Source organism: Peromyscus eremicus, chromosome 1 (assembly GCF_949786415.1).
Source record: "Peromyscus eremicus chromosome 1, PerEre_H2_v1, whole genome shotgun sequence".
Classification (NCBI taxonomy): domain Eukaryota; kingdom Metazoa; phylum Chordata; class Mammalia; order Rodentia; family Cricetidae; genus Peromyscus; species Peromyscus eremicus.
This window is the reverse complement of record NC_081416.1, coordinates 104580553-104652641: the sequence shown is the minus strand read 5'-3', so window position 1 is coordinate 104652641 and position 72089 is coordinate 104580553.

Below are 72089 nucleotides of genomic sequence, written 5' to 3'. Positions count from 1 at the left end.
TATATATATATATATATATATATATATATATATTAGTGTAATAAAAGGGAATGGAGACAGCAAAGGAAGTAAAGAGAAAGTGAAGGTGTAGAAAAAGTCTCATGGAGCAGAATTTCAAGAGGCTGCATGTTATGATTAAATGAGACTAGGAGGGAGCAGAATAATTCCCAGAATTGTGTATAAATGGTAAACAAACTTGCTGGAATGATTGACAGCATTCAGTTTATTTTCCAAATATTTCTGAACATGAACTAATTGTCTTACTTGGAATTAGGGTTGAAAAATACGGACAGGATTTTCTTCCCCTAAATATTATAATGGAACCTTTTGAGAGTATAACACAGTTGAAAAAAATGCTACGGTGAATCCCAGTGTATATCTACTTCCTAGACTCGCCATTAATATTGACTTACTCAGCTTATCGCTTATCTATATATCTACTCTCCCATCTATTTTTCAGTACATCTCAAAGTTAATTGCAGACATGAACACATTTTTCCTAAATAATTCAGGATGCATATCACTAACTAGCGTTCAATATTTGTTTATGGTTGTTAATGCACAATTTCCATGCAATGAAATGCATGATTATTAAGTACACATCCACTGAATATTGACAATTGTGTGCACCTGGGCAGCCCAAACATCCATCAAAATGTGAAGTATTGCTATCACTCTCCTTCCAAGAGGTACCATTATTCTGACTTCTTTTGCTATGTATATTTCTCTTATTTATGAATTTCAAATAAATGGAATCATACACTACTTTCTCTGCTACATAAAGCTTCATTTACTCAGCAAAATGGTTTTGAGATTCATCCATGTTGTTGAATGCATTTTATTCATGAATAATCAATTAAATGAATATACTGGAGTTCATTTCAACACTCTTTTACTGAAGGTTAGCAGGGCTGTGGCAGCACTGAGTGAGCATGAATAAAGCCTGTGTAAGTCTTTTGTGAGTGTTTTTCTTTGTCACATGTAAATACTCAAGGAGAAATTTTTCTCCATTTTGGTTGTGATCCTTTGTCAGAGGTATACTTTGTACCTCTTATCGCTTATTGTTCATCTTATTTACAGTATCTTTTGTATGAGCAATGATTTTTCATCTCTATTAATTCTATGTTGTCATTTTATTCCATGATTACCACTTTCAATGAACTCTGTAAAAAGTGTCTGCCTATTCAAAATTATAATATTCTATATCACCCAATCTTCAAACTTTCATTTTAAAATTAGTCATGAAACTTCGTGGATTTTTTTAAGTAGGTTCCAAAATTTCATTTTGTCTCCCTGGATCCATTTGCTAGGATAAAATAGTTCCTTTTCCCATTGGATTGATTTGATACTTTTCCAGAAAACAAATCCTCATGTTAGGACACCTCTAATTCTGAGATCTCTGACAAGTTCTTCTGATATGTCTATTCATTCCTATGCCCAAACCACACTCTCTAGATCATTGTAGCCTTGTAGATAGTTTTCCTTCCAACTTTATCATTTTAAATACTGATTTGGGTACACTATATATTTAAGGCAGTATAAAATTCAAAATTAGAATGCCATTACATAATTCCTTCCTCAGAAAGTATCCTGGATTTCTAGGAGAACCAAGAGTTCAATACAATTGCGCCAAACCATTTCTTCATATCTTATTTAATTTCTGTACATAAATATGTCTTAATTTCAGTAGAGAATCTTTCAAAATCTTTTGTTATATCTCCTTGAGGTACTTTTGCATCACTAAACATGAGTTGTTTTAATTTTCCCACTATTTGATTCCATAATATAAAAAAAATATAATTGATTTTTATGTATTAGTCCTTGGTAGCCTAGCTAATTTCAGTCATCAGCCTCAATAGACCATAAATTTCATTGCATGTTCTGCCTAAGAAACAAGGTCATTTGTAATTATCTTTTCAGTCTTTGACCTTTTGTTTATTCATCTTGCTTTTTTTTTTTGCTTTTTGCTTTTACTTTTTTTTGAGAATTTTATAAATGAACACCGTGTTTACATCATTCCCCTTCCTCCCTTCATCTTCTCCTGTGACTCCCCCAACAATTTCACAAATTCCTAGCCCCTTATTATTTTTCACTGTTTCATATACATTTCTAAATATAGATTGTGAGTCCATTTTAGTGTTGCTCCTATGTATATGATTTTAGAGCTGTCCCTTGGGATTGGACAACCTATCAGGGCCCTCATTCTTGGGGAAGACCAATTTTGCCTCTCCCAGCAGTCATTAACTGCCTGTATCTCTTCATCTAGGGGTGGGGGCTTGTGAGATTCCCCCACTTACGTTGATATGTCGATTTGTGACATGTTGACATGTCATTTTCTAGGTCGTGTTCAGGCAACCGCAGTGCTGAGATTTCATGAATACAGTAGCCCTGTCATATATAGAAGACACTATCTCACAGCAGACATCCTAGTCTTTTAGCTTTTACAGTCTTCCCACTTACCTCTTCCATCATATTCCCAGAGTCTTAGGTGTAGGTATTGTAGGTATCATGTTGTAGATGCATCAGCTGGGGTGGGCGGCGTGCTGGGGTTAGTTGTTTTCTGCGATTTGACCAGTTGTAGCTTTCTGCAATGATCTTGGTCTATTAAAAAGGAAGGGAAAAAGAGCCCCACTTAGCTGTGGGTATAAGAAGAAGTCAGTAGAATACAGCTAGAAGTTATACTGGTTTGGGGAAGTGGGAGTCATGGGTTCTGTAGAGCGGTGTAGGTTTACAGTACCCAACAAATGTGCAGACAGGCCACTAACGTGTTAAGCTTCTTAAGTCTTTTACCAAAATCAGGTCAAACTTTATCTAGAGAACAATGCATTTGAAGAGCAAATTCACATTTAGCCAGAGACAGGCAATGGATTTCACACTCTGTGACACTGAAGGACTCTAAATTTGCTTGGATCCTGGAGTTTTTCAAGGATTTGAAATTCCGATGATTAAGGCTAGAATATGAATGAACTAGTCACATATTCAGAAAAAAAAATACAGTACCACATAATTTCCCAGAAATATACTGACAAGTGAAGGCAATACTTCAAGAATTAGATCCTGAAAGTAAAAGTTTCGGTAACTAAAAGGTGAGAGCAGCTCCTCACAGCTTCCTCAGTGTTGAACAGAGACAAAGAGCATACTCTCACTGTGAAATCAATTCAGCTTAACATGATCTACAAATAAAAACTACTTACACATCTGTGATTATACCCTTGAATTTGTGTTCAACCCACAGCATTTGTTCTAAAGAAATATCAAATTTAAAACAATTAGCAGTGCTTTCCTAAATTTTGTTCAAATTACTTTATAATATGATGAATTGTGCTGTCATGGCTCTGGAATGGGTTATTATAGAAGTAAGTGGAGGCATGAAAACATCTACCTTCAACTCAGAAACAGCGTTGAGCGAGAGGCAAGTGCAGTCAAGTTTTGCAGGGCTTCCATTGTTGCAGCCAGTGTTAATAGATTGAGCTCCAATTCACAAAACATCCATCAGTAAGAGAGTAGAATGAGAGTCTGTCTTAGTCAATGTTCTATTGCTATGAAAAGACGCCATGTCCACAACAACTCTTATAAAGGAAAACATTTCACTGGGGGCTGGCTTACAGTTTCAGAGGTTTAGTCCATTATTGTCATGTCAGGAAACATGGCAGCATGCAGACAGTCATGGTGCTAGAGAGGTAGCTAAGAGTTCTGTACCTGGATCAGCAGGCATCAGTAAGAGAAAGACACTGGGTCTAGCTTGGGCCCATGAAAATCTCAAAGTATACCTCCAGTGATACATTTCTTCCAGCAAGGCAACACCTCCTAATCCTTCAAGCAGCGCCACTCACTGATGACCAACCATTCAAATATATAAACCTATAGGAGCCATTTATAGTCAAACCACTCCAGGATCCCACTTGCCATGTGTGAACATTTACCTGACTTGTCTTCTTTTTTTTATTTTTTATGTTTATGTTTTTCTGTTATTTTTTTTCCTGACTTGTCTTCTATAGTCTTCCTATCAGCTTATGGCATGGATTCTACCTATCCTTATTTCACATAGAGCTTGCATCACTTGCTCACGTGACTTGGAGATGTGATGATGGAGCCAGAACTCAAATCCACCCCTTTGTATCACTCAAAGTTCTTTGTAATCCTGAGTGTTGTAGACAGCTTGAGTTAAAAAGTCTTGAATTAAAGTATATGATTATCAATTAATTTTTTGTAGTATTTAAATATGTAAAATCATGAGAGAAGTAAGGGTTAAAATAATTCATATGCCTATAGAAATACCTGTGCTGAAAACTGAGTGCTTATTTTTGACTCTGGCATATAAACAAATATGAAAACAGTTCATGCATTTGTTCTTTCAACTCAGTCAGGCGACATTATATATGGGCCATGGATGATGTCCATTTAAAATTGAAAGTGAAGCTTTTTTCTTTTTAAATAATTGAATACTTTTGCATGAAAATGTATTACATGTAGGGTTCATAAAACAATAATACAAAATATATGCTCAACAATCTTAGATAATACTGTGGGAAGTGGGGTTTATTGAAAAGAGATTTGAAAGGAAGAGCAGACATGCCAAAAAAAATGGACAAGGGCCTCCATGGCAGTTGTAGGTCACATTGCTTTGTAGTTCTCTATTATTTTTACTGATTTCCAACAACTGCGGAACAACGACATCTGTATCTTCAGAGCCACTGCTATTCCCTTTGGCTTTTGAGCCCTATCTACCTTAGTTCTGAAGCCAAGTCATGGGCATCATCAGACCTAGCTTGGCTCAGCCAGGCACCCTCTCAACATAGCAGCCTGTGGGCATCGTGGCACTGACCCTGTTTGCTTTATGCCTCACAGGCTGGGTCCCTGTCCTTTGTTCCCTGATGTCCACTGATTTCTAGACTCTGCCCTTTATTTACTTCAGTGTGGTGAGTAAGTTTAGTCATTTTTATTCCGTGTTGGATGGTAGCAAATGTCCAAATGTTTAAAAAATTAATTGCCATTTAAAAATAACAATCGGAGATGAGTATCAAATGTTTCATTTAGAATTCTGGCTATTATGTTTTCTTCTGCAGACTCCCACTTTTATATCACCCATACTTTTCTATTACTCACTGAATAGAGCCATTTGTCACAAGACAAATTTTGTATTTGTGAAGATGCAACTGGAAAGTTGCTAGCATTTTTGTGTTAGTATAACCAGGAAGCTTATATATTTTATCTAATTTATATTTGGAGGGACAAGTTAGGAATGCATATATCAAAGAACCATATAAAACCAAATTCGGTTAGGAACCATCAGAATTGTGGGTTAAAGCTAGATCTGCCTGAATCTAGAGCCTCAATGTTTCTCCTACACTCAGAGAGTGGACATAGCTTTAGCTTTAAAGTATTAATGTACCTACGGGCTTGGTAGAAATGGAGAAAAACGGCCATGCCCAAGTCTTGCCTGCCCCAAACTGAGCTGCAACTTCATCTGCTATGGAGTCCTCACAAAAATGTCACTGTCACAGCTCAATAGATAATAAAGAATGTATGGCCATTCACATAACAAAAGTGATAGATTTAAAATCAAGTGTCAACAAGTGTACCATGATATTTTCATATGTTAAGAACTGTGTTAGAAGTATATATTGTTACTAAAACCTATGTTAATTCTGTTTTGGTGTGTTGTTTCTTCTTTTCTAAAGTTTAATATCAGTTCATCAAAAGCTAGTGGGATAAAGGTTAAAAGATGTATTCGTTTAAAATTTGTGTTTCTCCCACATCCACTTTTATGCATTTCATGAGCATTTGAATTATGTAAGACTTCAAGTTTCATTGTGACTAAATATCAGGTGGATGTTCATGGTCCCACAAGGAATAATGATGAGTATTTCCCTGAGTTACCCAACTGTTGATGTTTCAATTTCTTGAAGTCAATAATGATCAACTTAAAGTTTTAAAACCTAGTCATTATTGTTTCTGCATAAAAGGTATAGCTTTCATATCCTACTCAATATAGTAGTATTTTTTCTCAAAACTATCTATTATCTTGTCATACTTCTCCACCTGATCCTATACCCCTCAGGAATTAATATAAATATAATTTCAGGCTTGGATTAAGAATACTGACTTTGTAGAGCTTAGATGGTAGTATAGTTGGTAGATTGTTTGCTTAGCACATACATGGTCTTGGGTTTGATTCCCAGGATGGCATAAAACCAAACACTGTGGCAAATACATGAAATCCTAGAATTTGGGATGCAGAGCAGGAGATACAGAAGTTCAAGGTTATCTTCAGCTACATAGGGATTTTGAGGCCATCCTGGGCTAACTGAAAACCTGTCCCCAACAAACAAACAAACAAAAATCATTTTTAATTGAAATGAACTAAATTGCTTTCTCAAAATTTCTCATAAAATGATCCTAATACCTTTATAAAATGAGTTATTGAATTCAATAAATAAGTATGGCTTTGTCAACAGATCAGATCAGTAGTACAATACAAGTGTACATGGATTATCTAACAATTTAGTAAGTAGTTTATAAGACTTCCTACCCTTGAAGGTCATATTAATTACTGCTAATAAACATGGATAAAATATATAACTCATCCATATTTTCCCATGTGTTATGTTATACCATTTGCTAGAAGTATGCTATGTGTTGCCATAGACCAACAAGCAAGATTAACCTTTTCTGCTTACCTACCCAGTGATTGCTTCAGGGAACCAAACAAGGTATCCTGGAGAAGATGTATGATTGTAGAGGAATATCATATGAATATAATATGTGTACAAATGAGGGAAGTGCCAGATCTTGAGTCATAGAGCTTAAAGACCTAGACATGATGACTTCCTGGAGAAAGACAAGGTCAAGACATAAGAAACACAACTGGAGTTACAGATGAAGCTATGAGGGTAAGGGAGGGCACAAGGGCAGAGAGGAGGAAAGATTCCAAAGGTCTCACATGAGGAACTCTTCCTTTTTCCACCTCGATAACCACACTGGCTACATCTCTAGCAAGAAGTTTAGCCTTCCTCAGTAACATATCACAGCAGAGAATTCATTGTACGATACACATTAAAACCATCTTTATTTACATTAGTGAACCCACTTCATACTTTGACAAAGAGGAACAACACATAACAAGTCATTTTATTTTTACTTCATCCTAATGAGGCTACTGTGACACAAAAAAGGTACACAATTTGATCAAGACCACATAGATAGTAAGTGGCAGTGTCTCAAACAGCCTCTCATGCCCAGAAATATTAACCACAGCGAGCCTCTTTGCTTGAAGACAAAAGATGTGCCTGTCTCATCAGGTGGCTCACTTGGGCTTTGAGTTCTAAGTGAGATTTGCCTAGAGTTTGCATGAAGAAGATCTTAGCAATCAGTTACCAAGATAGTTGGAGTCCTAGCTGTTTCAACATCTGCTCCCTTGTATGGCAGGTTTTAATCAGTGAACAGAGGACTTCTCTAAAATACAAGGAAGAGAGTTTTCCTTCCAGTCATAATAAAGAAGTTCTTGAGATGTTGCCCAAAATAACCTTTAATGTCAGGGAAAGATTCCTATCATACACATGATCAAATGGTACTTTACAGGGTTAAGTGCTTTCCTTGAGTTCATAGATAAATAGTTAAGCAATACTCTTCTCTAAACTATCCCAAAGTCCTAAAAATTGATTCATATAAAAAAATTCATGGACCATAATTTGGTGAAATAATGTAAAGATATTTAATATCCCTCACCTTGCAAAATCATCAGCACTAGATTAAATTCCTGAGAATTGCAGAGAGTGAGAAACTTTAAAATATTCAGTCTTAAATAGGATGTCTTCATCAAATCCCTTCCCTCAGGGTTGAAGGAACTGTGCAGAAGAGGAAGCAGAAAGACTGTAAGAGCCAGGGGACATGGAAGACCATAAAAACAGTATCTTCCAGGTGCAACAGGACTGAACACACGTGAACTTACAGGGACTGAAAGCATGCCCAGGGCCTGCGCAGGTCCCAGTGCTGAGAAGGGCAAGTGGACACAAGCCCCCAGTCCTAACTAGGAAACTATCACCAATTGGCAAACACTTACAAAGGAAAACTTTTCATTTTCCCCAATGGAATCTCACTGGGTATACAAACCACTCTTAAGGACAGGCATCATGACCAACATGGACAACACTCAAGGGTATTTTTGGAGATTTTTCTCTCATATTGCTTTGTTTGGGCATTTCTTTTTAACCTTACTGGTCTTTTACTTGTACATTATGGTTTCCAATTTTGTGATTTTATGTGTGTGTGTATGTGTGTGTGTGTGTATGTGTGTGTGTGTGTGTGTGTGTGTGTGTGTGTATTTCTTCTGTTTTTTCTTTCTTTCTTTTAAATTCTGATTGGTTTGTTTGACTTTATTTGCCTGTTGGTTTTCTAAAGAGAGTGAGAAAGAAGACATGGGGTTGGATGGGTGAGGTGGTTGAGAGGATCTGGGAGATGGGGGGGACCATGATCAGAATATATAGTATGAAAAAATATTTTCAATAAAAAAGAAAAATTATTTGTAAGAAGTAACAAAAAATAAAATTCATGAGAATTATGATAAAGAAGCCAGTCCAAGTTTATATTTCATACAATTTATTTGACAAGATTTTCTCTTCTCTTTTCCAGAGTAAAGTTAAAATTTGGGATTGTAGCTTGGTAGAAGAGACTACAATGCCATATGCAAGGCCCTGAGTTCAACCCCCACAAGTAAATAAATAAATAACAAATAAATAAATAAAGCAGGATTTGGCTTCTCTTAGGAAAATGCAGTACCTCTGTAGCCACACTCTGATCCTCATTAGCAAAATGATTTTGTTTCATCATGGCTCTGTCTCTAGGCTTTCAAAACTGACTAGTATTATCTATAGGCCAAATTATCTTGAGGTTTTCAGATTGCCAGAATACCAATTTCTGGAACATTGAAATTGCTGATACTCGCCTTCTCTTGTGCTCCTCAAGTCCACCTTGTCTGGTCTTCCTATATTCTCCTTCTTTCATTGTTCTCTTCTGCAGCCGATGTTCTTCCATTATGTGTCTTATATCCTTTTGCACCCCAGTATGCCTGTCCCCACACCTGTCAGTTAGATGACATGTGATTAGAGAGGGTGGAAGCTGAAAGTTTAATTCTTGCAAAATACTGTCCATACTTCCTGAAATACCTTGAAAAACTGACACAAAGGAAGGGGGACAAAGATGTACCTGTTTACCAGTGGGATTTTAGTGTCCCATTGATTTGGGAAAGTGGTAATATAGCACCTCCCTTGTTGTCAGCATGCTCCACAGTGGAGCACAGCAGTTCTGGTATCTTTCTATGATAGGTTACAAAGCATCCCTGGATAAACTCTCTAAACCGCTGTTTACTTGTCAATAAAAGGCCTTGTATCCTTAAAACAAGATAAGCTGCTATACTCTGGTGCTGTGGGATGTCTTTCTGTATGCTGTGAATATGTGTTGCTCTGACTGGTTGATAAATAAATGTGTTTGGCCAATGGTGAGGCAGAATAAAGTTAGGCGGTACATTTGGTACATACTGGGGAAAGAAGAGAAGAAAGGCGAGTGGGGCTGATGCTGGGAGGCTCTGCCAGGAGAAGCAAGATGTAAAAGTACCAGTAAGCCATGAAGCATGTGGCAATGCATAGATTAATAGAAATGGGCTGAGTTAAGTTATAAAAGCTAGCTAGCAAGAAGCCTGAGCCTTTATGCCACACAGTTCATAAATAATATAAGTCTCTGTGTGTTTACTTGGGTCTGAGCAGCTGCAGGACTGGGCAGGACATGGAAAAACTTCTGACTACACTCTAGTATTATATGGCCAGCTAACTGGGACATAAAGGAGACTGGGCAAGGACAGCCAATTAATAGCTAAAATTGAAAAGGAATGTCTTCAGGACTCATATAACTTTCCCACCCCATGTTCATCCTTTTAAGATACTTCTCTGAGATGTGAACTATGTGTACATAAGATGTGGAAAGATAAAATCATTCTATATGGGAGAAGAGAGAAGTGGTTGCAAGAATGCTAACCTATGGTTTTACCTACAGTGGCCATCTGGGAGTCAAGAAAGAGACATACTTCTGTGTCTCAACTCAACCTAACCCCAAGTTCCTGGTAGTTGCTGGAGAAGGTCTGGACAGCCGTAGTAACAGAGTCAGGCCTCTTTATCAAGAGGAAGAATGGAGTGCAGACAGACAAGAAGCAAAGACTTTGAGTGACCAACCTTGATGACTTTAGACATATTTCCCCTTAAATCTGGATCCTGTACCTTGGGCAGTTAACATCTTGAGCATCAGTTTGCTGATCTTTGATAGTGATCATCTTGCCGACCTCATAGAAAAGTGGTCAGTAGAATTCTGGCACAGTATACCTTCTTAAGAAAAAAAGCAAAACAAAACAAAAACATAAAATGGTTTCAAAGAAAAAAAAGAAGCATTCCAGCATACAAATTCTCATCTCACATATTCCTACCTGATGTGTTGCTTTATGGTCTCCTGAAAAGGAGCCCAGTGCTTCATGCTGTGACCTACAGCATTGTTACCTGGATGTATTTCTAAAGAAAACAGAGCTAGAATCTCACAGCATCATGCAGACAGGTTTAAAAAAGATCTTTTAACTTTATCCTTAATTGTCATTTATTTCCCACTGCCTACACTTGTTTAGTTTTAGAAAAAAAAATCCTAAGCAGAAGCTTCATAAACAGCAAAATTGATGTTCAGATAAGTCAGCTCTTAGACTGGGAAGGTAACTTAAATGGCACCAATGTTGTTATTAATAACAGCACTCACATTGTGCTGGGAAATGAACTAGGTACAAAAATGAAATATTGATTTCAACTTAGTCCAAACAACAGTCTCATGGAGTAAATACTAGCATGCCTCCTCTCCAGATAAAAAAATGAAAACTCAAAATATGTTAGTAATGAGGTGTTTGTTTGTTTTTATCAAACATCTAGGAAGGACAAAGTGGGCTTATAAACACAGATGTATCTCTGGTGTTTTCCTTTCTCCGGTCTTCTCCTTTGAGGCTTCTTCTGTCTGCTGTTTCACTCTATCACAGGCCTCTCTTCTTCTTCCTGGAAGCTTTTGCCTCCAGGGGAGCACATGCCATGATAGACTCTTCAGAAAGCCACATAAACCCAGCAGAAACATTTAGAAAGGGGCATCCAGCGTCTGCGAGCATATGGTTCACGGCAGCTGCTTATTATTGACTCTGTTTGGCTTTTCTTCCTAGACAAAAGGGACAAAGTCAACAATTTCAAAGAAATTAGAACCATTTATCCTGGTGATAAACTCAGGACAAAGTAAATTCAGTGACCCAAGGAAGACCACATGGAACAATTCTAATTTTGCAAAAGATAGCTACTGTGTGAAAAGGGACATCTAACTTATTTGTTCCTTCAAATGGCATTTTCTTACAAGATTTGCAGGAAAAGAAAGAACATTTATTTGTTCATTGCTGTCACAAATATTTATTGATCATTTACTCATGTCAGGCAGGCCCTCATCCCTAGAACAAAGTAATTAACAAAATATACAAGTTCCCTTCTCTCACAGGGGCTATTTTAGTGAGGGAAGGACAAGTAGACAATATTGGGTAGTGCCAACAGCTTTTTTAAAAAGGAGATTTAAAATACAGTAGTATAGAGGGAAATACAGAGACTGCCTTGGTTAAGGATGGAAGGCTGGAATGGCTAGGTCATGTGACTATTGCAAAAAGATTCTCCCAAACAGAGAAAACAACTTAAAGTCCCCATAGCAGAAGGAACTTATATGATCAAGGAATTTAAAAAACAAAGCCTAAAAAAAAAAAAAAAAAGTCAGTATGACCCTTATGGACCGAGCACTGGAGAAAGTATTACGTAATAAGACAGGAATAGAGGGAAAGCTATGGAGTAGAAAAATTCCATTCTTGTAAGCCATGTTAGGGAGAATTTAGTCTTAGTCTATGTGTGCGCTCTGGAGAAAGACAGAGGCTGATGGCATGGATATGCTGGTCTATGGTATAGACAGTCATGGGATTGAAAGAGAAAAACAGATAAAGAACGAAGGCCAAGGTCCAAGGCTGGGTAGTTCAACTTTCAAAGAAAGCAAAGGAGACTGAGCAGGAATGGAAGCATGGTAGGAGGATGGGCAGCAGGCTGTGATGTGGGTGTCACCAAGAAAGGTACACAGTTCACTTTAGAGAGGGGGTGAGCTAGATATGCCAGTGACCCCCTAAGAGAGAAAGACATAGAGCAACAGAGAATGACCATCAGGGATACTGCAAACCTTGACAAGAAGCCCTGATGACAGAGATGACAGAGATGACAGAAAACGGATTGGAAGGAATCCCTGGAGTAAAATAGGACAGGCAGAAGCTGCAAACATCTATTTAGAGAAATTTTCTTACAAAAAATAAACAGACCAATGTTGAACAGGAATGTAGTGAAAGAAGAAATATTTTTCTAAGCCAAAGAAACTGTACAGTGGTTTATTTAATTTTTTGATGTTGGTGGGTTGATAGAAACTATCTAGAAAGAGAAACATTAAATCTCAGGAAAAGGGAGGCTGCTAACAGAAAATCACAAAGTAAAGAGAAGGGGTGACATAGAGAAAGAACGCTGCAGAGAAACAATACCTACTCCACGTCCAACAATGACAAAAGACTAAAACTTTAAGCCAGCCTATACAGGAACTAGTGTTATTACTCTCCTAGGAGTAAGTAAAGGAAAAAATACAAAAACAAGATCCTATAATTATTAATGAAACTCCCATTCATGGGACTAAGATACCCACATGAGGGAATACTGCGAGTTACTCAGTGGGAATGTTTACCTCATCTTCTAGACCTGATCCTGCTGAACTCTTCAATGACATACTTGTTTTTCTCCTAGACCAAACACTTTGCTACCAGCACAACATTGCTATTCACAGATTGTATTCTATTTTTAAATTTGGAAAAAAGTCAATGTGACCCATGTGCACTGAGCAATAGAGAAAGTGTTATGTGGTAAGGTTGGAATATAGAGAGAGCTATGAACTAGAAAATTTTCATTTCCATAAGCTATGTTAGGAAGTTAGTTTTATTCTACATGTGAATTCTATAGTCCCTTGAAACCATTTCCCTTTGCAGCAAGACCATTTTTTCAACTCTCCAACATCTGGTTAGGTCCTGCATGTCCCTCAGGACAAGTCATGTTTCCCTGTCTCTGCCTGAGCACTGGCCGCTGTTATCATTGCCCATTTAAATTTTGTTATCTGCATGCTATACCAAAACTTATCTCACTCTACTGAGACTAGAGGTTGTATATGCTGTTTTTTCAACTAAGAAGGGAAAGTCATGTAAGAGAACATGGTCCCTTCTCAGGACATGACAAAAATGGGACTCTTGATAAACTCTTGTAAGAGAAGAAAAGGTAAGACCAGTTCTTAGCATCCCAAGGGACACATTTGCTTCTTAAGGGATGTTAGCATTTGGAAAACCAACTGGCAGATGTTTTCATCACATTATTGGCTTGAGGAAGTAGAGTCTCCCACTTTTAAATCTGCTACATCTGGAGATTGGGGATTCACCTCCATCCAGTACAAGAAATTGAAAAGAAAGGGAGCAATTTCACTTGGAAAAGCAATGCATCCAGACATATCATCTCCATATAAATTGCATCAAGCTGGGCGGTGGTGGCGCACGCCTTTAATCCCAGCACTCGGGAGGCAGAGGCAGGCGGATCTTTGTGAGTTCGAGGCCAGCCTGGTCTACAGAGCGAGATCCAGGAAAGGCGCAAAGCTACACAGAGAAACCCTGTCTCGAAAAACAAAAACAAAAAACCAAAAAAACAAAAAACAAAAAACAAAATTGCATCAATACCTACATCCTTGGAAGAATGTGGTTTACCCTATCCTGCCCTAGGGTCTAGGAAAATGTAAATACATTATTTAGCTATTGCTAAGTCACAGCTATAAGATGACCACCAATATGTTTTAATTGCAAGAAATAGATTACCTCCATTTTTGCTTAAGTTTTAATTATTATATAATAAAAAGGAATATAGGTAAATTACCTCATGAATTATAGTGAACAGCAATTTATTTAGTGTGTATACATTTTTTATCTTTACAATATGTTCATATATATTTTAAGTAATTTCAATTAAATATCATGGGAATTACAGTACAGGAATCTTGGTTTTAATCTGCATGTTGCTACCAACAATGTATAAGTCATATGACAAGAGCTAATGTTGTCATTTTCCAGATTAGAGGGCACTGAGGTTGTCATACCCAAGAGAGACAAAAACTCTGGAGATACAGTTCTTTAAAAAATGAATGGACTTTTGACACAAAAGCTACAGAAAACAATTAACAAAACTTTCACAAATGAAAGTTAGCAATGCAAAAACCATTCAGCTTGTTTACCATTATGTGACAAAACATTTTGGGTCCCTTGTATGTCGACATATGATGCACTTACAAAAAAAAAAAAAAAGATATCTAGAACTTAAACTGTGGGTATTGTTTGTGACAGCAGAAGAATGGTCTACTGGAATTAACATGATTGTGTGATCTCCAACAAAAATTTGGGTTGTCTTATGCCACATCTATACCCATAAATCTATGTTGCTCCTGTTAACACAGTCCAACTTCAGAAGGAAAAACAGAAAGCCAGGATTGTATTAGCTTCCTTATATCAGAATCAATGAGGTATGTGCTGCACATTTGAAAGGAACCGCTTCATATTAAGGCGCTTAAGAGCTGAATAACAAGCTCATAAAATGTTAATAACTATGATAACTGTAGCTTGGGTAATACCTTTAACTGTGTGGAACTGTCACATGACCAATGACAATAAAATGCCCTTGGGAGGGTAATGGGCATTGGGAAGGCTTGAGTGGACTGAAGAGGAATGTGTTAACTGCCACACTCCACTTTTATTACCTTGAACTTGATGACATCTGGACTCTGGCCCAATGCTTTGGAATCAGCCTCATGTGCCCTGTAATTCCTGAAGAAACAGCTGGAGTTGATCCATTCATGAGTAGTGAGCAATTGTGAAAGGATCTGAGGCACAGTCCTACCCTGGCTGTGTGGCATCCAGAAGTTGGCCTCTCTGAGGTTCAGTACCCATGTCCTAAACCTTCAAAGCACTCCCCTTTCACTTCCTTTTAATTAAGCACCACATTATCACTATTTAGTAAACACCATTGTAACCAAAATCCCACAGCAGCACTTCCCAGGCCATCCTTCTGCAAACCAGCTAAATAGAGGGCCATCTTCATGTGGAAAGTCTTGGAAGATAGCTTTTATCTCAACACCTTCTACACTAACTTAAACAAAAAATCTGTTGCTGTACAGGAGGCTTGTTTTCCCCTTCGCTGGAGGCTCAACCTCAGTACCAACTCTCAAAATTCAAATTATGATTCCAAAGCAATCTATCTGACTGGCTCCATGCTACTTTAAGTGGCACTGTATAAAAAAGCTTCATAAGATGGTAAAATGAAAACCAGATTTTTTTCGTTGTTTGTTTTAAAAGCATGAAAAAGAAATTGCTTTTTAAGGATGTTTTCTGGCTTGGAATACAAGAAGCATAATGTAAAGCTGAGCAGATTGATAGCTGTAGGGGAAGTAAACACCTTTGCCCAGCAAATCCCATCTTTCTCCAGCTCAGCAAGCCATGATGCTATCATTGGGTTTTCTTGTTTGAGGGAAGCCTCTGAGATTTCTAGTCTGAGGAGATGTGCCCAACTCTAGGATAGCTGATGTCTCCTCTTATCATCTTCTCTTTCTGAGCACAAGCCACTTAGTGATCCTGGTCAGCTTTCCCATGGTGTGCAAAAGCAGTTTACAGTTAAGTTGGGCTCTGGGATTTGACAGTCTGCTGGAAACCTAACTGAATGCCAGCCTAGGAACCATGGCATGTGATGTGGACACCTTATGCCTCACTTCCCTTTATTGTCCTTGATGCATGGAAGAGTAATTATACCTACTTTTAGAGATCTTAGAATAAAGTAAGTGATTTCACATACCAAGCAGAGTGTTTTATGCGGAGCAAGCACCTAGTGAGTTATTATTGCAGAAAAAGCAGGTGCACTGGAGTCCAACAGATCTGAGTTGCAGAGATAAATCCTCTTCCATCTCAGAGTGGCTATTACTTGTCTGGTGAGGGAGGGGGAGTCACAGAAGATTTATGTATAGCACAGATGAACCACCACACAGTGGAAGCTGGTTAGCAATAATAGCTATGATGTGGTGTGATGTGACTCATTGGAGTGCTGGGGACAGTCATGTCCCTAGAAAAGGTGACAGCAATGGCAGTGAATCCAGTGGTGGTGGAAGTCCTTACTAGCACTGAGAATCATAATTGTGTTGGTGGGAGTGGGTGAGGTAGAGACATTACTGGTGATGGCCATGGTGGTGTGGATGATACAATTATACATCTGTGCACTATCATAGAATAAAAAGCAATTTCTTCTCATCTTGCTGTCCTCTATGTCAGCTACACAACAACCCAGAAAGAAGTCATGTCAACAAATAGTAGATCAGATGTCGGAGGAGGAAAAGATCCGAGCTGGGGTAGCGGGGGAGAGGTTCATCAGCAAATCAGGCTTTGGTTATGGAGAACCAGATGAGGAGGCTGGGTTTCTTTAGTGTTCTATATGGAGTCTGAAGCTGTATAAGATTCTAGGACTCACTACAGGCCGTAGGTGTTTGGCTGATTGATGCTGTCAACATGCATGAGAAAGAAGAAGGGCACCTATGGGAACCCTCCAAAGCAAGTTTCATATAAGTGATGTGAACTGCAGGGGATACTTACTGAAGACATGAATAAAATAGAACCATGTTGAAGGCTGCCTCAAGTATCTTCTCTCCAAGGGCTATTCAGCCCAAGAAATCCATGTGAAATGCTTTGATCAGTTTCACAGAAAGTCATATAAAGCAGCACACATCCATGGTCCCAATACTATAGGAACTGAGGCAGGAGGATTGTAAGCTTGAGGCTGTCCTGAGGCTACATAATGAAACCCTTTCTCAGAAGAAAAATAATACAAAAAAACTCTCAAATGAACTATTATTAATAAATATTAATAATTATTATCATCTCAACCCTTATACTTAGGCTGAGTTTGGAAACAAACACAAATCCTAATTTCATAAAAGACATTAACTATGACGTAATCTTGAGGAGTTAAGAGACAACCAGAGTAGCATGAAAGGGGATATGGAGGCAGAAACTCCACAATACAGTCTAAACCCATGGCTTTTCATACAGAGATGTCCAGCTCTTCCTCCATGCCTGCATCCCTTGGAACACAGCCTAACACTGGTGCTTCTGGCTCTAGCCAGGCCTAGTTGATACTTGGATTTGAGAATCAAACTTACCAGGGGAGTCTGAAAGATGCACAGTATTGCCATTGTTAATAGGAAGACACTGGCTCATCTCTGGCAGGCACCAAATCATGTCAACAGCTCAGTCAAATAGAAAAAGTCAAATTGTACTTTGAAATGCAAAGCACTTTCCTTTCCAATGAGGAACACAAAACCCCTGACTGCATTACTTTTTGTCAGATTATGACCATGCACGCCCCAGTATTTACTCCAAATACGTGAGCAAAAATGGGATGTGGACCATGAATCTTTTGTATAAAATCCTCTCAAGATACTAGCTATAAAAGTGGGTGGGTGTTTACATAGCTGTACAGAAAGGATTTGAATAGATAGCAACACTGGTGTTTAAAAATCTGAATATTAATACAGGGGATTTTAAGAAATACATTAATTCCCAATGGGAAAAATTAAACTTGCATTATGTTTGTTTCTAGAAATTCATTTTAGGAGGATTGAGTTTTAATTGTTATCAACCATCTCAATACTCCTTATACACACAATACACACAATAGCATTACTTTTCCATAAGTATACCCTTTCCAGCTGATGACTTTAATGTCAAGAAGACAGAACAGCAAACCATAGTTCTCTAGGGCTCATATATGGCCCTCCACCTGTTTTTCATAACACAGGGTGTACTTTGTTTATGTGTTATCTGTGGCTATTCTGTTCTACAGTAACAAAATTGAATTATTAAGATAGACTAAGGTGTCTGGCAAAACCCAATCGCTTTAATTTCTATCCCTTTACAGGATGCTGCTTAACCCCTTATCTAGACCAAGGATTCTCAACATTGATACATATTAGAATCTACTGAAGAGTTTTGTGTGAGGGAGGTGGTGCATGTATATGGCTGTGAAAACTTATGATGTGGATATGTATACACATACATATAAAGCCAGAGTTCAACCTCTGATGGGAGACGATCTTTTTCTTTGTTAAGACGCATCTCTCACTTGCCAAGTTCATCAGGCTGGCAGACTAGCCAGCTGCAAGGATCCCATAGTCTGAACCTCCCAGCACTGGGATTCCAAGCACATGTCTCCACTTCCAGCTTTTCTTTTTCTTTTTCTTTTCCTCTTCCCTTGTTTTAAAATGTGAGTTTTGTGAATCAAATTCAGTTGCCCACATATTTACACCTAGCACTTTACCAACTGAACTCCCATCCTAGACCAGAGTTTTTAAAACTCTGAGCACAGCCCTTACTCCTAATCAATTGCATCCATCTCTATGGGGCCCAGAACTCCATCTCTTTCAAATCCCTTGAATCACTCCACTGTGCAAACCTGGGTGAACACTTATATTTTAGGGAGCCCTGTTCATCCCCAGACCCTCTTTTTTTATATTCCAGTAGAAAGGCTCAAAATGAGATCTATCTGCCTCATTGAATTCAGAATCCATACTAATAAGCATTGACCTGTATCATCTCCCATACCATAAGAAAGAAAACCAAATGGAATGCTGCTTCTCCCTCTCCAATGTCTTTGCTCACCATTTTTAATATTTTCCCAGCAGTCTGTGTCGATAGGCTGCAGCGCTGTTCTTTGACACTTGATGTAGAATCTTCCTCTGAAATGAAGGCTTTCCCAAGACTTTGCTCAGAGTTCTCTACATTCAGTCTCTACAAGAATACTGCCTGTGTTGAAGGAAGGGACACAGATGGGGACTGCAAAAGTGCTTTCAGGTGGCAGAAGGCAATGAATATTCAATAAGACTGTTTCGTATGTAAATCAGAAGACATATAATAATGAAAGTGATTCTACCTTACAAAGACTTTCTTACAAGCTCCCTTTCTATCTTTAGATTATAGACAACATGGTGAGCAAAGTCAGAAAGATTTAGGTGAATATCATTCCTAATCACAAGTAAAATGGCCATGTCACACACACACACACACACACACACACACACACACACACACACAAGCATGCATGCACGTGGATGTGCATGGGAAACAGAGGAACTGAGTTCTAGTCCCCATTCTGTTTTCCATCTGTATGGCCCCAATATAAACACTTCACATCTCTGTACTTCAGGTTCTCACACTTTGAAAGTGTAATTTTGTAGGCTTTGATCACAGTTTCTGACAGTCCAATTTGATGGGTCTGTGACCTTAATTCATTTTTAGTAGTCCATCTTGTCACTATTCACTTGAGAAATGCCTTCTGAACACCCATTTTCCTGCCCACGCTTTCTCACAGAGAGACAGAGACAGAGATGGGCACGTTAAACACTTTGCTTTGTACAGAGTTGAATAAGCCATCCATTCAATTCTTCCTTTGACCCAGTCACTTCTAAGAAGGTAGAGCCTGCTCCTTGAGTTTAGTGTTGCTATAGGTGCTAAAATGTTCAGAAGAGAAAGGAAGGATACTATTTCTGCCCTTGTACACTTGCATGGTATGATGGTTCTGAGTTTCAAATCACTAGAAGAACTCACACTTTTTTGCATACTTAAAATTTTTTTAGTCATAGAAGTTCATAACTGTGTCCATTTTATAGAAGAGAAGACAAAGTTTTAAAGAGATTCGAGAGTTTCATCAAGATCCCAGGGATTGAACAAAACACTTGGTCCTTTTCTATAGCATCTACATGCCCCACCGGCCTAATGACTCTCCCTTATCAATACTTACCCCTGCCTTTCTACTGACAAATTCTAAGACATCCATGTGTTGTGTTACTTGTACAAGATGATGCATGGAGTGACTTGTCAAAGCACTGATTTTTCCAAGGTGCCAGTGTTACCTTACAGTCTTCCACCAAAGGAGTGAGAACAAGTAAGAATTCACCGACAATGGAGATGGGGCAAAGCACAAGCTACCTAGCTGCTGAAAGCTTATTTCTGTGTCCCCAGCTCTGGCCTCTTGTCATGCTCAGATATTCAATGCTCCTACCACACTGCATTGCTTAGAAGACTATTATCTGTGCAAATGCCCTCTCTGTCTGAACCTTGCCAGTGTCCCATGAAGAGGTGGAAGCAATGGCACCCCATCCCTCTGTGCACCCCCTTTGGGTGCATCCGGGTGAGGTAATACTGTATGATTTCTGAGACCTTGTTTCCTTCAGATGCTCACCCTTTATCCACACCCACTGTTTTGTGAGGAAATGCTCTCTCTGCTCTGCCTTCTCTACCCACCTGACCATTAGTTCTTATGTATTGCTTTGTCTGAGAAGCTTTACTAGATATACCAAGCTTAGGTTTAGCCCTTTCCACTTGTGCTCTCTTCACATACTGGCCATAGAATGTTGTGTTGTTTACTGGCTGCCTTTACAAGCCAAAAGCACCTGAAGAGTTGTGGTCAGCTCCTCTTCTGACCAATACCATGCCTGGGGATCACAAATATACACATGTCTGACAGAGTAATGAACCTCTTTCTTTCTTTCTTTCTTTCTTTCTTTCTTTCTTTCTTTCTTTCTTTCTTTCTTTCTTTCTTTCTTTCTCACACACACACACACACACACACTGACACACACACACACACACACACACACACACACACACACACACACACACACTGGATACACATGGCTCAATATATATGCCATGCAAAACTTTGGGCATTTCATTCGCATCGAGTCAAAACTAAAAAGCACTACACGAAGGACTAAATTGATCTAGAGTTGCATTGACACAAGTTTAGAGTTCCTGGTTAGGTTGTGAGGGTCAGCTCTCTGGATTTCTGCTTGGAATATAGCTAGAATACTGTCCATTTGTAGTAAAATCTTAGGATATAGCCTCTGTTCTATCCTACTTACAAGACATGTCTTGAATAATAGGCAGGGAAAGAAAGCATGTTCTACCCAAGGAAGACACAAGTGGAAGAGATTGAATGGCATCCACCAATCACTGGACAACTGTCCTGGGGAGAAGAGGAAAAGCTGATGCTTTGAGTTGGTTATGCAGTGCCCACAACAGATAACATCACAGGAAGACAAGACGTTCCTGGAAACCTTCAGTAAAAACACATTTACCCAAATCAGGAATGGGGAACGTGTGGCTTACAAGATGGCCCATTCCCCATCTCCAATGAAACACAGGAAAACCTTCTGATTTGATAAACACTGGTGTCAGTGTTGAAGATGGTAGGCACATATGGTTTTCATATTCATAGGAGCTTATTTTAAGAATGAATGATGCTGCCAACGGGAGAGTTTCATCCTATGCTGCAAGAAAATGATGCCTTGTGCACTGGAGTGGCAGAAATAAGAGGAATGCCTTTCTGTCCTTGGGAAATCTCACAGACTGAGTCACCAGTTCCTGAATGTCAGCCCTTGGCAGGGTTCTACCTAGTTGCTGAGTCTGAGCATGCCCTGTGTTAGGACATCATCTATAATTCTTTACTACGCTCCAGGGAAAATGGCTGCTTATTCAAAAGTGATTAGGCTCAGTATGTAGATAATCATTAAAGCTGAATTTTCTTCAACATTGGTGTTGCTAGAACTCTTGATTCTAGATATACTTTTAGATATTTCAAGCACACAAAATGAAAGATTAGGAGAACTGATGCCTATCTGGTACCTACTCTGGGCTGGCTACCATAGTTGACCTTTGTGATTCTAACCATCCAAACCCTTATCAGTTTAGGAATTACCATTTCCACCTTCTAGTTGAGGAAATGAAGAGCAGAAGTCATCCCTCCAGGACAGCACAGTGTGGAGGGACAGGAACTGTACAGGGAGTCTAGGTCTCATTGATTGCCTAGTTGGCATCCTGCTACATACTGCTTATAGCCAGCCCTTTCTGAGAACATTCTGTGTGATGCTCTAACACCCACAAACTCCGACAAATGCCCCCAAGCCACCACTCACTATCCCTCTAGTTTCCTTCGCCATCTTTGGCTTCTGAAAGTTTTCTTGTGTGCCTGTGGAGAAAGAGTACTAATATTGGCAAACTTGCCTATGGATTTGAGGCTGTTTACTTTTACATCACTGCCTGGTAGTTTGAGAGATTTCAGACATTCTTGCTTCTCACTTCCCTGGAAGTTGCAGCTCATTAGCTGGGGGATTGATTCACTTTTGATATGACTCAACACTTAAACAAAGGATTTTTTTTTTAATTACAGAAAAATGTATCCAGCGGTTTCTTGATGGCATAAATTCTTTTAGCTAAATAATCCATCTTTTCAATTCCACCTACAAGTTGAAAAGCATAAAGCCCCAAGAGTAGCCATCATTCAAATTTTGTTTTCCTGACCACCACTTTATATAATTCAGTATCCAAACAGACATGTGAATTATGGTCAATCAGCTCCCTATGTTCTTCATATTCTAATATCTGAAAATGAATCATTTACCTATGCAGTATCTATTAGACCATAAGCTACATGAAATGATTATGACTGTTTTATTACCACAGTTTCACTAGTGTTTCAGAAAATGTATGTCACATAACCCAAAGTGAACACACTCATCAACTGAGCAAATGAATGTCTAAAAAGCTCCATTTTCTTCTTCTTATCATTCTACTCAGTTTTCTTTAATCACTCATTTTCTACTTATTTACTGATCAAAGAAATAAATATAGGAGAAAAGAAAGGTGAGGTCAAATGATTACAAAACAACTTCTGCCCTTAATCTTACTTGTTACTCATTTCCAAGTGACACGGCTAACTTAAAGGATGGTGCTCCAAATTCTTTCTTCTGATACAGCTCCCTAGATGTCTCAGACCTTGTGACAAGCGATCACAATGCTAGCTTTCTACTAGAAGCCAATATCTTCCTTTAAATAATTTAATGTAGCAACAAAATTGGAGCCTTCAATATAAAGTGGGATTTTGTTGTTATTGTTGTGAAAGTTATTTACTGAGAAAGTTGCTTCAGAACTCAGCTTTAATATTTCATGTGGTCAGTAGCCAAACTATTAAATGACTAATAATATCAAGCATAATAGCATGTCATTATTTAATTTAATTATACATCGTGTCTTGCAATCATTTTGTTAGTATCTGTACATTTTACAGATAAATCTGAAGCTCTGAGAAATTTAGATGATTGTACAAGATCATAATAAGAAATTGAAGTGAGATTGTACCAAGATCTTTTCCCTTGGCCAGTATCTACCATGTATCTTGAAATTATAAGATCAACCAGGTAGCTTCATGCCTTAAAATTTGATGTATTACACAATATAGAGACTACAAGGGAGGAAGAAGAGGTCAAGTGGTAGACAGGGCTCAAGAACATCTGAGCCCTAAGTGCTCACCACCCACTCCCACAAGCTCAGGGGATGGGAAAGGAAGCTGCAGCTTTGTCTTTCTCTGGCTTCACTACCTTCACTGATGCCTGTCTGTGTATGACTGTAGTTAAACTTAGAAAAAAACAGATGTGCAATGCACTTAGGATTTTGTAGCATACTTCCTGAAATGGCCTGAAAACTAGGGGAAGAAGCCAGAAGGATTAACATACTTCATAGTTATCTGTTCTCTCTGTGGTATATTCAGTGGTTGCACTTAAAGGTACATGTAACAGAACATAAAGTGGATAATATGAGCCACATTCACGGCTGGGAAAATAGAAATCTAGGACTGTAAGCAGCCCTTTGGTCACATATTTTCTAAGTGGTGAACTTGGTGTTCAATGCTAGTGCTTATATTGCCTTATGGCACTTCATGAATTTAGGTATGAGAATCACATAAAATAAGACAATGGAAATGTGATGGTTAGTTAGAATAATAAATTTGACACAACTGAGAATCACTTGGAAAGAGAGTCTCAGTTAATGATTTTCTAGATTGGGTTGGCCTATAGGCATGTCTGTATGGGAATGTCTTGACTGATTTAATTGATGTAGGAACACCCAGGCCAGCAGTGGTCAGCACCATTCCCTTGTTTGGGGCTCTAGACTACTGAAGAGTAGAGAAAACTAGCTGGGCATTTACCATGCATTCTTTCATGTTTCTCACTCTTTACTGTGGATGTACTGTGACTAGATGCCTCGGGTTTCTGCCTTGGCTTCCACACAGCAATGGGCTGTAACCTGAAATTGTGAGCTGAAATAGACCCTTTGTCTCTCAAGCTATTTTGAGGTAGGGTATTTTATCATGACAACAGAAAGGAAAGCTGCCCAGGGAATAGTAACTGAGAAACCTCTTCTCCTTAGACTCCTGGCAGCAGAAGGAAAAGACTTTCCTGGCCAAAGGTGTCTGTCAATGTAAATGTCCTGGTTCTGATCATGCTTCATGTTGCTCACAAGGATGAAGTCATCTGGTCACCCACTGTACCTAAGTGCCTCAGTAGCATAACTGAACTCTGTTGTACAGTGATTTGTGGAGAAACTGTGTGTAGAACTCTACCCTTCACAGTAGACTATCAGGGGTTATGTCATGTGACTTAATTTAGGTCATTGCTTTATCTACAGTGCCTGACAGGAACCTCCTATAGACTATGTCTGATTCAGTGTATGCTCCCTCTACTGACCCCCTTCTGCCCCGAGTCATAACTGAACAAAGGATACTGTACCCATCAGATCCTGGAAGTGTAATGTGGTTGGAATTCTGCAATTTGCTGATGCTGAAGAAACAAGTAAACAGATGTTCATAGTTTTTGTAACTCCCAAGTTCATGATGACTGCCTCACGCCTTTTGGCATCTCAACACACACAGCATCCTACAACTCTTTTCCAACTTCTTTGACATCAGTAATCACTCACATCCCACCCAAGTTAACCCTCCATTTCAGGAAGAAATGATGCATTTGCATCCTATTCAAGTGTCTGTCATAAGTATAGAGAAGGTCCTATTCTTCTTTCCATCGCTTTCCCACAAGCCTGACTCCCTAAGCTCCTCTGAGTCTATGAGAGATGGCCAGGCTCTGCAGGGTTTAACGTGCTCCATGAATAGTCTGTACTGTGGCTCTGGTGGATCTTGCTTCTACTCGTGTAGTGCCCCTGATACTAAGGAGCTTGAGATTTCCTTTTAATAGGTTGTCTGAAATATAAGCATTGAGCTCCAAGATAATAATTGTGTTCTCACAAAAGTTCATGCTTACCCTTTAGCCTTCAGTATCTCAGAATGTTATTGCATTTGTTTATCTGGGTAATTCAATAAAAACGAAGTCTTTAGGGTAAGCTGGTTTGAATATAAAGAGATACAAGGATGGATATGTCCAGCCATGTGAGCACACAGTGGGAAGATGGCCATGAGACAAGCAAGGAGAAAGGTCTCAGAGAAGGCAGAGATGCTGACACCCTGGTCTTGGAATTCCAACCCCCTAAATGAAGAAAATGATTTTCCATGGGGTCTGCCCATGCTGCAAGTAACCTACTGTATTTGTTTGACAAACTAACACAACTAACATTTGGCAGACAAGCTATGATGTAGCTTTCAATAATCTGAGAAAATCTAAATTACCTCTCAAAGGTGTAATTCTTTCCTAGTCCTCCCTAGCCACTACACATAGAGGCAAAGGGATGGACAGCATAAATTGGACAGCATAAAGCATAACACAAGAACTGTGAAAGTGCACTCCCAAAGAGAACACGAAAAAATGCATAGCAGGAAAAAGACACTGAAAGCTGTGGTTAAGCTAGATCTTGATTGATGGGTAAAAATTTGCAGAAAAGGTCAGGTCATACCAAGTAAGAGGAAGCGACATGAATATTTATCTTGCAAACCTTGATGACTGAGAGGCTTTGTGGGTTTCACAGCTGAAATAATGAAGAAGACCCAAGAGACTGAAGAGTCCTTCAAGTACTGATCAAGAACGTACTATGTGGTCAGTATTATGATAGACACTGGATAAGCAAAAGGAAAATAGAAAAAGGCCACTATCCTTGACTAGTGTCCAGGCCAGCAAAGGAGACAGCCAAGTAATTAGTATCTACATAGTATGAGAATTACGTGCTCAACATAGTTTGGAAAACCAAATAGAAGATAATTTGTTCACCTTCAGGTGAAGCATGGAACATAACCCTTAAAAGGTAGCTCTTCACGGGTCCCTGGAGAAAGGCCAACAATCAGTGTGGCTTATTAGCAGGTTTCCTTGTGGAAAGGATGCTACAGGGAAGGAACATGGAGGGATCCAGACTCCTAAACCGGAGTGTGGGTATCTCAGGAAGAAGCTAGGGAATAGATTCTTTGTATCCTGTTTTCTCTCTAGGCTTCTTATTTTTTACTTATTTATTCTTATTTAACTACTATTTCTTTAATTGCCAATATAGTTTCCCAAAGATTATTCAACCATAAAATTTACTAAACTATCCCAATGACAATACTAATTAATATCTCAGTGTTCTCACTGAAACAGTATCGGAAGTTATGCATGTGTGCTCTTTTAAAAACAAACAAGTCGGGCCACCACTTAGAAACACAAATAATGATAAGACTGTGGACTTCTCCTTTAATAAGTCTTAAGGTTTCTATTTCTTAGCTGTGAAGCACTCTTGTCTGCAGTTAATTCCTTCCATTTCTTGGAAAGATGTGTGCTCAGGAGACCCATGATTAATGAGACATACTTTAGGGGCATTTGTCAGGCCTCTTTTATTTTATTTCTTTAATTTTTGGTTAACCATTCTCTTAGTTGATGGAACAAAAACTAAGACATATGTGCCGTTCCCCCGGGAAAGTCTGCCAGGCTTTTAACTCTGCTCAGGAAGCAGTTTTGGAGCCAGGTGTGTTCAATTTGTTGCAGGCTAGCACATTAGCATCTGAGGGAGGCTAGGTGTCCATAGAGAGAATGGGTTGACAGACTGTTTACTGCCAATTGGGCTATGGCTGCAGGCTGTTTGAGAGCAGCTGGTACTGAGGGCTAACTTACTTCCATCATCTTCATCCATGTGGATAATTAGTGAGACCGGCCCGAGATCACGTGGCAAAAGCAGTGAAGTCTGCGTTCCCTACGGTTTCCTGTACCCCTGGTTCATTTCCTTCTGCCCCAGGCTCAAACCATGATGCACGCAGAAATAAAGAGGTGTGTGGACCATCCCCAAAGGTAGCCTTGAGCAGTCAGAATCTGGTGTATTTGATAGTCACTTTGCATTTCAGTCTAACTTTAAGCTATTTTTTTAATTTAATTTTTTTTATTTTTATTTTGCAATACAATTCAGTTCTACATATCAGCCACAGATTCCCTTGTTCTCCCCCCTCCTGCCCCCCTCACCTTCCCCCCAGCCCACCCCCCATTCCCACCTCCTCCAGGGCAAAGCCTTCCCTGCCGACTGAGATCAACCTGGTAGACTCAGTCCAGGTAGGTCCAGTCCCCTCCTCCCAGGCCGAGCCAAGCGTTTCAAACAGCCAACTCATGCAATGAGCACAGGACCCGGTCCCACTGCCTGGATGCCTCCCAAACAGATCAAGCCAATCAACTGTCTCATCCATTCAGAGGGCCTGATCTACTTGGTGACCCCTCAGCCATTGGTTCATAGTTCACGTGTTTCCATTCGTTTGGCTATTTGTCCCTGTGCTTTATCCAACCTTGGTCTCAACAATTCTCACTCATATAAACCCTCCTCATTCTCACTAACTGGACTCCCAGAGCTCCACCCAGGGCCCAGCCATGGATCTCTGCATCCAGATCCCTCAGTAGTTGGATGAGGTTTCTAGCACGACAATTAGGGTGTTTGGCCATCCCATCACCAGAGTAGGTCAGTTCGGGCTATATCTCGACCATTGCCAGCAGTCTGTTGTGGGGGTATCTTTGTGGATTTCTGTGGGCCTCTAGCTATTTTTTTAATGTTGGTAGTGTGCTCTTATTTTGAACAGGTATTAATGACTTTCTTTCATGCTTAATATGCATCTATTATGTTCTAAAAAAAAAATCTAGTTTCAGTGAGCATGGAGGCTCTCATGGAATTATTAGGCTAAAGAGGGAGAAAATGCCCTAATTCCTCTAAAATGATGGGCAACCTCTCCTTTGGGTTTTAGATATTGTCATGTCCTTTGCCATTTTCCTTCATGTTCTCCAAGGATCCGCCTTTAATCCCAGGCCTGGAGTGGTTCTGTAATATTTCCTCACCTGTGTTCACTCTTTGCTTCTTAACTCCATGCACCATGCTCCATCAGAAGCTCACTCCAGCAAAGTTCCCCCATAGTCTCCACAGCAGCTTTGGTGTCCTCTGCTTGGCATCTTCCCCTCTTCTCTTCACTCTGGGAAAACCTTTCACCTGTGTTCTGTGATGTGCTTATCTCAACACGCGGTCATGACATCCACCTTGTGCTATTAACATTGAGCCCAGTGACTGATGTGTCAGGGCTCCATCATTGTTTACTGACTTGGCATGCAGTATTCCCTCAGAATTGGGAAGGGTGTAAAGCAATCCATTAAGAGAACTACCATTGAGCAAATGCTCTGGCTTCCAGCAAAGGTCTTCCAACTGTCCATCCTCTTTCTATTAGAAGGCCCCCTGGAGGAGTTAACTTCTTGGGATCTCTTGAAAGAGGCCAGCCTTCCAGCTATTGCTAGCACACTCCTCATGTACTATGGAAAGACACAGACTTCTCAGTCTTAGGGGTCAATCCTAGGAAAACAAACTCTAGTGGGTTCCATTTTGGAATATTCTGGAAACTTTTCTTCAATTTCCTATTGGCTTCTGATAGACATCAGAGTTCTCATCTGTGTTCCATTCATTCTGTAGTATCTTTTGGCTCATTCTCTATAGATCACAGGATTAATGTGATCTCTCAGATCACCAGAGTGTATTTCTTTGTCTTTTTCTGTTCCGCTCTCCTGAAGTTGGTAAAAATTCTACTTAGAAACTACACTCTCCACTGTGATTTATTGCTATTTCTCTACTACTTGTCACCCTTGCTCTCTGAGTTCAAGACCCTGGTCCCAGTTGCTTCTGTAATGAATGAAGAACAAGGAGGTAACAGCATTTAACATAAAGACCGTGTTTACCATACAACATTAAATATCTTGACAGTCTTACATTTTCTCTTTCAGGAGATCAATGTTATTAATTTTCATCTTTGGAATAACCAAAGTTGAGAGTGATAAACATCTATTTGAGAGAATTCTTAAGACATGGTGATCTGTAAGCCAACATTGTACTAAAGATACATTTGTTCTCCACCTGTGAGTCCTAAACTTTTGTATTTAAGCTGATCCAGATGACAGCCACATCCCTCCATTAACAGATACCTCTCATTCACTACTGTCATGCAAAATATGGATTCTTTAAAATTATTTAATTAATTTATTTTATATTCCAGCCATGCCATCAATATATGGTTTACCTAGGCATTTGCACTCTGATCTTTGGTTTTAGTTTCTTAACCTTTTTCTTTCAGACCCAGGCTGGTCTCAAGCTGACTGTGCAGCCAAAGATGACCTGAAATTTCCTGTCCTACCTTCACTTCTCAAGTGCAGGCCTTGTGCATATTAACCAGGCTCTCTACTGCCTGAGCTACATCCCCATCCACTGTGGTCTGTTCTTAACCTCTCTCTGGAGAATCAAAGCATAGTGACAGTTTGCTCCAGGTTCATAATAAATTATAATGCTGACACTATGCTGCAGGCAGTCTTACTTCAAGTCCAGGCTCTCAAAATCTTCTAATCACCATCTCTGGAAATATGTAGAAGAGTTCAGTAACCTGATTTTGAGTGTCTACAGAAGTGGGGAGGAGAGTCACATTAAAAGTGAAGTTGTAGATTTTCCTGGCTGCTGCCCAAGCTTGTCCATGTAGAGCATCCTTTCCACTGTAGCTGATGACCCAGTTATGTCTTCAAATCCTCAGTGGGAGGATAGTACATGAGTTCCAATACTAGTTTGTTGGCAAATCACTGCAAGGCACTTGGCTCATTCTTCCACACCCTGTCTATGCACCCTTTTACTGTGAACCTATTCTGAGCAGAGGGCCACTAAGAGTGGCTGACACTGTACCCAGATATATGCTAAGAGTGTTATCAGCATCTCCAAGGCTGTGTTCCTCACCTCACAAACAAATGTATTCTTCGAAGTCACTTTCTCACCTGATAATCTGCTTGGAAAAACAATTGCATACGGATTGTCTCATTAGGCCTTTACCTCTACAGGTTCAACCTGCTAGACCTATCCTCCTCAGTCACAGCCAGGAGTCCTGGCTGCTCTGATAAAGAACCATACATAGAAGTGAAGTGGTTTCCATTTTCTTCTCTAAGACCTGTGAACAAAAATTCCCTGAAAGAACCATACCTTCACTGAGCCTTCTGCAAGGCTGATTAACGGCTGAGAGCTTTAACTATTGTGCAGAGGGAGGAACTTTGTAGGCCCATAGCCCAGTTACAATTTACCTTGAGCTATCTTTAACCCCTTAATAGCCATTACTTCTTCACCTCTGTGTCGGACTCAACATCCTTGCAACTAATGGGCAGAATTTTTGGGAGTACGTTGACTTATCAGCTAACTAGCTTCCACTAACCAAACAGCTCAGAAGATTATCAGGTGGCACCCGAGGCCTCTAGCAGGGACGTTCCCACTTTGCTGCAACCTGCCTACCTGATGTTTCCACCAATATATTTTTTAAAAGTGCCTTGATTTATGACTTTCTTTGTTCCAAAGGATTCTAAAGGATAAAGGATTCATCAAACTATTACCATGATGGAGCATGGAATTTGAGGTCATCTAAATCTGTGTTACTGGGGTATGTTCACTTACTGGGCTCCAAAATAAAATATCTGGCATCTCTTACCCTCTCTGAGGCCAGAGTAGTGATTTTGCCTTGAAAAGCCTATTTGTCCCATTCGTAGAAGGGGCTTGATCGTGGCCCACTTTCAGGGCTGTTGTAAACATTCTTTGTGCTGCCATGGGTGAAAGAGTTTAGCAAGCTACAGCATGGTGTACAGCAGTAGGTCTGGGGCTCATCACTCTATCCAGCCTCCTGCTCTTAGTCTCTGTCATTTACCAGTGTCTCGTGTTTACTCTTCTTTTATTATGTAGCATATCTATTTTTCTTTAGAAAAAACAAACATGATATTTTAAAGTTGAAAGCCTAACAAATCCACTGCAATTTGCATAGCTCCTAGGTTATTACACATTGGGCAAATATCATAAGTCTTTTCCATGTTTACTGACTTTGAGTTTAATTCAAACAAGCACGATTGAACATACTTCCAAGCCTGTACGGAGCACCTGTGTTTTTCTCAGAAATCATTTCTGTGAACCCAGATCACAGTGTTCTTACCATAATGTGGCGCTGACCCTGACATGAGTACCAACTGATTCTGCAGATGCTTAGGCCTCAATGCTTGGAAACCACATTCTGTAAAGAACACTGAAGCTCATGAAACCGAGTTTGGAGGCTCACCACCACATCATTGTGTGACCTTTAGGAAGTCTTGTAAGTTTCTAAATTTCAGATTCTTCATCTGGATGATGATGATGATGATGATGATGATGATGACAGTGATGATGATGATGATGATGATGATGATGATGATGATGATGAAGGTGATGACAGACTGCACAGAGACACCAGAAGTAAAATCTCAATGTCTTGTGCAAAGCACTGAGGAAGCTGTAGAAGCTCTCTTCACATTTTGAGAGACATCTTATACAAATGATTGTGTGTGTGTGTTTGTGTGTGTGTGTGTGTGTGTGTGTGTATGTGTGTACATGTTTGCATTGTGCGGGTGCATGTGGAAGCCAGAGATCAACATCAAATGTCTTCCTCAATCACTGATCATTTGATCAACATCAAATGTCTTATTCTTTCACATAGCATCACTCATTGAAACGAGAGCTCACTGTTTCCATTACACTGGCTGGCTAGCAAGCCCCAGGACCCTTCTGTTTCTGTTTTCTGAACAGTGGATTTGAAGGCAAACCCAGGCTTCCACACCCAGCTTTTAATGTAAGTGTGGGAATCTGATGTCAGATGACTGAGCCATCACCCCAGTCTCCAAGTGGTCCTCTTTTAAGCTTTATAATTATTTCCTCATTTTCCATAAAAATCACTGTCAGAACCATGAGTCAATTTGATTAGACATATCTTGTCAGCATTGTATTATTCTGAGTCTTCCAAGAAGCAAACTCCAAGCCAGGGTAAATACACAGGATTTTATTAGACCAAAAAGAACATTTGAAGACAATAGAGTAGTTATTAAGGAAACTGGCGGTCTAAATATCACAAAACCAGTATATAACCTCAGAGAGAGAGTTGGATGGAAACACTGTAAATTGATGTATAGGTGACAAGGCCCATAGGCATCCTCAAGACAAAGTCAGCTTAAAGGGTTCTAGTATCCCAGTTAATGGTCCACCTTATGGCCTACCAGATGCAGTCTATGGCCTGGTATGGCCCATGGGGAACACAGCACATTGAAGAAACAGAGCATGGGTTCAGAGAGCAGCAGCAAGGCCTCAGCCAGTCCTGCCCTATAGCTGGAGGCCAGAAGACACAATAGTAATGGGGTCTACTTCCCACGTTATCTCCTAAGACTTATAGGAAAGCCCCAGACTCTGGTTTGTGTCTTTAGAAGCACTTGCTTTTTCAGATCTGCTTCAACACTCTCATATCATTAACTTCCCTTCTATATGAGACTTTGACAACCCAAAGATTGACAGAACGTGGAGTCACTTCAGGAATACAGTGAATCAAATCTGACTCTTGGATCATGACTTTGACCCCATATTCAGTGACGTGATCCAATGGGTTCCAACATCTGGTAGAAAGTAATATGATGACCTTGGGTCAAGACTGTGGGTGACTTTGTGCTCTTCATAATCAGTATTGCCTCTGCCTGGCTGTAGGGCTCTGATCACCTGACTCAACATCATTAAAGTGCTTCTTTCCTTTGAAAAAGAAACATAATAGTATCTCCTGTAAATAGTCCTTCTGGAAATAAAATATAAAATAAAATAGAAAACCAAGCACTTATTTGTCTCAATATGGACAGTGAAATAAATGTATCAAATCATGTTTTATTGTCACTGTTATAATGATCATTGTTTTATGTAGTCACAAGCCACCCAATAAGTTCTATTTTATGGACTTGATGTAAGAGCGATAAAGCTCTTGTTGTTTCTGGTTACACAGTGCTGAGCAAATGCCAGGTACTGCAGAGGCACTAGAGTCCTTGCTTCATGTCTCTTCCCCTTGATTTCTCTCACAGTTTTCACTTCCTCTGAGGTGAATGACATTTTTGTTAATAAAGACTAACAGTCACTGTTTCTCATCAATCTTTGACACTCTACTGATGGGTGCTTCATGATTGACTCAACATGTTTATGGACTTTTAAATGGGTACATAATAATTTCATGTATGTATGGGGTGCAGAATAATAATTCATTATAATATACATAAATAATGTAATAAAGCTAGACTAAGTAACTTTTTAATCTCCTTTTATCTTTTTGTGTATGAAGCTTTCAAAGTCCTTCTTTTGGTTCTTCATAAAGTGTATAATAGATTGCTGTTAGCTATAGCTATCCAACTGAGCTTCATACAGCAGTAGGGTATATTCCTCTAATCTAATCTATCTGTTTTGGCTTCCTTTACCCAACCTCCATTTATCTCCTCTTTCCAAAATATTACTGGGCTATAGCATTCACTACATTATTCTTTGTGATGATTAGTTTGGATCCATGTATGAACAAAAGTGTGCTTATTTAATGTAACATGATGTTCTCTGGTAACATCTAATTTGCCATAAATGACAACAATGTCATTCTTTTTTGGCTGAATTTATATATATATATATATATATATATATATATATATATATATATATTCACAAATATATATATATTCACAAATAGACATTTTTGTATACCATGAGAATGCAGATTTAGACAGATATTACCAAGAACTTTATTCAGTTTTTCAAAAGCACTAAACACAGATCTGCCTGTAGCTGAGATACCTTACTTCTGGATACCTCTCCAGGGAAGGGAAAATAGCATATTAAAGAGATAGCTGCATTCTCATGTTTATTGTAGCACTCCCTACTTCAACCAAGCTATGAGATCACCTGTGTTGTCTAGTACATGGTGAATAAAGAAAATATTTTCTATTCAACATTCTTTTTATTTATTTTCTCACTTTTATTAGTTCTTTGAGAATCTTGTACAATTCACATTTACCCTTTCCCCCAACTCCTTCCAGATCTACCATCCCTTCCCTACCCATCCAACTTTGTATCCTTAAAAAAATTACTGTTTAGTACAGTTTGTGCCACTCACATACTATTAGTTGTGGCCTTCCACTGGCACATGGTCAACCCACTTAGGGTAACACCCTTAAAGAAAACTGACTCCCCTTCTCCTAGTAGGTATCAACCACCAATAGCTTCTTAGCTGGGAGTGGGACTTTATGCCCACCTCTCCTCTCCATGCTGGGATTTGTCTGGCTTGAGTTTTCACAGGTCTTCTCATGGCCACAGTGAATTAATGTTTGCAACTGTCCGGCTGTGTCTTTCTTGTAGTCATCCACCACCTCTGGTTCTTATCATCTCTTTGCTCTCTCTTCCATAATAACACCGGAGATTTGGAGGGTGTCCCATTTAGGGCTGAGCACTCCTCCATCTCCTATTATCTACACTTCAACCAGTTGTGGGTCTCTGTGTTAATCACCATCTACAGCAAAAAGAAGCTCCTCTAAAGAGGGTTAAGAATTGTATTAATGGATCAGTATAACTTTTCGTAAGCCTAGTTGCCAGATACATTTGGTAGTTTTTGCATTTAGAAAGCAAACTCTTTAATGGGATCAAGAGGAGGGGGGGATGAGGGCAACCATTGAGTTTCCTGTATCTTGAAAAGTACTCGAAAAGAATAGTTAATCCATGGGAAGTCATGAGGTTTTCTTCTTCTTCTATGTCTTTCCCTTTCCTTCTCCTCACCATCATTATTCCATGTGACTCTGACACAGAATATGATCAAGCACTGTACTAATTTTTATACATATTAACTAAATTAATCCTCTTCATAATACTAAATTTTACAAATGAGGAATCTGCAATTATTTGTCCAACTTCAAGACCATCCCTTCTAAGCTTATATTTCTATTTCTGTCACAATCTATCCTGATAAAAGCAAGTTATGTGAGAAATGGTTTGTTTGGGTTCATAGTTCAATGTCACATTTGGTCACGGCTTGGGAAGTCAAAATAGCAGGTGCTTGAAACAACCTCCCACATCACACCCACAATCTAGAAGAGCATGTAATGCCTGCATGCTGTTACTCAGCTCCCTTCCTCCACTTGCATAGTCTAGATCTAGGAATGGTATCACCCACAGAGATGTTAATTAAGGTATTCCCACCTTAATTAATGTCAGTGATGACAATGACCAACTATTATGTCCAGAGGCTCTTCTCCCAAATCTTATCAAGTTGACAATTACCTTTGACTATCACAGTCCCTACCTAAACGTCCCATAGAAGTCATCACTGAACATCTAAGGTAAGGACAGATTCAGTAGTTGGGTACTCTCAGGAAGAGTCTAGCAGGTGAAAGGGCAGTGATTACATGGGAACATGTAACATCACACAGCCATATCTTACTAATAATGTGCCATCTGTGACTCGTAGCTTAGCACTTAGCATGTAATAGACTTTCTGTGAGCATTGTTGAGTAAATAAAGGAATAAGCAAAACTGTGAATACTCTCCAGTCATTGATCCCAACACTACCTTCCTTTTGCTCCTGGTTTCCCTCAAGTTCTGTATCAAGCATCAGTCATGAAGCTTGAAAACTGAGAAGGTCTTGCTTACTAAGAACTACCAAAAATACAGATCTACTTCATAGTATAGCATATAAACCCCTCATAAGCAAATGGTATTTCTGGAATTAGATTCCAGGTGAACCTCTTCTGTGTCAATAGTGTCATAATACCTCCCAGCATAGAACATCCCCTCCTAACATCATAGGGCTTGAATCAAAGGACCTCTTCCCCAGCAGCAACTAGTCATGCTCTCTATCCTGAGTCCAGGGATTCCACCATCCTGACATTGCAAAGCATCTCCCTGACCTTCATGATTGGATGGAGAAATAAAAAAACCACTCAATAACTAAGGGAATTACCAGTGACATAGAATACACTTTCAATGCCAACCAGCAAAACAATATCATTAAAAACAGTTACCATCTTCTAACCAGAGTTGGAGAGCTATTCAATTCAGTACTAATGAACATGGCACTATTGATCTCTTAAGACTGTGCAGAACTGATCAGTATCATGGCTATAAATTGCATTTATGAAGACATTCAAATAGCACACAATGATTACTTTTTCTCCTGGAAGCTGGGAGCAGCTGCAGAGGTATTGCTTTTACACAAGGTGATGGAACTACTACTTTCACAGTTTTCTGACCAAGACAGGAAAATGGATATTTATTAGCAAAAGGCAAAACCTAATTTTGTTGACTTGGTAGGTACAACTATGTTTTCTTTCATGGGGGCTTTCTCTTTTTGGAGAAGGAAATACATGAAATCATTCTTAGCTTAGCTTTCAACTGTTAATAGGACTTTGAATATTTGGTGATTAGGTAACTATAATGTGTCCTTGGGAAGGTTTGAGAAGAGAAGTTGAAGTTATTCTCCAAAATGGTCATAACAATTCAAAGAAATAATTTTTTTAAATGGCTACCATGTGACAGACAGATAACCCTTGGAAAGCATGTACAATTACAATTTTCATGGTAGGGAAATTGGGGTTCTACAGTGTCCATTGGCATCTGCAGTCTTGGCATTAAAGATCAGGTTCCCCTCCCACACTATGTTACCTCACTCCCTGAATAATTTTCTTTTCATTTTCGGAGTCTGAAAGCCAAAGAGGGTTATAATACGGTCTACACACTTTGACCATCCAAAATTCCTACACAGAAATCCAAACATATAAGTGGATGGATTTAAGACAGTAGCTTTGAAAGATAATTATATCATGAGGGTGTAATTCTGATCAATGGGGGTTAGTGCCATTGTAAGAGCCAACTAGTCTCAGCCACCACAAAGAGATACAACATCATGTTATTCTCGAGGACACAGACAATCTACCAGTGCCTTTGTCTTGGGCTTCCCAACCTCCAGAACTACGTGGGAGAAAAATGTGTTTATAAGTGTCTCCTTTTGTGAAAATTAGGTGAAGTGTTCTGAAGGGACTAACATGGACTGCATATAGGAAATAAGCAAGGACCTAGATGTTAGAATCTAGGGTTTTAATCATCATTTGTTAAGTAATGTTTAAACTACACAATTTTTAATTTTAGAAATTTTTTGTATATATGTAGGGGGTGCACATGTTGGCCTATACTTGCAAAAAATCAGAGACCAACCTTAGGTATCTTCCTTGATCATCCTGTTCCTTATTTTTCAAGACAGTCGCTCACTGGACCTGGAGTTCCCTGATTTAAGTGGACTAGCTGGCCAGGAAGCCTCAGGGAGTCTCTTGTCTTGGCCTCTCCAGCACTGGGGTTACAGGTGTACAATGCTACCCCAAGCTTTTCAACTGGCTATCAAGGATTCAAACTCAGGTGCATTCATGTTTAGACAGCAAGTACTTTATCAGCTGAGCCATCTCCCCATCTTCTAAACTAAGTGATTTCTAAGGTCCTGTTCAGCTTCAGTTCTGATCAGCTTTTCATGACAATCTCTGAGGAGGGTAGGTCCTGTCCTGGGAGGTTGTACCAGAACATTGCACTTCAAAGGGAGTGAAAAGAATCTACTTCAAACCTCTTATTTAGAGAAGACTCAAATCCCCAGAAGGAAAGGGCTGGCTGTTGATGCAGAGGTCAGCAGCCGTGGGAGGCTAATTTCAGTTATCCCTGGCTCATTGGCAATCATGAGGCTTGATACGCTTTTGAAAAAAACAAAACCACTCCTAATCACCTCAAGAAAGGGATAACTCATTATAACTGCACACTAAGGAGCTGTGGTGACATTTATTCCACATTTGTGTACAAATAGATTACATTATTTAACTAAGTCAGTTTGGGCAGCTGGGCTCTACTCATGTGTCCCTGCAGAAGACTGAGCAGTGATTAAAAGACAATGCCTCTTTAATTCCAGATGTTCTACACATTCTGCAAGGAGAAGGTTTTGTAAAACTTGGCAATGATGGCCTCATGCGAGCAGAGCATCATCCTTAATGTCACAGCTGAAGTGGGAGGTGGGCAATGTAAAAGCCAGGAAAGTTCATTTTTGTGGCCACCTGGGACAAATTGGTTCTGGGGGTTTTCCCACCTTCATTATGCAACATGCTACTCAACACCTCTATCTGACATGCCCCAGAGTAGAACAGCTGGGAACCAGAACCTTGTGCTTGATGGTTTGGTTCTGTAACCTGGCCATCTGGACCTGCAGGTAGCATGTGATTTTGGAGTGTGAGTTTTCAAATGGTACCAGGGCCACATGTGACAACCAATAATTTGTGATTCCTCTCCATTATTCAGTGCTTAAATGTTTGGCTGCCTAGTGTTTCAGCCTACAGGGGTCAAAGAAAGAAACTGATCAAAATGCACAGGTGTTATGTCAGGCTTGAACATTTAGTGTCAGACTTGAGACCATTTTTGAATAATTGAATTTTCTTTTCTATGAGTAAAAGATATGCCATCTACTTCATATAATACTTCAGGACATTCAACTTCATGTTGAAACACAAATTTTAAGGAATACCTAAACAACTAGAATGCACACGTGAAACACCCACTGTACCCATTGTATGTGGAGTTCTATGTTCACAATATTGACAAGCATACTAGAATATTAATGAATCTACATTTATTAAAGACCATTGTGTTCAGAGAATGGTAGAACCATGCGAACACAGAGAGGCACTTAATGACCTTCACAACCTTACCCAACACACCATAATATGTGATGAAAGAGAATAGAACAAAAAAATGTTCCCATCCTCTTTTATTTTACAGTTTAATAGGCTAGCTCTTTTAAATAATAGGTAAAGGTGTGCCACACAGTGCGGTGCAACACAGTGTGGATGATATATGCAGGAGATTTAGAAATCACATTGACTAGTGAGCTTAGTCTGTCTGATCCATAATGATGTTACCTGTAAAAGATCACAGTTAAGTGGAAACAGGCACACAAATAGCATAAAATAACCACAGAAATGCTAAATTAAGAAACAAACAGCAAATCAAGATTTGGGAACCCAGGGCAAACTGTATTAAAGCCAAAGTAAGGGTGGAGTCCAGGAATATGTCCCAGGTCCTCATCAATCACCCTTAGAACCCCAAAATGGGAACCTCATCTGCTACCCTATAGAAGTTGAATTCCATTTTCAGTAAAATGGGGGGGGGGGGTCTTAGAGTTTCTATCACTATGACAAGATACCATAATCAAAAGCAACTTGGGGAGGAAAGGGTTTATTTCAGGTTACAACTCTCAGGTCACACTCCATCACTGAGAGAAGTCAGGGCAGGAACTTGAAGCAGGAACTGAAGCGGAAACCCTGGCAGGACACTTGCTCCCCATGGCTTGCTCAGCCTGCTTTCTTATACCACCCAGGACCATGAGTCCAGGGATGGGATTGCCCTCAGTAGGGTGGGCCCTCACACTTCAGTCATTGATGAAGAAAATACTGCAGGAAATCCAATGGAGGCGTTTTCTCACTTGAGATACCTCTTTCTAGATGATTCTAATTAGTGTCAAGTTGACAACAAAACTAGCCAGGACCAGGGTTTAGAGGGAGGATTTGCATGTTAGCTCTGAGAAGTCTGGGCATCTGTGGCTTCAAGGGGTAATATAAGTTTTAAGAAATGGTAAAATGGAAAGAATGTAGAAGTAATATCTGACCAGAAAAGAGCATCACAAAACACTTGAGGACAGAGACATGCATTACACTTTGGAGCAAGGACCAATTATAGTGATTACAACAGAAATGAAAGATGGGTGGTAAACTCAGTGATTTGTAGCATTATTCTTACCCTTCGCTGACTTAATCTCCTAATTTCATCATGCCTAATGCATAGCCAATCAGTATCTACACAGTGCAGCTTTCTTCTGGCAGCATACCTATCTCCAAGCTCCATCTTTAGCCAGCAAAGCAGATACCGGGATTTCTGTTAATTGTTCCTCCAGCCCACTGTTCAAATCACAAACAACATTGCTTTGCTAAAACAAACACCATACCACTTCTCTGCCCATAAAGGCTTACCACTATGTCTAGGATACGGTCAAGCACTTTGTGTAACAGTACTAGATGTGCTCTAAAAAACTAGTTGTAACCAGCCTTATGGCTTGTGTAATATGCCAGAGTGTGTAAAAGGAACTTGTCCTGAATGGAACTGGGCATCATATTATGAGAAAAGAGGTGGACTAGGAATGACAAATACCATTTCTCTTCTCCCATATATGATAAAGAAGGATGACACATGAAACTGGACTAAGATTCTGCGTATGGTTGTGACCACACACACACACACACACACACACACACACACACACACACCACAAATACTAATTACATCTCTTCATCTTTGTCACTGGTAAATCCATTTTGGCAGACCCTGAGTGATTCTTGTATTCTCACACTTTGGGTTCTGTCTCCTTCCAGCACCCAGTGCTCCTTTAGTGGGGTGCAGTGTACCTCTCTCTCTGTCTATGTTCTCCAGGCCGGTTCCTGCAAACAGAGCATCATTACGATTCAGTCATCACTCCAATTTGGTTCAGCACATGAAACATCTGTTCACTTAGCAGATCAGCCCCTTTTCCAGATGTTATTCTAAATGAGTTCTGCTGTACATTTCACACACACACACACACACACACACACACACACACACACACCATCCTAAATACACATTTGCTCAATCTGAAGCAAATTCTGAAGGGAAACATTGTCTGTATTTTGTCACCTTCCCCAACGTATTTTTTCCTTCTTTTAAATCATGCAGCCACACAGAAAGCAAAGTTGCTGATATTGTTTTGTACTGCTCACTATTATAGGACCAGATGGCTCTATGTGGGCTCAAGAAAGCCCTTACCTGGGGATGCCATGCAGAGAAGTGCCACTGTGCTCAGTTCAGGTCAACAAGCATTTACTGAGCACGTATTTACTTTTGGGTTCTGGAAGAAAGAAAGAGATTATTGGATGGGCTTAGAGTCTCATGGAGATAAATATGTGAGTGATGATCACGGTTGTTTAGGATAGACAAATCTGTATCACTTCACAGAGGCTTTCTGTGTGGTTGCATTATGAATAAGTTGAAGATCTGATTGGAAGACCAAGTCTGAGTGAGAGGGGTTATCTTGTGTCTAACTTCTTAGTGTTAGATCCTGGTCTTTTTCCTGCCTTTGCACTCAGTGTGAAGCTTCTCTTTGTTCTCTAGACTGCACATTGCTCCACTTACCTGCAGTCCTTGGATATGTGTGTAGTATTTCCTTTTATTACTGTGATTGGTGCATGAACCAGGCCATTTCCAAGTTCTTGACATCCTATTCAAAGGACTGAAAAAAAAAAGGTCCCCACAGATTGCAAAGTAAGAGAACTTTATTCAGAAGCAAAGCGATAGTCCTGATAATAGATGTATTCAAAAGTAACAGCAGGTCACCTGAGTGAGAGTTGGTGTTTGTGGTGTCCTTTATGGGGTCTATGGGAAGAAGTAGTTGACTTTCCAGGGGAAAAATTTGAGCAGTTCTCTATTTTGATTGGCAGGTTTAGGATATAGAAGCTTTCCTCTACTACACATACATTTTCCCATGATTTATCTGATTTTAACCATATGAGCACCCAATTAAACATAGCCAAAAGACGCTAAGTTGGGGATCCTCCTTAAATGCTTACAGGGGATACATTTTTTTTCCTTTTTAGATACGTACCCCTAAATCAGTCTAGGACTGACCTATCTGCTTGCCCTCTGTACACAGACGTTTTTTAAAAATATATTTAAATAGAAACTGTCCACAAAGAGATATTCTAAGTAGTTGTACGAGAGAAAAAATTATTCTGTTTGAAGTGCTGTGTGTGTAGTTCAATGCAAGTATGGGTCCTGAGTTGCTTCAGGGTGTTATACGAGAGGGGCATGTGTATAACACAAACTAAGTTGAGTCCAGTTTTACAAGCCCTGTGCTTGCCTCCCTCACTAGGAGCTCACTCCTTATAATTAACCTTATGCACACACAAACCAAATTGGGTCTGTTTCTCTAAATAACTCTAATACCACAAATAAATAGCTTTAAATTTGAAGGGGATAAAATGTAGATCCTTCCCAGGCTCTCAACTGGTAGAATCCACTAACAAGTTAGGAATTTGAATCTCCTTGCTACCATCTATTTGTTTGAAACAAATATCTGGGCAGTAATACTCACACACTATATGTAAGCTAAGAAGGTATCAGATGCTGTGTTAATAGAACGATCACTACTACCATGTTCAAGATCAAATACCTTTTCTAAGCCACAAAATCTTATACATATACTTGGACATTCTGCAATACTGATTCAAAACCTCCAGAATTTAAGAGGCCATAGGCTTATCCCTAAAGTGGACATCTGTAATACATTCCCTCCTTCTATAGCTTAAGGATCTTTGCAGAGGAGGGGACAGAAATAGTATAAGAGGCAGAAGCAGTGGGTAACTAAAGGGAAACAGTGTTTTCCTGTACACAGTGGGGCAGTTGCAAATATGAACAGTGGTTCTGACAGTATGTCTGTGGTGATATTGTGTCCCCCAATATATTGTGCACCCTACTAAATGTATCTGGGGGTCAGAGAACAAAACAGCCACCTATATTAAACATAGTTTTAGGCAGTGGTAGCATATGCCTTTAATCCTAGCTTTCTGGAGGCAGAGATCCATCCAGATCTCTGTGAGTTCAAAGCCACACTGGAAACTACCAGGCATGGTGATACACACCTTTAATCTCAGGAATTGATAGCAGGAAGCATAAAAGTATATAAGGCATGAGGATGAGGAACTAGGCTTGTTAAGCTCATAGGCTCCTAGCAGCAGTTCAGTTGAGATCCATTTGGATGAGGACACAGAGGCTTCCAGTTTGAGGAAACAAGATCAGCTGAGGAATTGGCAAAGTGAGGTAGCTGTGGCTTGTTCTGCTTCTCTGATCTTTCAGCATTCACACCAATACCTGGTTCCAGGTTTGTTTTTATTAATAAGACCTTTTAAGATTCGTGCTACATATGTCCAAAACCTGTGCAAGCTCAAGCCAGACCCGATTTCAGCATGGACAGGAGAGGTGGGCAATGAAGTCCCTCCCTAGATAAGAGCTATTGGCAGTCAATATCTGCTACAAGAGGGACAGCCATTCATTAATGGTATACCCACCATGATCCAGTGGAAGCCATACATCCAAAGCTCAACATATGGGCAGCACAAATTGAACTTGATGGGTTTTTTTATGTTAAAAAAAGTGGATCTAAAATTCAGCAGGTAATGAAGCAGGGATCTGAGAGGAGTGGAGGGGTGAATGTTATCAAAAATACATTGCAATTCTCAAAGAACTAAAAAAAAAATTATTTGTTACATCTTCAAAAAAAAATGCCCATTTAAGAACCATTGCCTCGTGCATACCAGTCAACCAACAAATGTGTATTCTATTAAAACAACAAGAAAGGAAGTGAAACCTGAGAGAGCTGCCTGCCGAGGTGGGCTCAGCCCATCTCTGTAGAAAAGCTGGCAGTAAGTAAGACCTATGCCCAAACATCATCCTTCAAGTACCCTCAGCCACCTGTTAGAATCTACCTTTATATCTGCATAACACTGTTAACCATCTCATAAAGGCTTTCTGCCAGATGTTCGTTTCATTGATCTGTCCAATAATAGCACATTTTCTGCATTTATCATGTGACACTGTCTTAGGGGCTTTATCAACATATTGAACCCTCTAACTAACGGCATCCTCATTAAAGATGAGAAAACACCGACGGTAAAGCACATATTCCATGTCACGCAGCTAGCGTGGGGCAATCACAGCTGAGGGTCAGCCCCACTCCAGGTGCAACAGTAACTCCAACATTCCAAGTTGTGTTGGATGTTAATATTAATCCCCACTCCTTGGAAAAGTATATAAATCCCACATACCTGGCTAACCTGGTCAAGGCAAACACAGGTTCTTTAACTCCAATCTTAATTCCAAATCCTCATATTACCCATCGCACAGCACATGGTAAATATATCTATAAATCTGTATGCATATATAAGGTCTATAGGATGGCTCCAAGTTAAAGAAACTGCAACAGAATTCCAAAGGTTTCCAAACTGAGCTGAGAGGGTGTGTGCATTAATAAGATAGTGAGCCACACCAGTAATGAGAGGGAGTTGCTGCTGGAACCGCTGGAGTCAAGGTTGGAGAGTGAAGCTGCATAGTTCAACTGTGGGATGATGGGCAGAGCTGAGGTCTAAGAGCAGGAATTGGCTTGTGAGATCCAGATGGGCAAGCAGAGGTCACATTCACACTAGGGGGCATAGCTGAGCCAGAGTTCCAAGGATAGTCAGGAAGTTCTAACCTGCCTGCCATGGGTAGTACCATCACTGGGACTTGAGCTCTGGACTGGATAAAAAGGAAGAAACTAGTTGAGAACCAGCATATCTATGTTAATTCATTGTTCTTGGCTCTTGACTATGAGGACAATGTGACTTGCTACTCCAAGTTCCTGCTGCCTTAACTTCCCCACAATGATGAACTTTAAATGGGAGTTGTGAACCAAACAACCCTTCTCCTAGATGCTGTGAGTTCTTCAGGTTAGAAGCTTTCCCTTTTCAACACTGTGTCCAAGGCTTTGCAGATAGGTATGTGGGGGGGGGGGGAGGGTGTGTGTGTGTGTGTGTGTGTGTGTGTGTGTGTGTATGCACATATATTTATATCATTCACTTAATGAGTACTGAAAAAGTACAAATAATTTAATAAAAAAATGACTCATTTGCATGAGTGCATTTTTGCTCTCTGTAAGTTCTATGTATTTGTACGCGCTTTTTTTTTTCTTGGTAGTATTTGTGCTTATTTTGTAGACCCAAGTACATCTATAGCTTTTAAGAAGCCATGTATTTCACTCACGTATTTCATTATTACAGGCATTTTATATTGGTATGAATATACATAGGTAGTGTTGTCTAAACAAACTTCAAAATGGTTACACCCTGAATCACCCATATTATATATTATTATATATTATTATATATATTAGAACATATTAGAATATATAAGTATCAGAATTGTCTATTATTAAATATTATCATAGGCAAATAGTAAATAAATACAAATGAAAGCAATTTAGAGCCCTGCAGCTGTCTTCCTTCTAATGTCTTAATATTATTGTGGTATTTTTCTTTATGTTTCCATGCATGAGTACTATAATTTTTAGTGTATGGATAGCTGTGTTCCTTCAGTCCCATTTGACCTTGAAATTCATCTGCACTCTTCCTCTGACTGACAGTTCCTTTGTGGTAACATGTGTCTTGTACTTTCCAAATAGAGTGGGTGTCCTTTACGGTATTTCCCATAATTCCCTGGTGAAAGACCTGGTTGCTCTGAACCTTGCCAATAGGGGTAATTTTCTGCAAATTCTAGGTAAAAATGTCTAGGCTGGAACTAATCATCTCACCATGTTAAAAATCAGTTCTGCACATCAAAATGATCATCCAACATGATCAAGTAGGCTTCATACCAGAGATGCAGGGGTGGTTCCACATAGGAAAATCTGTCAATGTAATCCACCATGTAAACAAACTGAAAGAAAAAAAAAACACATGATCATCTCATTAGCTGCTGAAAATGCCCTAGACAAAATCCAGTACCTCTTCTTGAAAAAAGTCTTGGAGAAATCAGTAGTACAAGGGACATGCCTAAATATAATAAAGGCAAAATAGAGCAAGCCTATAGCCATCATCAAATTAAGTGGATAGAAACTCAAAACAATTCCACTAAAATCAGGAACAAGACAAGGCTGTCCAGTCTCTCCATAGCTATTCAATACAGTACTTGCAGTTCTAGCTAGAGCAATAGGGTAACAAAAGGAGATCAAGGGGATACAAACTGGAAAGAAAGAAGTCAAAGTATCACTATTTGCATATGATATGATAGAATACACAAGTGATCCACAAAATTCTACCAGGGAACTCCTACAGGTGATAAACACCTTTAATCTAAATACAAGATTAACTTAAAAAAAATAGTGGCCCTTCTAAAAATGACCAACAGCCTGAGAAAGAAATCAAGGGAACAACACCCTTCACTATAGCCACAAATAATATAAAAATCTTAGGGTAACTCAAGCCAAACAAACAAAAGACCTATATGATCAAAACTTTCAAGTCTTTGAAGGAGGAAATTGAAGAAGATAGCAGAAGATGGAAAGATCTCCCATGTTCAACGATCAGTGGGTTTAATATAATAAAAAGCAATCTACAGATTCAACACAATCCCCATGAAAATTTCAACACAATTCTTTACAGACCTCAAAAGAACAATACTAACCTTCATATGGAAAAACAAAAAACCCAAGATAATTAAAACAATTCTATACAATAAAAGAACTTCCAGAGGGATCACCCTCCCTGATTTTAAGCTGTACTACAGAGCTATAGGAATAAAAACCACATGGTATTGTTGTAAAAACAAACACATTGGTCAATGGAATTGAATTAAAGATCCAGATGTAAATTCACACAACTAGGGACACCTGATTTTTTAGAAAGATGCCAGAAGTATAAAAAAAAAAAAGTATGGAAGAAAGAAAGCATCTTCAACAAATGGTGCTGGTATAACTGGCTGTCTGCATGTAGAAGAATGCAATTATATCTATATCTATCACCCTACACAAAACTGGAGACCAAGTGGATCAAAGACCTGAACATAAATCCAGTTACACTGAACCTGATAGAAGTAAAAGTGAGGAGTAACCTTGAACTCATTGGCACAGGAGACAACTTCCTGAACATATCACCAATAGTGCAGGCACTAAGATCAACAATTAATAAATTGGATCTTATGAAACAGAAAAGCTTCTCTATGGCAAAGAACACCATCAATAGGACAAAAAAGCTGCCTATAGAGTGGTAAAGGATTTTCACCAACTCCACCTCTGACAGAGGGTTAATATCCAAAATATATAATGATCTTAAGAAACTAGGCACACAAAAAAAACCAAACAATCCGATTAGAAAATGGGGTACAGATCTAAATACAGAATTCTCAAAAGAGGAATCACAAATGGTTGAAAAACACTTAAAGAAATATTCAACATCCTTAGCCACCAGGGAAATGCAAATCAAAATGACTCTATCTTACACCTGTCAGAATGGCTAAACAAAAATGACAACTCATGCTGGAGAGGATGTGAAACAAGGGGAACACTCCTCTATTTCTGGTGGGAGTGCAAATTTGTACAGCCACTTTAGAAATCAATAGGCAGTTTCTTAGAAAATTGGGAATCAATCTACATCAAGACCCATCTATATACCCCTCCTGGGCATGTACTCAAAGGATATTCCATCCTATATTATGATGAAAACTTAATTGTTTTAGGTAAAATTCACAGAAGTGTTATATATACACATGAATCATAAATCTCTGGCTGACTACATTTAGAAAGGAATTATCTCCAAATCAAGATATAGAACATGTAGGACCTGAAGCTTCCCTTTTCCCGTCACCACCTGCCTGCCAAAGGTCACTACATGTCTTCTATCATCTTGAGCACATTGTTCCCAAACAGTGAACAAGAACTTGACAAGGGTTCCAAAGACAGAGGAAGGAGTTTAGATGACATTTAAGTTCGTTTCAGTGTTTGAGTTCTGTGGTAAGTGGTTTTTACCTGTAAGTCACCTCCATATAATTTTTGTAACTCTACATATTATGTAATTGTATGCTTGAAATAAAACACTTTTTCTATAAAATAGCCTTTTGTTGTCTTTTTATCTGTAATCTTTTTCTATTCTCTTCTTTCTTCATTCATTTTAAAAATAATTTAATTTATTAATTAAATAATTTATTATTTATTTTACATCCCAGCTGCAGTTTCCTCTCCCTCCTCTCCTCCCAGTTCCTCCTCTCACCCCCCTTTGTTCACCCCCCCATCACTCCCCCTCCTTCTCTGTCCCTGTCCAGGAAAGGGCAGGTCTCTCATGAGTATCAACAAAACGTGGCCTATCAAGTTGCAGCAACACTAAGCACCTCTCCATGTGTTAAGGCTGGGCAAGGCAACCCAGCACAAGGAGTAGGATCCCAAAGGCCTGTAAAGAGTGAGAGACAGCTCCTGTTCCCACTGTTAGGAGTCCCACAAAAGGACCAAGCTACACAACTGTAACACGCATGCAAACTGCCAAGGTCAGTCCCATGTAGGCTCCCTGGTTGTCAGTTCAATCTCTTCGAACCCCCATGAGCCTAGGCCAGTTGACTGTGTGAGTCTTCTTGTGGTGTTCCTGACACCTCTGGCTCCCATAATCCCCTCTGCTCCTCTTTTGTAGGATTCCCCGAACTCACAGCCCAAAAAAAGCTAGATGACAGGGAGAGTGCATCTGGGGATGCCCAGATCTCTCTGGGAAAGGGAAAAAGAATAGATCGTAAATGAGCTGAGGGTTGGTCAGGATAGGAGCATGAATGATCAGGTTGTGGGGGGAGATGTGGAGAGTGCTGAAGGAGACTACTGGAAAGGGGGCGCATTTCAGGATCAGGTGAAAACATGGCTCAGAAAAATCTCCCAGGAATCTACAAGGAAGACCCTATGTTAGACTTCTAGAAATAGTGGATATGTAGCCTGATCTGGACATCTTCTGTGACCAGATTGGTGCTTGGCGCAATTATCAACAGAGGGCTATCATCCAGCAACTAATGGAAACGGATGCAGACCCGTGGCCAATCATTCTTCATTTGAAATCTATTACAAAAAAAATGAGAGAATTAAAGCCCATAGCCCATTGTAAACCCACTTTAAAAATTTTATCATAAGAGAAATACAGCAATATCACTGAATATTTAGCCATAAGAACACTGAAAAACCAACCACCCTGAAGAAAGATCAGGTGACTTTTACAATGCATCCCTACACATCAAACATCTTTATTTATAATAGCACGAGCATTCTGTGTAGGCACAGTGCATATAGTAATTAGTAATTAGACATAGCACAATTGTCTAAACAGATGCTGAGGTGGCCTCTGATGTTTCATCAGTATAAAGAAGGCAGAATGGAATATCTTTTGTGTGTACCTGTGTTCTTCATTCAGATTATTTACTCATGACACACTCGTAGATATGTGCTGGGAATATGCACATGCATTTTCCAGGGAGCCCTGAACACTTGCAGCTTTTTGCATATTGCTGACAGATTAGAATGGGGGAGTGAGGGATTTCTGGGAGCAGATTTAGATTTCATGAACTTTTCTGGCTTGAAACACAGGAACACAAATAAGCCATTTTCATCTGGATTAGCTCACTTAGGTACTCAGATGTCTGACTCACATGACTCGGGGCTAAACTTGAGCATCCCTGAAATCCAGCTGCCTCTGTGTGCTCATCTGGCCATCTCTTGGTTCCCTTTTGTTTATAGAGTATCAGGATTGTTGCTGTAATTTGAGATTTTTGATAAAAAATCCACTATGTAGAACAAAGTCCTGAAGGAAATCCATTTCACCTGTCAAGGCTGGTCTGGATAAGAGAGTGAAATTTGGAGAATTAAAAAGACAGAGAGGTAAGTGGAAAGAAAAGAGAACATTTATGTTGGTATCATTAAACTTGAACAATAAAGCTAACTGGTTGCCCCAAAGATAATTTTAGTCACTTCAGATCTGGAATACTATATAGTCTAAAATGTCTCAGACTCTAAATAGGAGAAAAATGAATTGTATTCACTGATTAATATTATAAAATCTATAATCAGTTTTATTCTTGGCACTGAGTTTTAAACAGTGTAACAGAAATGATTCCTTTAGGTGAAAGAAATGATAAGCTTTAGAAGAAATACAAACTCAAAAATTGAAAAGAAAATCTGTATATGTAGAGTATTTTATTTGTGAAAGGTATTATTTATGAACTTTTATCTCTTACAGAACATTCCAGATACAAATGTAACTATCCCTCAGATGGGCAGATAGAGATGTCAGTGAATTCCCATGACATTGACTGAAACCACTGAATCAAGTCTTAGAGTTTGAATAGTGGGTTATCAAAAAGAAGCATCCATTAACCAGCATTCTAATAATCTAAGTATTCAAGTTTAGCCTCAAGACAGGATATTACAAAAGACAGGTCCTGAAGAACACTACTGTTAAGCCACTGAAGGCATTAATATGAGCTGAGATTCTCACATAAAGGATACACTTTTCCAAGGTCAGGAAACACAGGTTTGTGTTTGAAAAGAATAGATTGACAAGTCAAGGAGAAGTATTCTGTGAAACATCCAGTGGGGAGAAGAAGCTTCCTGGAGGAGACTCTCCTGAACTCAAAGATGAGGAGCGTCATCTCTCAGATGAATTTGAAGTAGGTAACAGGTAGGAGCTATTCACAGTAGAACATGTGAAATTGCTTATTGGAGAAACCAAACTATCCACGGTAAGCAGGCAACAGATTAACTGAGAGAGGAACCAGCAGAAACTAGAACATAGCTCACACTGACAGTCTTTTTACAACACAGACTGAGAGTCCTTGGAGGATTTTTTTCCTCTTACCTCCCCTTCTCCCAGTGCTTGTGCTCATGCTTGGGAGCATGTGCACTAGGCAAGGATCTACCCATGAGTCATATGGCCAGACTTCACAGGGGGATTTCAAACACAGAATCAACAGTATCAGGGTTGAATGCTGGTAGATCATTGTGAGGAGAAAGTGGAGGATTTACTGGAAAGAATAGGTGAAGAGAACCATGAGGAGGCTGCAGCCATGGTTCTAAGGAAGAATGATCAGATTTATCTATCAAGGACCAGAGAGTAAAGCCACATGATACCTGTCATAATTACTTACTTCAGCCTCCATAACACAGAATCAGTCATTGACAACACATGGATGAACATGGCTATGTTCTGATAATATTTCATGTACACACCATGAAATATGAAATTCACTCTAGTATGCCAGACTTAGTACTTTATTTTATATTCTTTCAACTGCTTAAAAATATGGAAGCCAGTAGTAATGGTGGCTCATGCCTGTAATCCTAGAAGCCAGAAGGATGAGGCAGAAAGAGTGCTAGAAATATGAAGCCAGCCCAGGCTACACAGTCAGGTACATGCTAGTATGGGATATAATATGGAATCCCCAAGAGGAAAAACAGTGGCCACTGGACTGAGTCAGCAGATGGAAGAAGGGAGCTCAGTGCATGAATTTGAAAGGCATTTGCTAAGGACTCAGTAGTCAGCTGGCTTCACAGGTTAAGGAAGATCTTGTCCAATATAACTTCACTGTGGCTGATGGGGACAGTAGGTGGAAAGTGGTACCTGAGAGAGATCAGGAAGGTGTTGCAGGAGTGGGAGGGAGGGAGAGGAGAAAGGATAGGAGGGAGGGAAGGAAACAAGCATTTTGAAGATGCAGTGGATGACAAGTGTGTTTCTCAGTGATCAAGTTTTATTATGAATTATGAATTTGAACCTGAATTATGAATTCAGAATTATGGATTCTGGCATTTAGAATCCTCCTGGGGAGAATATTTTGGGCTATGTGTACCTTTGGTTTTCCACTTAGTAATTACTTGCTTACCTTTCAGGGACAAAACAAAATATTATTACTATAGAAAGTAGCTGAGAGAAATTGAAGCCCATTACCGATATTAATCTTTTTTAATATGTCACTTCCTTTGACATTTTCAGAAAACTGTCTCAAATAAGCCTGAAATGCAAACCGTGAGCAGCACACCAAGGCTGTGTACATGCCATAGTAGAAAACTCTCTCAAGCTAGAGTATTCTATCATTCCTGCATGGAATAACTCTCATGAGATAATTAGGAGGGACACAAACTAATGATAAATGTTGGCTTTTTGAAATGAGTTTTGATGAAATTATCATAATCTGATTATGCAGCTTCAAAGAACCTCTCCCAAGCTCTGTTTTTTCCTGGTTGGATATAATCTGTGACTGTCAGTGGCCAAAACAGCCTGAGCTTGAGGATTTATGGAGGTCTGCTACTGCCAGCAATCACTTCTTCCTGAACTATAAATATTCATGAGGAAGAGCAGGTAGTTTGCTTCTAGCACGGGTAGCCCCAAACCACCAAAAAGAGAAAAGAATATTCAAGTTGGAAAATAAATTGCAATTTGTTTTAAACATGGCAGAGTAGAGTTTGTGGGGTTTAAGACTCAAATAAGACTGGATTCTCATCCTTATCCTACTCTTTCCTTAACCCCATAGTAAGTGACTTAACTCCTCTGAACTGATGTAAAGACTAACACTGGGAAATTAGAAAGAAGAGCCCTACTGCACGGAATACACGGCGTCTTCATCATACCATGGCTGTTGCTATTCAGCTTACTACTGTGAATTACTAAAATTTCAAGACATGATTTCACATAACCTCATTATTGACACTTTTAATACTAAGTCTTTGGAAGTCACTAGGAGATGAATAGAATCCAGGTTTCTGCAAATCGATGCTTAAACTTGAAGATGGTATACATTTTTATAACAATCCTGCAGTGAATTAATAATTTCCTACATTTTATAAAGACATGAAAACTCTTAGGGACTAGAATTACAAGCATCATCACATTGTTCAAGGTCAGTTAAATTCTGTTGTCATAGTAAAAGAAAATGCGAGCTCACATGAGAGTAAAATCAAGGCTTTGCTAGGTCCACAAAACTAGGAAGAGATACAACAATATTACATTGGTACCTAGTCAATTCGAGCTATTACAGTAAAATACCTCAGATAGGGCAATATTTCAATGACAGACATTTCTTTCTCATAATTTTAGAGACAGGGTGGCCCAGAATCAATCAGTAGATTCCATGTTTAGTGAACGGGTATCTCTGCTTTATAGATATCACCTTGCTGAATTGTCACATAGTATAAACGGTAGCTATACCCCCTTAGGCATCTTTTATAAAGCTACTAGTACCATGAACGAGAAATATCCTTATAGTATAATTACCTACTAATAACCACCAACCTACAAATACCATTTCATGATAAGTTTGCAACATGCTAAACTTGGGGGGGGGAATCATTGATCATGGCAATTCATACATCATTTATGGCAGTATCAATAGTGACAGCACTTTGTGTGCTGAACATCTCTGTATAGCAATCAAGCTAGAATGGTTCATCATTCTTATTTGCTAGCTGAGTAAACTAAATTGATAATTCTTTCTCTCGTGTCATGTGGCACACTAGTATCAAAACCAGGATCAAATTTCAGAGGTCCCAATTCCTAGGACTGGGATATGAACACTCTATGCTAACCTTACTTAGAGATTGTTGATTGTGTTCAGATCAAATGTATTTAGAAAGTCAAAAATAGCAATAAATAACTTTCTTTGTGCAGCACCTTCCAAAGGTCTAAAGGAGTTGGCTTTGGCATTGAATCTGTCAGCAGAGTAACTAACATACATATTTCCCCCAAATTTTAGTGCCATAAAACATTCTTCTCTTAGTATCTCATGAGACATGGCACATAGTTAAGAGATGCCATGCCTGGCATACTGCCAACACTTACAAAATACTAACTATTGGGAACCCTTCATCTCCTCTCAATAGGAAAGACAGACAAAAAACAGTTGCTTCCACAAGTGCTCAGCATCTGGTGTGGGATTCCTCCTTCCCTGATCTTTGGTGAAGAAAAAGCATTCACCAGGCTGCGTATCCTGTTCACTTGTCCTTCTCTCTTCCTCTGCCTCTTCCATACACAACAAACAAACCATGCTCCTTTGCTAATCAGTATTCTACCTCAGACGAATCATCCTCCCCATCTCCCCACGTCTGTGAAATGCATGCCTCTTTATACAAAGATAAAGGCGGTTTCTATTCTCACCACAGATTGCCTGCCTTTTGAAATACATTTTGTGGTCCATTCAGTCCGTTTCCAGAGTATGAAAAGAACAGCGCATGGTAATTAAGAGCAGTCGCTGCGCACGCAGCGGTATAGACATAATGGCTGGGATTATGGGCCCAATTTTCCCCACGTGCTTACTAGCAGATGCGTTCACTTTGAGCCATACACCACACTGCAGAGCTGGGTTTGAGGCATCATAATTTGCTGGTCCATGTTTTACATTTCCAGAGACTCCCTCACTCCTCTTTCTTTAGTACCAAAGACCATTTGATCAGTGGAGACACTGTGGTCTGCACAGCATCCACACGCCTTTCTGTTATCCTGCCTGTGGACCATCCAGCAAAGACATTTCCCTCACACAATACCTTCACTCCATTTCAAAATAATGTTCTTACATTTTATGCTGTGGCATTCTGTATTTATTCATTCATTTATTTTATTGTTCTGGATTTTTTGAGACAAGTTTCATACTGTAGCTCAGGCATGCTTTAACTTGTACCAATCCTCCTGTCTCAATCTTTCAAGGGCTGTTGGATCACAGGCATAAAGCACCATGCCTGGCTTCACTCATAATTTTGTAATTTGCATCTCCAATGAAATTATTTTAAGGCAATAGAGCCTATCCTTTATTAATTGATAAAGTGAGAAAAGCCAGAAGAAATGAAGTCACTTGTCAGAATTCCATACCATTGGGCAGATTGGTGGGGGGAAGTGAGCCCAGATTTAGCTGATTTCAAAGACAATGTCTTCAGCAACCCTCAAGAGAAAGAGATTAGAATCTTAAGGTCCAGATTCAAGTTCTAACTTCATCACTAATTATGTCTCCTTGATAAAATTACAAACTCTTCATGCATTTCAATTTCTACACCTGTCAGAGTGGGGACAATTTTTGCCATCCCCTGCTGTTTTAGGGGTCAACAGAGATGCTTCAGATTTGTTCTAGACAATAGCAACTAAAAGTATAAACATATATTAGAAATGATTCTATTTAATATCTGTCTTGTTTGTTTTATTTTGTTTAATTTTTAATTGCATTTATTTATGGTGAGTGTTCTGGGGAAATGAAGAGGGGGTGTAGACACAGAGGGCATGTGGAAGTTAGAGGACAATTTGGAGAGTCAATTTTCTCTTTCCAACATGTAGCTCCCAGGTACTGAGCTCAGGTCAGCTCAGCAGCAGGGACCTTAACCTGCTAGGCCATCTCACTAGCTCCCTGGATTTGTTTTTGATCCAGACTCTCCCTCCATGGCCCAGTCTAGCTTTGGACTCACTACTTAATCTGGAACTACAAGTCTATACTGCCTCATCATCTTTTAGTAGCTTCAATAGCAACTAAAGGCGGTAAATTTAGTTGCTTCCCTATTTTTTGTTATAATAAAAACTAATCTAAGTTTGAAGGAGTATTGAGCTAAGCTATTTTTTCTACTTTTATTTGTATAATTTACAAAATTCTAATATTGATCATGTGACTTAATACCAATAAAAGCATATCTATGCAAACATATCCATGTACACAAAATGTAAGTATATTAATCAAAGTAATCCCAACTTGAGAAGGTAAGAAAGAATATGCTATCTAGTTTGGTGACACAGGTACCTCTCCTCTCTTATTTCCATTCAAGATTAAAAAAAAATTCAATCCAGGGCTGGGGAGATAGCTCAGTGGTAATGTGCTTATCAACACAACCATGAGGACTTAAGTTTGGAACCCAAGAACCCAAGGCAAAGATGGACTTGGTTGAGCACATCTGTAAGCTCAACACTGGGCAGGCAGAGACGGATGGATACTGAGGGGTGGTAGTAAAAGCTCCAATTTCAGTGAGAGACCCTATCTCCAAAAATAAGGTGGAAAGTCTGGGATACTGCACAATGGGTAAAGTTCTTTCTAGACAAGTGTGAGGACAAAGTTCAGCTCCTCAGCACCCATGTAAAAGCAAAGTGAGTGCAGCAGCCTTCCTACAATGCCAGCCTTGGAAGGCAGAGACAGAGAATCCAGAAAGCAACCTGGCTATCTAGACTAAGTCAGCAAACTCAGGATTCAAGTGAAGGATCCTGCTCAAATGTAAGGTAGAGAGGTTAAGGGATATGTTTTACATCAATCTTTGGCTTCTATGCATGTCCATTGACATGAGTGAATACACTCAGATATACATATGCATACATGCTGTATTAGTCAGGATTCTCTAGAATAACAGAATTTATAGAATTAATCTCTACATATACATAGAAAGGGGATTTATTAGAATGACTTACAGGCTGCAGTCCAGATATGCCAACAATGGCTGGCTGTGAATGGAAAGTCTAAGAATCTAGTAGGTACTCAGTCCAGGAGGCTGGATGTCTCAACTGGTCTCCAGTATACACTAGAATCCTGAAAAAGTAGACTCTCATGCCAGTAGAGGACAGGATTTGCTAACAAGGTGAGGGCAACCATGCAAATAGCAAAACTTTCTTCTTCCATGTCCTTATATAGGCTTCCAGCAGAAGGTGTGGCCCAGATTAAAGGCATGTGTTTTCCATTTGGGGATTTTAGTTAATTCCAGATGTAGTTGATAACCAAGAATAGCCATCACACATGCAAATACTATATACACACATATAACACAGAGAGACACAGAAACACTCACCACTACCTGATTCTCACAGAGACATGCTGGGTGTCACTGCACAGTGGGGCAGGGTACCCAAGTAACTGAATTCCTCTCTCCAGCTCAGTTGCCTGCTTCTTTGAGCCCCCAGTTTGCCTCCGGCCTGTTTTCCCCAAGGTATCAAAAGAATCTTAGTTTTCATGAGAAGCAAAGTGTTTGCTCCTTGTGAAGTTTCCACTTTTATGAGGCAGCTTGGATGTGGGTGGGATGGAGACCCTGGGTTTGGGGATGGGGCCATCTTTTTGGCACCATGGTCTGTGGTAAAATCATCTCAAGAGCAGATTTACCCAGTTGTGTGTCTGAACTGCAGTTTCTCCATCTGTAAATGAGGATATTAGTGGCCACATCATTGAATATTGAGGATTAAACAAGTTATGAATGAGTAAGCAATGTTACAATATAAATCATTATATCGTGACCATTATTTTGTGTTGATTAAGACTGAAGATCCTCTAATCTTTCAAATAACTATTCTTTATCCTCTTTCTCTCCTAGAGTGGTTAGATACCTAATTTATCCTGGAAGTGTTTGCTTTCTAAACCAGATTGCATTGAGCCTGTGTATGTGCCATGGTGTGTCCTAGAATGTAAGTGTTCACATTCAGTTATGAGAACAGCTTTTAGAGGTTGGGTGATGGGTCAGCTCTCCTTCCCAGAGTCCTGTTTCTTCCTCGGGTGTCATTCTGCCTCTTTAGGGGGAGAAAGCCAGAGGAGCTGTCATACACCACCTGTCATCTCTCTAGATTTAGACATGAAAATTGATTCCAAATAGGAGAAAGCAAATGAGCTCTTCCCATCTGCGGTCCTCATCTCTGAATGGCCTCCTGTCTTTAAGGAGCCATCAAGGATGTAACAGGAAAGTAAGCATCCTACATTGAGATCTCAGGAAGAGATCTTGCATTTTAGAAAGGGGTGGATTTCTCAGGATCCCTTCTCAACTGTCTAGTTATTATGTGCTTACTATTTATAAAAGTAAAATGTATCCTTCATAAAGTCCATGTCGCCTTATTTTGAAAGCTCAAGTCTCCAGGAGAGGCCTCTGCTGGCTTCTTCACTGAATATTTTTGTCTGTCAAGACTCAGTTTCCTCACATGGTGTTGACATGGGTCACTGAGGTACCTAAAGCCTTCATGTCCTGTGAGTTAGCACTTCTTTATAATTTAACATTTTGTCTGCTTCTCCCAAAGGAGATGGAGTGCCAAAGAAAAACAGCATTTGTGCAGAGTGGGTAGATACAGAAGAAATCAGCAACCACACAGAGAAAGGGGAGATAATTGTGCGACAAATGTAGATGAAATAATTACTATAATTGAGCAATAAATAGCATCACAATTTATCTGGTACTTTAATTAATTAGACTTTGGTTGGTGTGTATTGTCTGTTTGCTCTAGTTCTAGTTTTGAGCATCTGTAATAAGGAGAGTACAGCTTTGACCAGTAACACAGACAAGTGAGAAGGGACCACTTCCTAAATCACTGACTGTACTTCCTGTGTTAATTGTGTTCACACTGAAAAGTCAAAACTGAGAAGCAGCATGTGTCCCATTGCCTCCTGCATAAAGGGGCTGAGGTCTGAGCCTCTGTCACCCTCGGGTGACTTTGTGCATCTTTCCTTTCTGCTTAGGCTCTTGCTTATGTATCTGCTGCCTCTCCCACTTTACATGAGCTTGGGGATGGTGATTGCTGGCTCATTTTTCAGGTTGAGTTAAAAATCAATCCTGTCTGAATGAATGAGTTGTGGCCAGGATTATATGACACAACCAAATGTAGGCATATTTCATACCTTTATCCATTCACACATCTGAAGTGTGATCCTAATTAGTCTTATCAATAAAAACCAGGAGTCAAATTTGGGAGTAATAACCTGAAAGATCAGAGAAGCAAAGGAGAAGCCACTAGTGACTTCTTACCTCTCCAGATCCTCAGTCCAAAAGGGTCCAAGATCCTGACTTCACCAGCCTTGTATTCCTGTTTCCACCTCCCAATTGTACTAATATTAAAGGCATGAGCCTCCCAAGTGCTGAGGTTAAAATCGTGAGCCACCACTGGCTGGTCTCTATGGTTAACTAGTGGTTAGCTCCACCCTCTGATCTCCAGGCAAGGTTTATTTGTCAGAACACAAACAAAATATCATAAAACACACATCCCTTTATTACAAAAGTGTTTGTACATCCACACTACTTGTCCAGATCAAGGTAAGGCACAGGGGAATCTCCATGTAGCAGGAATCTTAAATGATCTTATTAATAAAATAAAACCTGAGGCCAGTTATTGGGGTGAATGCTGGAAGATCAGAGAAGCAGAACAAGCCACAGCTACCTCACCTTACCAGATCCTCAGCTGATCCTGTTTCCTCAGACTGGATGCCTCTGAGTCCTCATCCAGAATGAATCTCAGCTGAACTGCTGCTCGAAAGCCTGAAAGCTTAACCAGCCAAATGCTTCTAGTTCCTGGTCTTCACACCTTATATACCTTTTTGCTATCTGCCATCACTCACTGGGATTAAAGGCATGTGTCACCATGCCTGGCTGTTTCCAATGTGGCCTTGAACTCACAGAGATCCAGAGGGATTTCTGCCTCTGGAATGCTAGGATTAAAGGTGTGTGCTACCACTACCTATCCTCTATGTTTAATATTGTGGCTGTTCTGTTCTCTGACCCCAGATAAGTTTATTAGGGTGCACAATATTTTGGGGAACACAATACCACCACACCTCCACATTTTGTGAGCCTGATAGGACAATATACTGTTATGGAGCATTCATAGGCACAGTAGTAGAATGACTTTCTCCATATCAATGCTCTTGACATTTACACATGGGTTTTAGTAGCTGTCCTGTGTATAGTGACCTGTCTAGCAAAACCCTTAACCACACTAAATTCCAGTAATATCTCCTCCCCTAGTCAGGGCATTTAAATACGTCATGAAACATTATCAGAATGATATCCTCAGCAACATAAATCACCTCCACCTGAGAACCACTGTCATAAGACCATGGAGTAGGAAGTGACACATTGTCACCAACTCTAGGACACAATACAGTATAGTTCTGTGATTAAGAACTAGCTAGATGTCATCTGTATGCTTGCTTTCTACTTTATAGCCCTGTGACACAGAGACAATGGCTTACTCTCTCTGGACTTGAGTTTCCTATGTGTAAAATTGAGAAAAGAATGCATTGTAAGGATGACAGCGGTACTCTGCAATAGGTTATTTGCATATCTTTATCCTCTCTGGTTGGTGAACCTCTTCAGGATAAGAACCTGTGTGGCTAGCTCTTTTTCTACTCTCATAACACCTTCACACAGACTTCAGTGCTAAGAAAAGAATGTGATATGCTAGATTCAAACCTTAGTTTTCGGGTCTACTCATAGAACCAAGCCATGCCACTCCTGGACATCAGGCCTATCTATCAGTGCACAGGCAACAGCTGTGAGGAGTCTTAGCAGCTCTCCAGAGCTAGGAGAAAGAGCAAAGGAATTAACTACTACTCTTCCATGAATGATAACACCAACTGTATTCCCAAATAAATGACCCTAAGGATAGATACCAGAGGGGAGGCAGATGTAACTTTTACATTCCACATTGCTCTGTGTAGAGAAGGCACTCTAGAAGGTCTCCCTAAGCCAGAGAGAATCTCGGGTGTAGACACCATCTGCCCCATGACCACCTGTGGTCTGATGCAACAGTCACAATCCACTTGCCCTGTGTCATGGAAGGAATACATGCACATTCACAGGAAACATCAGGTTGTCATGGTTACCAGCAGTGTCTGCCCATTGTGCCACCTGCACACACTGTGGGAGTCCTCAGAAGGTCTGATGATGGTATGGCAGGATTTTTATTTTTATTTCCCCTGAGCAGCTGTCCATCCCACCTTATAGCCATATCACTTCACCTAGACTGGGCTTCTTCAGCCCATGCATGAGCTTGCTCACAATCTCAGAAACAAACTTTTATTTAGGGTTTCTATTGCTGTGATGAAACACTGTAACCAAAAACAACTTGGGAGAGAAAGTATTTAACTTCATCTTAGAAAGCTGTAGTCTGTCATGGAAGAAGTCAGTGTGGAAACTCAAGGCAGGACCCAAACTCAAAGTAGGATGCTAAAGGCAGGAACTGGGGCAGAGGCAATAGGGTGCTACCCACTGGCTTGCTCAGCCTGCTTTCACATAGCACCCAGGACTGCCAGCCCAGGGAAAGCATCACCCACATGGACTGGTCCCTACCATATCAGTCAATAATTAAGAAAATGTTCTAGAATGCCATCTTACTGCAACATTTTCACAGTTCAGTTTCTCTCCTCTAGGGTGACTCTAGATTTTGTCAAGTTGACAAAAAGCTAGCCAGCACACAGTTCATCTTCTTCAAAAGTCTACTGCTATAATTTATAAAATTTGCTGCAGCAACCTATTCTCTGCCTGAAATTCCCTTCTCCCTGATATCCGCCTTCCAAGCTGTTTTCTTCCTACACTTCCTTGAACCTCACCAAAAAGGTACAATAAATCCTCACAGAGTCTGTGGATTCTGGGGTGTTTATACTCTTTCTTCTTGGTATGCCTCCCCTGTCTACCCAGGGATTGTTTAGCCATCTTACAGTTGGCCTGCTACCTCCTCATGAATGGTGCTTGGGCATCGTAAATGGCCTGCTAGAAGTTCCCACTGCTCATCATGCTCTATAGGGTTCTAGAGCCCACCCTTACAACCCATTACTGAGATGCCTGTTCTGCTCTCTAGACTGTAGGCTATTGAGGTCCCTCTGGGCCTTGAAAACAGTCTGAGGAACCTTCCCCCAGCTCTGTGACCCTCAGGCTGAGCATGTGTTGCTCTTTATCAGTTCCCTTCTCTGCTAATAACCCTTATCCACTCCAGCCGAGTGCAGACTTGAGAGATTCTTTTTCAAATATCCAAATATTGCTCAGCTTACCCTGCAGGACACATCTGTCTATAAGCTCCAGATTACCTTCTCCCCCTCATCATCATCCCTTTCTCTCACATATAAATCCTGTTCTTGTATCATGAAGAGCAGCTTCATCCAGTCCTCGGAAACCTTGGAGACAAAATATCCAATATCTCCAGGAAATTCTCACCATGAGCATAATAATCAGATCACTGCCCAGTTTAGCAGGTTCCTCTCTAGCAGAATTATTTCCCTGCTTCTGTGAAAATAAAGCTTGCCTCTATTTTAGGACCTGTGTTCCCCATTCCTAGAATAGGATGAAACCCAAAATAAATGGTAAGAATCATCACGAATGCTTCCAGCTCAGTGTTTTCATGATGATATTTAGAATAGGCAGCCAGACTTCTGAGGTCAAAGACATCCTGTGTTCCTCTCCGGGGTCTTTTGCCTCCTAAAGGAGTGTTTGGTCACATGCTGTCACTATAGCAGAAAAAACTACAATGGGAAGGAAAACTTGACAGAATTTAGGACTGCCAGAGAACACACAGCTAGTTAGAATGAAAATGGCTCTTGGGTGGGTCAAGAGGGATCAAGTCAGGAAACACAAGCCAACTTAGGAAGAGACCAGATGGAATGGGAAGGGAGCAGGGAGGTAAAGAGCCTGTCAGTCCTGATGGCCAGTGGCTCTGATAAGCAGACTAACCTATTATGCCTTGGTTGTTTCAGGAGCCATAAGATGATCAGAACAGGACATCTCAGTTTGTCTAGGAAGTGGAAGGCTGGAACATCACGTTTTTCCATCTTTTCTAGAGTCTTTTGTAGGGAACTGAGTTAGGAGGGGAAAGGTCAGGCATAGAAACAGTATTGGTTTCGACACTTGCCTTAAATTCTGCAAGACCTGTCTAGTGCTGTAGAGCTGCACTGAATTGTGTATGAGACCTTAAGTATAAGCCCTAGACTGAGGATGGGGAAGCAGCAAAGAGCAAGGAGAATACATCAAAGCATGAATTTCAGCAAGAGCCTAAAGACCAAGAAAAAGAGAGAAAGGGATGGTGGGAGAGAGGGAGGGAGAAGCAAGGGGAGAAAGTGAGAATACCAAGCCATCCTCAGAGAGGCTTGAACACATCCCTTTGTTTGGCCCACAAATATGGTAACTTGACTATGAACTAATTCACTATAATACTGTAAATAATTCTCTATTATTCCTCCTCTCCTTCCCCCCACCTTGATCCCTATCGCCCCTTAGAATTTAAACTCATCAAGAGAGGGAGCATGAAGGAACCATGAGGTCATTGTCAACTAGGATGTCCTTCATCTCCATCACAGGCTTCCAGCCCAGGGCTGTCATTCAGTCAACCTGTCCTGTGTGACTAATTGGCCGTGAGTAGGTGAAGAAAGGTCCATGATACAGTATAGTTTCTTGAAGTTGAAATTCTAGACAGAACATGTAACTATGTATTCTCTTCAGTACAAATGACCGAGACAAGGGCGACAAAGCCCCTCCACGGTTGACATGTAGAGCAGTACAAATGAGCAGATGCTGCACCTTCCACCATCTGTCAGAAAACTGTTGAAAGAATGTGCAGCTCTGATAACCATGGTTTACCTGCACCCTGGACTTACCAAGTGTGGGTCTGATTTTACAGGAAATTATGTGATGATACTTCACAGCAGAACGGTGACAGTTCAATAGAAGTAAGGACCACCCTGTCTTAGCACAAACTGACTCAGCTGAAAAGTTCTGAATTTCCTGCCTTGGTGACAAGCACAGGGATTAGAGGTGTCGACACCATTAAGGCACCACACACTCTCACTCTAGAGATTTCTGTTAACATCTGAGCTACATCACCTCAGAGCTGCATAATCACAACTTTAATATGTGCATGCATGAGGACATGACCCATCATTCACCAACATCTATGGACTCCATCTCCTTTGTCCAAGTCAGTTGGGTGCTACTCATTTCTTCCTGATGCCCTGACTGGGCATCTCCATCACTTCACTAATCACTGGGTTCAGGACACATCTCTACTTACTGGACTATGAGGTCCCTGATGACACAGGCCATTTTTCTGGTCCACTTCTAGAGTCTCCAGTATTTAGCATTGAACTTAGCACACATATCCCCCCCCCTCTCTCTCTCTCTCTCTCTCTCTCTCTCTCTCTCTCTCTCTCTTTCTGTGTGTGTGTGTGTGTGTGTGTGTGTGTGTGTGTATGAATGATTAAGTAATCAAGTGTGATCATGCCTGAAAGATATTTTGTTACTTAAAGCCCTGCCAAATCGTGCCTTGAGTGACCCCATTACAGGGTCCTAGCAAGAGTGCTTCATGTGCAGCATTCATTTCCAGTGAATATCTGTTCTGGTGAAAACAGGTTGTCATGACTCCATCCATACAAGAGAGAAGAAAACAAGCCTAAGAAAAACTGCATGGGCCACAACAGGAGAGTTATTTTCACCTCACTGTGTTTATTCATGTCTTGCATCTGCTGTAACTGATAAAGAAGCCTCAAGTCTCAGGACTTTCTATACCATCATTGTAGGTTTTTGTTTTTCATTAATGAAGAATTAGAAAGCAAAATGAGGTGGCAGGGGTGGGGAGAAAACGTAGTTCTGAGATACCATGCTCTGTTGCCAGTAAGTTTGTCGTCAGCAATAACAAAGGAAAGCACACGTTTGAAGATCAAGAGATTTGAGTTCCATGGTGCTTTGGCACCAGCTTGCTGGGCTACCAACAAAGGATATGAATACACTCTCTTGGATTTTTGAGAGGATCCCCCGTGGTGGCCCAGGATACCTCCAAACTTACTGTGTAGCTGAAGATGACCATGAACTCCTGATTCTCCTGCCTCTGTCCCCTGCTGGGATTACAAGGAAAGTACCATCTGCCTGGCTCTCCGACGCCCTCAGATTCTCAGTCTGATGACAGGAGTGTACAATGACAGATCATTTTGCTATCCCCTCTACACTCTTAACTCTTAACTTTGCTTCTTGGATGCCCTCTTGGAGCTAGGATTCTGCAAAATGAAAACCCAAAGGCCAACCCCATAGCCCTAAATGCCAGCACCCTTGCTCCTGGTATGGGCTCTGTGAGGAAATGCCTTAAGAGAAAAGCCCTTCTGTTCCCTTTGATCTAATAATGTAAGCAGCTGCTTTATTAAAAAATAAAGTTGCTAGCATTTATGGAGACCTTCTTTGTTGTCAGGGGCTATTCTAAGTGCCTGTTATGCATTAATTCATTTCATCTTTACATCCATCCTGTGAGGTAAGCCCTGTTTCATTGACACATGGAGAGATTTTACATGGGGAGATTCGGACTTGATTAAGAATGCAAAAGAGCAAGAGCATGCCCAGAACCTCAGCTCAGAGTCTGCATTTGTACAGAGTCTGCAGCTGATTCCTCTCCACAGTTAAGTTTGGGAGACCCTCCCACACAGGCTCTTCTTATTCTTCCTGATTCATCCTAAGTTAATTCAATTGTAACAGATTCTGAAAACACTGATTTTCCTACATCCCTCCTTAGAAGGTTCTTACATGTTTAATTATATTCTATATATTAACTTATGATGCACAGTGCATGTGTGTATACCACAATGGACAGGTAGAAGTCAGAAGAAACTTTTTGGGAGTCAGGGGTTCCCTCTTTCTACCATGGAGGTCCAGGGATTGAACTCAGCTTGTCAGGCTTAGAAGCCGGTACCTTTACCCACTAAGCCATGTTGCCAGCCCACATAAGGTTCTTTATATCCTTGCATTGTTCATCATTCAGAGAGAAATACATCCTAATAAAATGAGAATAACCTGACTCTTGCTCCAGGGCATGAGCTTTCTGCAGAATGGGCCCTTACCTCTTTCTCTGCCACTTCCCGGTCATGGTAAGTTTGAAAGCATGTACCTTACCCAAGTGTTTATTTGATAGCAATTCACAATTTTCCATGGACATTCCTAAGCTCTATATACACTGGCTTTTCCTGACTGTGCATGCACAAACTTAATGATTTTCCCCTTAATGAAGCATTTATTTATTCTATACCATAGCTGTACTTTTTACACTTTGGGGTGTACAAGCAAAATTAGTGTCAGCTGGTCTTTTGTTCCCTACTGTTTCATAGACAGACCTGTTTTTCCCACAGACCTTATGCCAAGATGTTCTTTTGTTTGTTTGTTTTTTCTTGCCCTAATAAATTGAGGGCTCTCACCTTTTGACTTCTCAGATAGACTATTTCTGTTTGGTGTGTTGATCACATTGCTCCCATACCTCGAGGGCCATTATTAAACCCAGTCAGAACTGCTTGAGTGCAAGCACTGAGTACTGTGACCCTTGATCTGGTAAGTGAGGAGGAGGATATTGAGGGTTCAAAGGGCAAGTAGCATATACATGCTTGATGGTAGATATGCCAGCAAAGATGGTCCCTGTGGGTGGGTGGGGACTGCTTCCAGGCAACTGGCTGGGGTGTCTTGTTCTAACTGGGTAGAAATTTGGGGTAGGAGAGGAGAACCTCATCCAGGTCCTTGGCCTCTCTATGACCCTACACTGCTGTCATGGTTTGAATGAGAAATGTAGTCCATAGGCTCATGTGTTTGAACACTGGGTCACCAGTTGGTGGTGCTGTGTGGAAAGGTTTTGGAACCTGTACGAGATGGAGACTTCCTGGAGGAAGTGTGTCATCAGGGATAGGCTTTGAAATCCTCCGCTATGACCAAGGCCTACAGTTTCTCTTCTCGGGCTCTTCACAATAGTTCATCACTCTTGAACTCTTTCACCTTTTCTTACTACAGGCCCTGTTCCAACCCTATCAGCTCCAGCAACTTTTCAAATGCTTCTCATGGCCATCACCACTGTCACAGCCGCTGCCACTGGGGTGACTATCGCCACTACTGTCTGCCATTACTGCCACATATGCCCCTGTGGTTGGTAGAGCGGTCATTGCCACTGCTGTCTCCCGCTGCCATTCTGCTGCTGCAGCTCCTGCCTTTGCTGTCGCTATTGCTATGGATCTGCAATGGTCCCTTTCCTGACACAGTCCCTGCCTCTGTCACTCACTGAGGCAGGTCTCTTGCTGCAGCTCCCACCCTGACTGCTGCTGCCACCACCAACCATTGTTTCTGGGTTTGTCATTAGCTCAGGCCACACTAACGATAGAGATGATTGGACCTAATGTTGCAAAACCAGAGGTTCGGCAAAGCCAGGGTGTTCTTCGGCTGACTCACAAGAGGCAGAAAGCCTACTAGAAAATGGGTCTTGGAGCCAAGGGCGGCAGACCTACTTGAAAATTAAGGCACTGGGTCACAGGGAGAGGGTCTTTGAGGTTCTATAGTATATAGCTCACCTCCATTTCCTGTAGACTCCCTGCCTCCTGACTGTAATGTAGTGTGACCAGCCACCTCATGTGCCTGCTACTGTGTCTTCCCTTTCATAATAAACTATATCCCTTCTTAAACTGTAAGGCAAGAGAAGCCCTGCCTCTCTTTAAATGCTTCCTGTAGGGAACTGGGTCACAGCAATAAGAAATATACACAGGCACAAATGTATGCATGTATACCAATAATGCCTAGAACCTTAGACCAGACATAGCTACAGAGTCATTCTCCTTTGCTTCTTGTCCCTGTAGGAAAACTTAAGGTGATTTATCATGATGAAAAGAGGCATATGCCCTGAATCTCAATTTGAGTGGTGAGCACCTGATCGTTTAGTTGACATAACATAATAGTTCCCAGCCCTGGTGGATGAGCAAAGTTTTTGCTTTGCCTGTATCTTTTCAGGGTGCCAGTTCACGATGAGAAATTTCTGGAAGAATCTGAGCTATCAGTGAGTAAATGAGAGCCAGAAGTCCTGCTGGAGTGTGGTCACATGTTCATCTCTTCAATCACAGCTCAAGCTCACAAGAAGGTGTACTTTCCTGTCTCCTTCTCTCCTGCCCCAGCAGGACAAGGGAGTCCTGGAGAGCGTTGCCTTGGTAGCCACATAGTGTGAATTTCCATCCTGTCTTTACTAGCTATGAGACCCTGGGCAATTTATTAAAGCTCTGTGCATCTCAAATTCCTCTCCCCAAGACCAGAGCTAATCATGGTAACCTTGCAGGCATGCTGTGAGATGAGTGACACCCAGGGTGTAAGCATGCCTGAGGTACAAATGTCAAAATGCCAGGTACTAGGGACTAAGGACTGTTTGCTCCTCTTTCCATCCTTCAAAATTAACCCAACCAGAGAGTCTTGATTTTTCAATCTACTTTCTTTCATTTCTCTTTGTGTAATCTGAAGAAGCCATAGTATTGAACTTTTCTGACCCTCTGGTCCCTCATTGTGAAAGGAGGTCAGCAAAACTGTCATTGTCAGTTATTTATGAGAATTGGTGGATACTTGAAAGCATGGAATGTATGGCCCCAATATTCAGCCATAAAATGTCAGCTTGTAATATTCCAGGAAGCTAACCACAAGCCTTATTTCTATATGCTCTTGTAGAGTCCCTTCTTTGCTAGATCTTCTTTACCTTCTGAACCTCATTAGAGAGTCACAGCAAATTCTGTTTCTCCAAAGGGCTAGTAGTAGTCATGTAGCAAGGGTCAGGGGCTGATAGCCATTGTCCTTTGTCAGGTCTTAGTCTAATTGACCACTACCTCAAGTCTGGTTCTGTGAGACCCTGAAGTCCTTATTGCTTAAGAAGACAATTCATTTCTCATCATGTGGTGATTGCTCATGTCTATGCAGCCTGGCCTTATGTGGGGTGATCTGCCTACCAAACTATCAACTCACCATTTCTATAATCTTGAAATACCTTACTAACTCTTGCTTTGTATCTTGAAGAAGCACTAATGCCTTAGAAGAATCCTGTGAGTGACTAATATGTCTGAATGTGAGTTGATTGGGAACCTGACCCCAATCTTTAAACTGTTGAAGCAAACAGGTTCAAAACAAAGGCCAAGAAGCCAAGTTTCAGTCCTACCCTTAGTTACCTGTGGCCATCTGCAAGCCCAACTAAAGTCAGTGCTATTTAGTGACAGCATCCTTCAAGCCTTCCTATAGAATTAGAAAGAAGATATGGTATCACTTGGGAAAGTACAATACTTTATTTGTTGAGTACCCACTATGATCCACACACAAACCACTTCATAGAATTGCATCAATCCTTAAACATAGCTGTTATTGACATTATATTTAGATGATAAATGCAAACTCCTAGAACTTAAATGAGCTACTAAATGTTGCACAAAGATTTGTCACACAGTCATATCCAGGAAGTCCAAGGGAGTCTTGTTAGGTAGGGTTAGGGTTAGGTGTATCACACACAGCTCTGGAAACTTCATTCTTATCTCAATTATCTTTCAAGTCCTCAGTACAGGCACTGTTAGCCTTGTTTTGCAGACAGTGAAACTAAGACTCAGAGTGATCAGATTAAAAGCTTAACCAAGGTGCTGGAGAGATGGCTCAGAGGTTAAGAGCACTGGCTGCTCTTCTAGAGGTCCTGAGTTCAATTCCCAGCACTGGCATGGCAGCTCACACTCGTCTGTAACTCCAAAATCTGACACCCTCTTCTGTCCTATGCAGCACCTGTCATGTATGCAGCAAAATACCCAAATACATAAAATAATAAAAAAAGAATAATTAAAAAAATCTTAACTAGAAATAAGACCTGACTAATACATCTGTTACTTTTCACAGAGCCATGACAAAACTTCTGACTGAAACAACTCCAGGGAGGAGATGTAGCATGATTCTTAAAAGTACTTATTAATAAAAACAAACCCAGAGCCAGGTATTGGGGCAAATGCTGAATGATCAGAGAAACAGAATCAGCCACAATTAACCTCACCTCGCCAGTTCCTCAGCTGATCCTGTTTCCTCAGACTGGAAGCCTCTCAGTCCTCATCCAGAATGAATCTCAGCTGAACTGCTGCTCAAAAGCCTAAGAGCTTAACCAGCTCTAGTTCCTGGTTTTCACGCCTTCTATACCTTTCTGCTTTCTGCCATCACTTCCTGGGATTAAAGGCGTGAGTCACCATGCCTGGCTGTTTCAGTATGGCTTTGAACTCACAGAGATCCATATGGATCTCTGCCTCCCAAGTGATAGGATTGAAGGCTTGTGTGCCACCATTTTCTGGTCTCTATGTCTATCTAGCGGCTGCTCTGTCCTCTGACCCCAGATAAGTTTATTAGGATACACAATATATTGGGGGACACAATATCATCACAAGGAGATAATTACTTTTGATCATGGTTTGAGAAGGTAGAGTCCATCATGGCAGGACATGGTAGGTAAGGCAACCAAAGAAACTTGGTCCCTGGTGGCAGGAGCTTAAGATGCAACTTGGTCACATTTTGGTAGATTGGGAAGGAGAGCTTAGGCCAGAATCAGGGGTGCCTGCCCCATTAGCCAGCAGTAGCACATTTCTGTTCCGCTAGGTCATGGCTCCTAAATTTACTAAAACATCCCCAAATAGGGCCACCCACCTGTAGGCAAGTAACCAAGCAGATAAAACTATCAGGGATATTTTATGTCAATCGGAAACCTTAATAGACAAATTGTAGTTCGGGTCCAGATACATAAGGCTCTCAGGTTCCTTTTCTGTGCATAAACTCACGCTGTTCCTCAGTGTGATCAAAGATACAAAGATCTCTGGCATCAGCAAGAAGGAATGGCTGCATGGTGCATTATTTGGAATGTCCTTGAACTCTAATTGTAATGTCGGGAAAATTGCAATGTGTTATATCAGGGCAAGGGAGCATGTAGTCACTCATTTTCTGCCTTTAAATGATAAACGTTCCAAATTCAAATTCAATAAGGCTTTTAATCAGGGTCTGTAAAGAAAGCATGCCTCCATTTTTTCTAGCAAATATGTCTGAAAATTATCAACATGGTCTTACTGACAATGTCCCTGTGTCTGGCCTTTCTAAATGATTGTGTTTTACATGAAAGGCTGCTGGATGGAGGGTGCAAGTCACTGGCATTGATTGTTGTTTCAAGATTGTTCTCATTACCCAGGAAAAACTGGGATGCCAGTGGTGTGACCAGTGGAGGCTCCCAGTATGTGACCAGCTTCATGGCCATGATGGAATTATGACAAAATTGTAAGGAAAAAAAACAGCAGATATGGAAACCAATGTGTGCTTTAAATTTTTAATCATACTTGCTAGCTAACAAGTTACCTTACTGCATTGTGGATATTGACATAAGACACGAATCTCCTGGGTCACAGACTAAGTCATTATTTTTCCCTTTGCAGCAAGGAGTTTGTGTGTAAGGGTTCCCCTTGCTCCAAAGATTCATGGGAGTGACATGGGTGAGCCACTTGTAGTGACTTGTGCTATAAGAGAGAAGCCTTAAGCTTAGGGAGCCCACATCTTTCATGAATGACAACAAATGTGCCTGCCCTTTGCTTCACGGGGAGATGCTCTCTCCTTCAAGGCTATTTGCACCTACATTTCCTTTCCAAATATAATCCAGAATGAATAGAAGTTAGTGGTTCTCATATAATATCTGCAGAGAAACAAAAAAGAACTATATAAACTTATTTCCTGGTATTCAGCAATGTATGCTTATCATTTTTATAATAAATACTAACACTACTTGAAAAATGTTGATCACCAAAATACAACCCATAAAGAAAATCTATATATTCGGGACAGTGTTGAGTCTCTCCTTCTGGCAGCCCAAGATGCTGGTAACTTGGATTTCATCTTCCTTCCTAGGCCTGCAGACACATGCTTCTTGTGATATATTCATGTTGCCCTAGCTCTGTGGACGTGTATGAGTGCTGTCTCTATGTTCTTCTCATGAAGAGACCAGTTGTAATAGTTTCAGACCCACCATATAGATTTCATTTTTATTTAATCACCTCTTTAAAAATATTATCTCCACAAATAATTATATTCCAATATGCTAGAGGTTGAAATTTTCAACAAATGAAGTTATTTGGAGAACATAATTCAATACATATGTAGCATGAAATGAGGATTCATGTTCACAATTATTTACGATCACAGAGTCACAACTCAGACACACATTCATCCTCTCTCTCCCCTCCCCCCTCCCTTCCTCTCTCCCCGTCTCTCCCCTCTCTTTTCTCATCCCACACACATTCTTATGTCTTATATATTTCTTCCATGATTCAATGAATTCATTCTGTATATTTATTTGTGTGGACATTTGTTTGCTGTATCTCTTATCCATTGTGCATTTCCAAGTGGTAGAGTGATGGATGGTTTGTTCACCATATACTGACTTTGTTGTTGAATAAATGAATATATCAGAGCAGGTCTCAAAAAGACAGGAGACACTAGTCACCCTACCTTAAAGTTACTGTCTATCTGGGTTCTTAGTGAGATACAAGAAGGGAGAAGGATAAGACACTCTACTGTTCATGGTGGGGTAATCGGACTCACTGTGGGACTTAC